The sequence below is a fragment of the Lepeophtheirus salmonis genome, chromosome 8 (assembly GCF_016086655.4).
Source record: "Lepeophtheirus salmonis chromosome 8, UVic_Lsal_1.4, whole genome shotgun sequence".
NCBI classification, from domain to species: domain Eukaryota; kingdom Metazoa; phylum Arthropoda; class Copepoda; order Siphonostomatoida; family Caligidae; genus Lepeophtheirus; species Lepeophtheirus salmonis.
In genome coordinates this window covers 34,838,376-34,910,464 of record NC_052138.2, presented here as the reverse complement: position 1 = coordinate 34,910,464, position 72,089 = coordinate 34,838,376, and the positions used below count along the sequence as shown (strand labels likewise).

The following is a 72,089-nucleotide window of genomic DNA, read 5'->3' as shown; positions in this document are numbered from 1 at the left end:
GAGGCTTTTTTTTGAACAGGGTTTTTGATTTATTTTCACAATCTGTTATCATTATTACTTAATTCTTTAAAAAAGTACATCTAAGTATAAATTAATAACTAGTACATGTCCTCTTGAAAAACGGAGAGAGTAACAAAGAGGGTTAGCTCAGGAGTTGTGAGTCTTTATTGGTTTCAGGAGTTGAATTATAATTTGAAGTTTAAGTAACTTTTCCTAAGTTTAAAGTAATAACCATTACGTGTTTATTTTATTCTTCTCAAGGGTGTTTGCAACTGAACTTATAAAACGTCATATCAGCCAAGCCACTGTCCTTCCAAACATTCTTCAAATTGTCAGCGTGACCACGTTCATTTTCCGTTTCTTTTATTTTTACATACCGGCAGGACATATTTTATGCATTACTAGGAATAGGACATAAATATAGTGAGACATGTTTGTAAAAAAAGAAAAACGGCCTTTTCAAAATTAAGAAAGAAAAATTATTGTTGCGTGTGCTCTTTCTTCTTTTTTGTTCATTATTTAATAGGTCGTCGTGGTGTTAACTTCTACCTCTGAATTAAGCATTCTCACCTCTCTCGGGGTTCAATTGTTTAAAAAATTAATAACACATGAATTGAATATTTTCCTTGTATTTTAAATGTAGAAGGTTCTTCTCTTTGTACCAGTATTTCATTTTCTTCCACCAAAAACATATATCAAGTAGCTAAAAGGGTCCTTAATTCAGTAGTATCATATGTCTTGCACCTTCTCCTAGTATTTTTTTCCCCCATTATAAACATGATAACTTTAGACATAGATCGTGCGTCAGTATAAAACAAACTTGGAAAAAAAATCAAGAAAATGAGGAAATCCCAATTTATTGTTTATTTCATAGACATATTTGAGTTAATTATAAGCTACATATTCAAATTTGTGGGATGATTTATGATCAATGATGTAAATCTGGTGGGTTTTTAGCTGGCCCATTAATTTGTAATTGGTAGTATAAAGAAGGAATTTTCCTTTTCTTAGCAGTTGTCATTATTATTTAATTCCTGAGTACTGAATATTCTTTCCTAAATAGATTCAATTATATTCAAAACCTGTTTGAACGTTCGTGTGTGCTCATAAAAGACGAAGCGTAACCCTGAGGATTTGTTGTGGATTTATAATTGTAGGTCCTTTTTGGACTCAGAGTAGAATCGGGGATCAACATCCGAGTAATTCTAGCAATTGTCCTTGTTTATATCCTTTTCTCCTTTCTCTCTTGTCACAGGTGATTATAGCTGATGTAATGAAACTTTATGCCCATTATTCTTTCTCTCATTCAAAACATTATTCAAATGGTTTGGAGTACCATGTTGATTTTTTGGTTCTTTCTTTTTTTAAACATGTCCATTCTATACTGGATTTTCATTATTGTTTATGATATTGTATAATTTTAGCTATAATTTATTACCTTCATTTGATTTGAGAGACTTGTAGTTATATTGACCCTGATGGAGTATTTTCAATAAAATATGCCAATTTATCATTCTTTTATTGTGGCGATCTATTTCAGTGACTTTAAGTGCAATCTCCGACACACCCAAATGATATATTTGTATAATTTGTTGACAATAATTCGTCCAAGAATAGAAAATGTGTTACACAAATTAATCTGGTTCTATTTCAACGTTTGTTGTCCTAGAAATGAAGGAAAATAATGTATAAATGAAACATTAAAATCATGATATATGTTTAAATATATATTTAAAGGTTGCAAAGATTTACAAAACATCAAATCATCATTACCTCACTTTTTTTCCTCTCCTTCCTACTACTCAAGGAAGATCTTTTCCTGTGTGTGTGTTTTTTTCTTCATATTCAGGTTTGTTTAAATTCATTTAGAATACTTTTTAACAATTAAAATATATTGTTGTCTCGTTTGTGTCTTACAGCTCAACAGCCTAATTATTAAACGGTATATGACCACTTTAAAAATAATATTAGAAACATAATATAATATTGTGTTTTGGTCTGAAAATCCGAAGTAATTCTGTTCTTTTAAGAAGTTCGGCTTGGACCCGTATGTCGTGTCGTACTTTTTTTTTTTTTTTTTTTGGAAAGTTAAAAATGAAAGGTGGTTTTTTTATATACTTTTGCTTGGAGAATCGAAAAATGAATTTTTTAGAAGGATTAGACAACTTCAACAACATTAATTTTAGTTTGATAGTATATTTTAAACCACAAAACTATCACATAATCCAGACTGAACGTGTTCTGAGTAAATGGGACATTGCTGCTATAGAATGGCTTTATAAAATTTGCATTCATTTTCATTTCGTTATTGATGTTATAGGAGTTGCCCATAATTTTCTACTTCATCATTATATTGAGTATCACAAAATATAGATTGAAGTACCTTCCTTCTAATATACCTATATACTCGTTTTTACAGATTGTAAGGTAAAATCGTGGACTTTTGGATAACGGACAAATGGGTAAAATTTTGCAAGAATAAAGAGGAGTACACCATTGAGGGATTTATTTCCTTTGGCTTCTACCATGGTCTCTAACCTAGCCTTAAAGAGGACGCAGCACTTCTTGATAAAGGCCTCAGATATGGTCGCCCACTGCTGCTCGACAAAAGACTTTAGATCATCTAAATTTTGGTGCAAAGGCCCTCCTCTGGATGGCAAAACTAATGGCATAGTCATGGGGTAATAGTCTAGGGAGGAGCGTGGCCAAACCGACCCATTATCCATTAACCAAGTCAATAATTCATGGCTTCTCTTGACCCAGTTATCATCGGTTACTGTTGAAGCAGTTGCCGATGTCATCAATTCAATCATCAATTTCGGTGTGAACGTCCTCCACGATCCCGATTTTTAGGCGTCTACCGCTATCAAGGTAACTTTCAAGGATCTAATCTGAAGATACCATGCTTTTAATCGTGTAAAAAAGACTACAGTAGCACCCTACGACCTTCATGATCTCTTCAGTTGGGCGTGGAGCAAATCAGACACCGTTTTTCTTTTTGCCTCCATGTTGACAACTGTTGATTTCTGGAGATTTTTTTTTATTGTTTATTAAACGAAACAGTACTTACTTTTAACAAAGCAACCTGGTATTTTAAAAGAATACCCCATAAAGTAATTCAAATTGATGTAAAGTCAAGTATATGATTTTACCTTGCACACCGTATAGCGTATATCTATTAGTGAAGTGGTTTGTTTTGAAAATCGTAAACCGGTCTTATACCATAATGATTTTTAGTGGAGCAAACTAATTTTCCTTTAAAAAAAAATTAGCACGGACAAATTTGGGAGGGGAGGGGGGGGCTAATGTTTTTTTCTAATAAAAAAAAAAAAAAAAAATTTTGGGAAAAATATTAAAAAAAAAATTTTTTTTTGGGAAAAATATTTAAAATAACATAAAAATTCAAAACTCAAGATAATTTTTTTTTGTAAATCTACAATTATTCATAAAAAGTAATTTTTTTTGCCAAAAATTTTCAAAACCCATGGCCATTATAAAGAAAAATAATTCTTTCAAAAAAAAAAAAAAAAAAAAAAAAAAACTCACAGCGTTGTAAAAATGAAATTTTTTGGAAATAATTCTCCAAAATCCCCAGTTGTTCACAAAAAGGATTTTTTTGTAGAAAAATTTCCAAATATATTGTTGTGCACAGATAATTACAATTTTTTGGAAAAAAAATTGAAACATTATATTAAATTTAATATGAAAATTTCTTGTAAAAATGAAATTTTTTTTGTGTTTTTTTTTGGGGGGGGGAGGGGACTTTCTTTTTCATAACTTAGAAAAGTATTAAATAGTTAAATACCAGTATTATTTAATAATGAATAAGAATTGGAATTGCAAATTAAACATTATTTTTCAGATCACGATCCCGTTTCCAGAAAGAACACCCGATTCTGATTAATCTTCCCTCCCTATATTAAAAATTATATGAAGAATGAAAATAGAACAACATAATTTATTAATTATCCCTTTGTTAAAGTTTTGTTATTGTTACTTTCCATTTAAGTCAATTTTCAGCATGCTCTAATTTTTTTCATAAAATCGGACTTTTCATATATATACAGGGTTCGGAAGCAAAACGTCAACTGATAATAAATGCTAATTATGTTATTAAAATAGACAGATTTTGTAATTTTTTCCTGCATATTTTGAATTTTCTATCCTTTCTGCATAAGTAAACAATAATAAATATTTCTCAAATCTTTCATCAAGAGTGAGCAAGAAGCAAAAAGCAGAAGATCCAAGACCTTCTAGATGCCAAAATTGAGGTGGCAGAGATTATGGACATTGTGAAGTGTTCCAGGAGCCTCATTTTCAAGGTGGACAATATGAAAAAGGTTGGAAAAGACCTATCAAGGAAAGAATGGAAACTTGAAAAGGGATTCTGAGTCTCTGGGGGACCTGAAGAAGAAGATCAAGGAGGACCCCACAAAATCCATGAATCGCCTCTCTAACGAGTTTGAAGTGGACGAGCGGTCAATAAGGAGGGCTGTAAAGGAGGACTTGGGGTTGTCTTCTTACACAAGGACACCATGCCACCTGTTGACGGACAATTTGAAGGAAAGGAGACTGTAGAGGTATAAGAAAGTTTTTGCATAGATCAAGGCAAATGGATTTTCAATGTGGACAAGGTCTACAACCGTCAGAACGACCGTTGGCTTGGGGGATCATCAGAGGAGGTCAAGGGGTGTTCCGTAACACAACGCCAGTCCTGGGGGTCGTGGCGTAAGACAGCAAGCAGATAAGCAGATGCTTCCCTTCTATTTTAAGGCTAGGGAGAAAATCGGCCAAGAGGCCTTCTATAAGGTGCTGAGGCTCACCATGCTGCCATGTCTCAAGGCCACCTACCCAGAGGACAACTATGTGTGGACCAAAGGGAAATAAATTGGAAAAACAAAAAATTTGCACCCTCACAAACATCGGCCAAAAGCCATAAGCTCTGCGCCGACAACATGGCTGATTTTTAGCCCAAGAACATGTGGTCATCATATTCGCCGGATTTGAACCCGTTGGACTTTGCTTTATGAGACATTTTGGAGAGGGAGACTAACCGGAAACGTGGACTCCCTAAAGGCTGCCATTGTGAAGGAGTGGAACAACTTGTCCAAAAAGTTCATCATCTACTCCTGCAAGGCTTTCCACCGCCGTGTGGAGGCTGTGATTGCTGCTAAGGGCGGTCATATTGAGTAAACATGTTCAAAAAGGACGTGTCTCAAAGTTTTGTTTAAAAAAAATCAAAATTATTTATCAGAAAATAAAATTATTGACATTTGTCTAAAATCAGTCATTCATTCCACGTTTTGCATCCAAACCCTGTATAAATATATAAAGCCTCCAGATAGGATATAAGAAAAGACAGTTGATCATCTTATTATACTCTATAGTAAAGAACAATTATTGAATATTAATTAACATTTAATTTTATCCGTTTGGTCTATCAACAAGCCCCATACCAATAATGATAATAAAAAAATATATCCCATATAGGTGGTGAATAACAATCTTTAACAAAAATTAAGAAATGGTTAAAATCCCAAATACATACATAGAAGTCAATGTTTCATAGGCATATTTGAGGCAATTATGGGCTTATTTTTCAAATATGTAGGATGATATAAGAAACACAAGATTTTCAACTATAGCTTAGAACCTTCATTTGATTTAAGAGACTTACATTGGCTTGTCAATTTCTCAGCTTTATATTGTGACGATCAATTTTGGAAAATTAAGTGCAATTTACAGCACACTCAAAGGGTTTATAAGGAGTATCCTTGTTGATAGAAAAAATCATTAATATTCGTTTTTATAAAATCCTCCAGATGCTCCTGATAATCTTTTTTTCATCTCTTATCACAATTCAAGTCTATGTATAAAAATATCACCCATGAAAATGAGAATTACATTTATGGGGATGAATTTGGATGGGAATGAATTTACTGAGAATGAAATTACTAGCCACCAATTTAGATTAATTTGTTGATCGAACTTGACGAAGAACACAAATGTAATTTACCTTCAATTTTGAGAAAAGTCATTATTGATTGCTTTTGTGTTGACGAGCCAATTACCTCAAAATACATAACTCTTTTATCAGCAAGTGACATTCTTAAAAGCCTTTTAGTGACTTATGCAAGTAAGCAATTCATGGAATATCTTTTTATAGATACATAATACATTATTATTTATTGAATATATGTATTTGTTTTTTCAAATGGTATTTATGTTAAAGAGGAATTACAATTCTTAAAGATAATTTATTTATCAACAAAAATGCACTCCAAAGTCATCTTTCAAAATGTTACTATGACTCTTGCTTTAAGGAAGTTTATGCTTCATGAATCTATCGACTAGTTCTTTTTAAACTATGATGATACCAAAACGGATCGATAAGGATGTTCTGATTACAATATAATTATTATCATTTAAGTTCTTTTATCTTATCTTCTTCCCCTAGCTCACCGAATAGTAGAGGAAATGTCAATATTGATTGCTTTGTCGCATATATAACTTATTTTATATGTTCCCATATGGATTTATTTGGCAAAATGAACAGAGGTGTAAATAATATGTCCTCGAAAGGGGAGAACGTCTTTTTCTAGTTAGCAATCAAAAACATTTTCTAATATAATGCTGTTATCCCTTCCAGCCTCCAGCCCCTCTCCCTGCAGATACCCCTGGGGTCTGCTTGGGAGTTATGAGCAGTGATGCTAATCAGTCACACTTTTTTACCTCCCCTGTAATTTTTAGGATTGCCAAAGTGAAGAGTAAATTTTCCTTCCCTGGGCTGCTATCATTTTTTTTATTCTTTAGGAGTGAACATCCTTTTCTACTGCAAATTGTGTTACAGGTACTTGTAGCTCATCTAATGAAATGCTACGACAATTAGCTGTTCTTATATAAAACATTATTGAAACTGTAAGACGTTCCATTTTTTGACATGCCTAAAATGCTATTGTCAGGCTTACCATGATGATGTTCGGTTTCTTTTATTTTTACATACCGGCAGATCCTATTTTACGCATCTCTGGAAATAAATATGGAACTTCTTTTTCTATGCTTGAAGAGAGAGCAAAATATATTTTTTTGCATATTAATTAAATAAGTTTTTTTTTGCATAAAAATTCTTCAACATGTTTGCTAAAGTTTATGTTTTTGAAGCGAAAATGCAACTCTAATAGTCTAATTGAATTGTGAATTATCTTCATTTTACTGTCAGAGTTACAGTGTATGTATATAAAAAATGCGTGTCATTATTGAATTAATTTTAACTAAAAGTATATCATGCCTATTCTATTTTTTTTAAATGAATATTGTTGAAAGGTTAAACATTATAGTAACGAAAATTAAATTATTACTAAAAATTTGGTAAGATATGAGCAATTAAAATAACAAATTAAAACATTTACTGTTTAGATCTATATTAAAAAAGCAAGGTATATGGATGTGCAATGTAAATCATGTTCGTGAGAGCGCAAGGAGAAGGCGGGAGCGAGACATGTGGTACACCTGAAATAAGAACATTATTAAAATCAGCTGAATGTCTTATGATTTTGGAGGGAGCAAATGATTTACTGTTATAAAGAAAATAAAATTCTATATTTAAAAGCATTAGCGCAGGGAAAATATTGTAATTATATTTAACTATCCATTTTTAAATCAATTTACACCAAAGAAAGGGGAGAATTCTTCTTTTATGGGAAGATGGTGTTAGCACCCCCACGATCTATTAAATAATGAACAAAAAGAAGAAAGAGCACACGCACCAACTGTACGTTCACTCTTGGGTATTTACTCTTACTTAATCTAAAGGGAGATTTGGTAAATTAGAGCATATCAAACCATGATATACAATCTGAGTATTCAGTGAGTTGATATAATTTAACTAAATTAAGTGAAACACCTGTTCTTTTGCCAAAAATCTTGCTGTAAAAAACTTTTTAAAAAGTACTGTTGATTCACTAATGTGCCATCCAGGGAGTAAAGAAAAATTGTATGAGTGTTTACAATAAGGAAAGGTGTTTTTTTTCTAAGAAATAACAATGTAGTTGTATTAATGAAATCTCACAGGCTTTTTGCATATAGCATCGGGTCTGTGCTTCCTATTAAAAATGGAAATAAGCACGTCAAAGAAAGTAGTGGACATTTAATTAATTTACTGTATTAATGTGAGATTTACCAATGAGCTTCTATAGCTAAAGCTCAGCCAGATATCGCTCTAAAGACTAAAGTATTCCCTGGCTCATTGTCACATATTTTTTTTTCTTTATCTACTATTATTATTTCTTCATTCTTGAGGAAAGAAAATCGAAGTATTGAGTAGCTACAAGTGAGTGTGCTCATGACAACCCAAGAGTAACCCGGAGGATTTCTTGGGGAATTATCTTCTTTACTATTAAAACAAAGTATGTCACTGGTGTTATATATATTTAACAACTTCTATAAGTTGGGTAGCCAATATTTTGACTTTCAAAAGAAGACACGTGCTACAATCAGCCACGATTTTAGGAGTTTAGAGGGGTTGATAAAATCCAGGAGTACCTAAAACGTTAATAAATTTTGACTCTTTTATACTTTGGATCTTTTTTTTTTTTTTTTTGACTTATAATTTAAATTGAATGAAAATTAACTCAACCCACAAAAAAACATACAGTTATATAAAAAATTATTCGGGTATGTCTGTGGAAGGGCGAAGGGTCGGTAACCCTATTATAAGCAAATTGTACAAGTTACAATTTGTACGTTTTCTAATACCTCATTTAACTACCAAATCCGTCATTGTAACTACCAACAGCTATTAATTGATGCTAACCTTTCATTTTGATCTATTAAAATTAAGCATTTATTAGGGGTATTTACGAATATTAATATATCTGTGAGCTTATAAACTTTCAAATTATGTCACATACTACCTATACTTAATTAGTAATTTCCTTGAAAAAGTTAAATATTATATATATGTATAGAACTATATATATTAATATTTCGAGCATCCATAAAATATTCAGTTAATTTATTATGTTCATCGCAAGTACTTAATTTAAATTATTCATTTAAAATGGTTAATCTCATTTTTAGAATAGGAGATGCACATTAAATCAATCAGTAGCCTAAAATATTTGTTCTATTATCTAAATTAAAGTAATCAGATTTCTTCATTTGTTGAAGGAAGCCGCTGTTTTTAAAGGTTTTATACTTGTGACCAAAAATCCATATACAATGTTAAACGTAGAAATAGATTGGCTTTGATTAAAAGACCATAAATTTTAAATGAGGAACAATATTAAAAATGTTAGAGCCTTACATACATTGTGCAATGGAATATCGTTGACTTGACTTTAAATAAATCTGGATTACTTTAGGGTGAATATTTTAAAATACTAGGTTGCTTTATTAAAAGTAGGTACTATTTGGTTTAATAATCAATAATATATATTTTTTTAATCAACAGTTGTATGCATGAGGGAAAAAGTCAAAGGGTGTCTGATTTGCTCCACGCACAAGTAGATGTCGAGGAGATAAGAAATGTTGTAGGGTGCTCCCGGAGTCTTATTTACAAAATTAAAGCCCTGAGAGGTTCCCTGGCACCGGTAGGTGCCGGAACATGGAGATCATGGAGGATGTGGACATCACAATCACCAGAAGTTCGCCCATGTCGATGAGGTAACATATCAATGTCTGTGATTTGACTGTGAGGAGGTATGTGAAGGATTTGGGAAGGGGTTTTATGTACGACGACATCGGTAACTCCTTTCAACAGTAACCAAGACCAACCGGATCAAGAGATGCTATCAATTGTTGACTTGATTCAATCTTAAACCACTCTCATCCCCATACTGTTGCCCTCACTTATTGGGGTGCATTCCAGAAGAGATCCTACCCGTCGTCAAATGACCTAAAAACCTCCGACGAGCAGTAGTGGACGGGCATGTCTGAGGCCTTCATCAAGAAGTGCTGGAGAGGCCATTGTAGCTGCCAAAGGACATCATTTTTTAAAATAGAAATATATATCAATATCTAAGTCTGGGATAAAGCCTCAATGTTGTAGTTCTTACATTCTTGCAAAAGCTTACTCTATGTATACGAAGCCCATACTTACAAATAATGGTTAGCTGATATAAGGGTGTATAGTGGACTGAATAAAATGATATGACCCTTTCTTGTGCTCTTAAATAGCGAAAAAAATCAGATGAAAAGATTTTTGTCTATTGTTTCCTTTTTATCCCTGCCTCCTTCAATGTTGATAATTCACATATTTATGTTGGAAGAGTCAACCAACATCAGTATTATTACATATACTTACAAATACCATCATATCATGAGAGGAAGAAGAAGTTGAAGTCTGTAAATTAAGGAAACGAAGCAAGTGGTTATAAATATATATGTACATAAACATATAGCCTACGTTTATAGCTTCAATTTGATATTATAACCGAAGTACTAAGAGAGAAGTATACGGCTACTTCCTAGTGTGTTGTCATTATTCCTTCTCTCTCTCTCTCTCTCATTCTTATATCAGTCGATCCGTCTCCCTCCACTTTCGTCAATGTAATATGTATATTAGGTACTTATGATTATGTAGATTAGGGGTGGGCAATACTTTTATGAAGCAATGCTATCAATAGGATTCAGATGACATTTATATGGTTTTAATATGAACGACAAAACAATTATTGTATCACTCAACCTTTCCTTCTTCTTCTAGACCCTAAATTAATTGGTCGTCTGCCAATTCATTCAAAATGTCCTATACACTATTCTTCATTTCATAAAAGGGAATTGTTGACATATTTAGAACTCAAGCTCAATCAATCAACGTTTAGAACACTGTCCTCTAACCAGAACTATATTTAAGGTTGAGCATTTTGTAGAGTGGGAAGAAAAGGGTAGGAATGATACTTATAGTATTATTGAATTATGACTCTTGTTAGTATCAGCTGTCTGATGTTTAGTTTAGGGGCAATGAAATATTTTTCTGCTGAAAATAAAGAGGATCACTTTCAAAATTTTAAATAGCATGAGTGCAGGGACAATATTTTGAAATTATATTCAAACCAATTTATATCATTATTTTATTATGTATTTTTCTTTTTTGCATTCAAAGCGAGATGTTACCAATCGGACGATCTATTCAAGAATGAACAAGGAAGAAAAGAAAATGATGGCACTGATCTTTTTTCTAATTTTAATGTCACAACTTTTATTTTTCTATGCGTTATGCCCATCTGTACTTACAGCGTTTTCCCAGCTAATTGTGAATGACATTTTTGGACAGATAGTTTATCGATTTTCCCCTTGGATTCAACTGGTAGAGTAATAAAAAAATTCTTCAATGGAACACAAGTCCCGTGTGTCACAGCTTCTTGACGCAGTAATGAGTTAGAATGAGCTCTCCAACATTGTCCCTTCCTCTAAATTTCTCAACCTGGTCAATGTGGCCTCCTTCCTACACTGCTCCCTTGACTATATTATCCGGGGTGTCATCCAGAGGAAAGATTGTATCACATTCCAAAAGAAATGTGGATGTCCTGAATCTGCCGTTGAGAAAGAGTGGGCTGACTTGTCGAATGAAACCTTAGTATCGAGGCCATGGGTGGCCAATTTGATATTCAATTGTTTATGTAAGGTAAAATAAATATATACAAATTTTTTTTAAATTTTTTGAAAAATTTGAAGTTTTTCCGTTGTCACATAATTTCATCGCATGACCTTTTTTTAGAAAATAAATCTATAACAAAAAATATCTTTTTTTTCTCATTATAAATTTTCCTTTCAAACTGGTAATTTTTCAGGAATTACTTCATTTAAGCAACTATTATTGTCTTACCATATGTACTTTTTGAGAATCTTGATCAACTTGAGCTTGGGTAAATTCGTTCACGAGTCACAGGGACACACTGAACTTCCAAGGAGGTGCACTTGAAGCTCTAGGGAGTGTGCAGAATCATGACCAGAATATACTTTGGGGAATTATAAATTTGCGACGACACTTTTTCTTTATTTTTTTCTGAAATTTTCAAATCATCTTTTATTATTAAGGCCAAAATTATAAAAATAGAAAATACAATTTATTCAACATTTATGTAATTATTAAACACTTCCGTATAATTCATAGACCTGTGGTATTAAAAAATATTAATCTCAAGAATCTAGAATGTAGTCATGATTCTACGGCCTTAGACTAATATAGTCAAATTGAAATTATGTTCATAGGTTGCTAGAAACACGAATAGTTTTGAGAGAGTAAAGCTCCCTAGAGCTCTTTTCGTAGTCAAAGCAATGATCACACTAACAATCACTGATGGTGGCATCTGTAGCATTTTTTAGATCTCCCGGTTTTTTTTTTGAGATGGCAACCTGAAGAGTTTAGTCCGGGCTGATTATAGGTGATATAATTAAACGTCATGACAGATAAGCTGATCTCCTCCAAAACAATCTTCAAATTATGAAAATTACCATGTCAATTTTTTAACGATTTTTGACATGCAAAAAATGCTGCGATTTTGAGCACAACTAATAAGAAATATGGAACATCGAGAGCTGACAAAAAAAACAAAAAAAACAAGTCGTTAATGTGCAAAATCAAATGTTTTTATAATGAATTTTATTTCCTTTTTTTAGATTATTATTTTTTTAATTAGGAATACAACTTTAAAAAATGTGTTTTTTATTATGTAGTCTATTAAAAATCCCAATTTCCTTTATTAAATATTATTATGTTATTTATTATAAATATGTATATAGGGAATTGACAAAGGGATATTGATTTTGAGAACTAATTAAATGCATTTAAAATTGTTGCTAAGATATTATTGTTAAGAATCTTAATATCCACTCATTAGAGCCCCATTTATATTTATAATATTCTGGTTAGTGAATCCTTTAATGGTCGGATAAACTTTAATTCCTTTTACTGAAAAAAATACTATCAAATTTATTGATCCGCACAATACTCTTATAACAACCAATCTTCATTCCTCCAATAATAATTCAATTAATGACATATATGTATATGTACATGTGGCCCGTCAGGACACAAGCAAGCTAAAAAAATTTTTTTCTCCAAATTAATTTGTATTTGTTCGACTTTTCATCCTCCCTCGTCGTCGGAAGCATTGAAAGAGAGTAGTTTAAAAAAAAAAAAGACTTTCCTTGGAATACATACGGTGTCTAAATTTATCACAATTTAAAGTTTAACGGTATATGTATCTTTAGAAATTTCATTGATATACAAGTCTTCTGTTACATTCCAGTGGCCGCCCAACAGGGGAAGTGGGCATGTACCCTATTTTTTTTTATTGAAAATTTTAGAAAAAAAAAAAAAAAATCCTATAAATTTCAGTTAGATATTCCTCATTTTTTAATAGCAGTTTCTCAAACTTAGTGTCGGACTTCAATCTGAAAATCAGACAACGGTCTGATACCCTTATAATTTTAACTACTTTGGTCTGGACCGGTCTCGTATGACATTTACACTCCAAAAAGGACTTTTTTAGGAAATATATTTGAGGAAAAAACAGCCCAGATCTGTTTAAAAAATCCCTTCACAACGAACAGACAAAAAATCAACCTCGCACCGAGTCTGAAGACAACTCAAAACATACAACGACACCTTCTTAAGTCCGAATTCGATAATTTAAGACTCATTTAGTAAAATCCACCATTTACATACAAAAAGTTTAAAATGTATTCGTGTTACACACCCCTGTTTTTTGAAATGGGTTGAAATAAAATGTTCATTTGAATTTCCGGATATTCATATTCTTTAAACAAAAACAGAAGATTTTCACATTTAAATGCGAAAATATAATTCCATGATGTTATTTAACTACGTTTCTTCTAGCAAAATAAATCAGTTAGGAAACGTACCGGAAGCACTCACTCTTTGCCAATATCAGTTGCGTACTAATTCTTCCGAAATGCAAATTTTATAAAAAGTATTGATAAACTTATTGACGTCATAATATATGAATCATTCACTAAGAGCTCTTCCGCTTTTTTCAAAAGTATGTACAGGGTGCGAAGTAAAATTGTGGACTATTTGATAACAGACAAATAGGCTAAGCATTTGCAAGAATGAAAAGGATTACAACATTGAGGCTTTATCAAAGAGTTCTTTAATGATATATCTTTCTATTTTTCAAATGATTTTCTTTGGCTGCTACAATGCCATCCAACATGGACCTAAAGACACCGTAGCAATTCATGATAAAAACCTCAGACATGGCTGCCTACTCCTGTTCGACAGAGGCCTTGAGGTTATACAAATTTCGGTACAAATGCTCTCTTCTCGACTGCAACCCAAATGGCATAGACATGGGGGAACAGTCTGGGGAGGTGCATGGCCAGACCAACCCATTATGCTTTTACCAAGTCCATAAATTATGGCTTCTCTTGACCCAGTTGTCCCTGGTTGCCAATGCCATCTTATATAAGAGACCTTCCCCAAATCCTTCACATACCTCCTCATTGAGAGCCTTGATATGCCGTCTCATCGAATTGGCCGGACTTCTGGTTATTGCAGTGTCCACGTCCACATGATCTCAATTTTCCGACGTTCACCGCTGTCAGGAGATATCTCAAAGCTCTGACCTGAACCTTCATTGCTATTAATCTTGTAAACAAGCCTTTAGAAGCACCCCAAGACCTTCATGATCTCCTCGGACCTCACAAATCATTCACCCATTTCCTTTTCGCCTTCATGCTGACAACTAGTGTTGTGTCAATCCTTATTTATTTGGCCCAGCCTAGTCTAGTCTTAGGACCAGTCCTTGAGACTGTCAGTGCTATAACTGATTTAAAAAAAAAGAAGATGAAATAAAGTTGAGTGACGTCACTACCCACAACTAGTGTTGGGTCGGTCTGTACTGAATGAACCCGATACATTGGTCTAAACTAAGTGAGTTGATGTACCGCGATCTGGACCGACAAAAATTAAAAAAGAAAACATGTGACGTCATATACCTATTTAAAATAATATATATGAATTATGATCATTCATTTATTTGCTATTTCCAAATAGAACATTCCTATGTCTTTGCAGGCCGATGGCATAATTTTAAAAGTTTTTTTTTTTTTTTTTTTTTGTCATCTACGTCTTCAGTTTGCAGACAAATGCAGGACCGAATCACTTTACTAGCCTTCTATTATTGGTCCATTTTTTTGTACCGACGGAGTGAATCGATCCCGTGATCAACTCAGACCGGTACTGGACCGATCCATCATTACCGACAACTGTTGATTTTTGAAAGTGTTATTTTTTTTATTGTTTATTTACCCCAATCCCCAATTATTTTAATATTTGGAGGAGGATCATGTGATCCCTTTTGTAAGAAATAGGATGAAAATCTGAGGGCAAGATAGATGTCAACAATAGTTACTTCTATTAATAATTATTTTATTGTTATTGATTATGTCTTTTGATGAGTGTCTCTTTTGTTAATTTATCAGAACGGGAACAAGAAGTGAAGGAAGGAAAAAATTAAAATATACACTTTACTTTGCAAGACGAGGAATGAATTGAACAACATTTCCTGTTAAGATTCTATTATGTTAGTTACTTATTACATTGTATAGTTCATATATATATATATATAGTATACACAAATGAAAACCGGAAAACGATAGAACAAGAAGCATGAACTGAGGTACGACTTCCATCATCAAGTACTAAGTGATGGTACTAGTAGCAACTAGCAAGCCTGAAAGAATAATATTCTATACCATCTCTTCTCTATTTCTTCCGACATTATTATTCCTTTCCGTCTTCTCTTTTTTCCATATTCCTATATTTAGTTCTTTTTTTATAAAAAAATCCCATTCAAATGATCAACAAAAGTCTTTTTACTTAAAAGATGTCATCTTATTAATTAAAAACTCCAACCGTTGTGATAACTAACCATAAATTAAACAAAAGATGGATGCAAATAGGAGAAGCCCTCATCAGTGGCGTCGGTGGCCATTTTTTAAGTGAGGAAGGGGAGGGGGGCTTGAAGTTCCCTAAAAGTTGTTGTAGCACCCCCAATTTTTTTATCAAATCTTATATATATTTATAAATCTATTTTTGGTGTTATTACACAAAGAATCCAAAATGGTGGAACATATCAGTCTAAAATGTTGCAAGTAAAAGTATTAAATAAGGAAGCACGTTTCTATGATATTTTTTTCGACCTCTGAGGTCGTTAAGAGCCTCTTTTGACCAAATTAAAACATCATTTTCCTTCTCTCTTTCTATATCTCTCTCCTTCTCTCTAGCTCTTTCTTCATACCTTCTCTCTCTGTATCTTTCTACATTCATCTTTCTGTCCCTACCTTCATTCTTTGCTTATACTCACCCCTTCAACACGGGCACACTCGTCTAGTATATACATAAAATAAACCTTTCTATGTAAGTAATTATTTAACGGCGTTGATAATTTTTGGGGCTAAGAACCTCCCCACCCCTCCCCAAATGATGAAAGCTAGCAACTCCCCCGGTCCTCACTATGTATGTATGTTACAAACATCGTATTAATATGACTTTTTAATTGTCGAATTTTATATGGGAAATCTTTTTTTCAATTTCTACTTTTTTTGCAACAGATGCAATATCTCGTGTTATGTTCTAGGACACTTTGCCAAAATATATATATATATATCTTTGATGATGATTCATGCTGCTATTTACTGTATTTATCTTCTTGACTACTCCAATACCAAAAACATCTTGATAATTAAAGAGTCAGACGCGGCTTTGGGATAGAGAAGTGTCGATCAGGATTTTACCAGAGTCATAGGAGCTTCAACACATTCTATCTAAGTGATTGATCCATTAATATTTTCTATTGAATCTTAATCATTCATTGATTGGTTCCTTCTATTCTTCGAAAATATTTTCTCTTACTAATTTATTTATTGTCCTGATTTATGTTAGAATGGTTCAATTATTAGCTGTTTGAGCCAACTTTTAAACCATTTTCATAGTCAAACGAATCAATCAACTCTTAATTATTGTAATTTCTGGCAAATAATTAAACATTTTATTTTTATATATTGGAGTAATATGATTGGGAATCATAATTACATAGTATTTCACCATGAATCATCATCATATGTATACTTTTTTTTTTTACAGCAAAGTGTCCGCACGCACACGTAAAAATCTTTATTTCCACAAATTTTGTCTCCTTCCAAAATTTTGAATTCTAAGACCGTCTAAAAAGATAAACGACGTAGCTCAATGGACAACGTGCTCGGGAAAAATTATTATCTTGAACTCAATGTATGTAAGACCGATACTCATGGGTTTTTTAAGAGTGCAAGGATAAGGTGGGAGCGTGACTTATGGTATAACTGAATAAGACGATTGTTAATATCAGGTGCAAGTAAATGAATTAATGCTGTAAACACCTTCTACATTTAAAATAGGATGATGCAGTAAAAATATTATAATTATATAAAGAAATATATGTATTTATTTCATAAATCACTTTTAAAACAATTTACACCAAAGATAGGCGAGAATGCTTTACTTCAGAGGGGGGAGATGTTAACACTACGACAACCATTAAATAATGAACAAAAAAGAAGAAGGAGCACACGGATAAACGTTTTTGTTTCTTAAACTTATTTTTTCTATACAAAGATACTTTCTTTAGTTATCGAAACAATGATTTGGCATATAATGAACAAAATAGAAAAAAGAGGACACGCAACAAACTTTTTTTCCTTTTATTTTATTAAATTCAAGTTGTAAGAATTCACTATTTTGGCATTCCGTTCATTTTTTTCTTCGTTCAGCCATTATTTCTGTTCTGTTCCGCGTTCCGTTCTGTGTTCCAATCATATAAATTGTACAACAGTAAATCACGTCTTCCAATTTGATAGTGTTAGGGAAACTTCATTTGAGAGCTAGGTTTCAATATTTTTTTATCATAATAACCCAGTGAATATTAGCGTTCAAATAAGCTACAATTGACTAAAATCGGTTCATTCATTGTCAAGATAGAGGCCTAAAGGCAAAGTATGGCTGATTTGATTCGCCGCCAGCAATAAATAAAAGCTGGACCGTGGACAAGTCGAGAATCTCTAAGAACGACTGCTACTTCGTTGATGGGATCAACATGATTCCGCCGGTCAACCATACAAAGTTTCCAGCCTCCACGATGCTGCGTTCAAGTTAAAATAATTTCCGTTACATTTAGTATTCTGTTCCATGAAACACTCTTCAATTTTGTGTTCTGTTCACAAGTCTGCATTTATGAGTCCTCAAGGCATTACATTATTCCATTCTTAATAACATATTTGGACTGCCTTCATTTATAAATCTACATAATATGTAAGATCAAAGCCATGGGCGTAATTTACGGGTGGAGTAGGAGGGATGATAGTTTGAATGAAATATATATACAACTTTTAATTAATTAGCTTATTGGTGGATCTTCTTTACATAAGAGGGTATTCAAAAGTATGAAGGAAGATGAAGGGGAAATGGTTTGAAATTGCAAACACCACCTATAAAGCATGGCTGCGGAGTCGGAGTCGGTACCTTTTTGGGTGGAATCCAAGTTGCAGTCAGGAGTCAAAAAATTTTACCAACTCCAGCTACAAAAATTATTATAAGTTAACTAATTTATAAGTCTACTTCACAAATTTAAAATGTGCTCTATAGTCTATATAATCCCAATTCCAGAACATCCCTAAAGTCTAAATTATTATGTTGGGTAGAGCATAGCCACTATTTGTGCAAGCTCATTAATTAACCTTGTGAATAGCCAATGTCATCAGTGTAAAGTGTAACGTTGCAGTAAAAGATTGTTTGTATTGTTTTTCCTCGGTTACGAGTTCATACATTAAGTTGAGACACTTATGAATGTATTACCAATAGATAGCTTTTAAATCCATTTCATTTGTTGTTCATCTTGTTAAATATCTTGTATACCAATTTCTTTTTATACCTTGCACAATTAATTACTACATATAACTAATAAAGACCTATAGCTGCTATAAATTATATCTATATTAAAAGTATATAGACTCAAATGACTTAAATTGTACTAGTATTGGTTATAAAACATATTATTAAAAAAATAATAATGTGTGTTGGGATCGGAGTCGGGCATTTTATGCACCCAGATCCTATTTGCCTAGATCAGGATGTCCAACCCGTGGCTGGCAGGTCGCATTGTAGCTCTTTTCATGTTTTAGAGCAGTCCACTACTCATTATCGCTTCAAGTAGTAAGTAAGTAGTATCATGATAGTAAGACAGTGATACTTAACACGTTGTGTGTGAGGTGATCCTCGTCTCAGGCCAAAAACGTTCCAAAAAAATTATTGGACGAGCCAACCGAGATGTCAATATCCTTAGCAGCTTCCTGATAGTAATTCAACGGTTTTTAAAAACAATTTTCTTCACTGCTTCAACGTTTTCATCTGTTGTTGGCGTGCTTGGGCGTCCAGTGTGTGGCTCGTTATTGGCATCTTCCTGGCTTACTTGGAAGAGCTTCTACCACTTGTAAACATTTTTTTTTACTCAGAACAGTTTCACCGTATTCCACTGTTAACATTTCAAGTGTTTTGGAGTACTTAATTTCATTTTTGACACAAAATTTGATGCCCAATTTTGATCCATGTTTTTCGATAGCAAAAAATCGCCAAACTCGCAAAATAATTATAACAGTTATACCTCGAACAACCAAACTGAACATATTATAATGCTGAAACAGTAAATTTGCCGACAACATTTTTGCCGCATAAGATATTCACCGCCTTCTTATGTTTTTATACAATCGGTTCAAACATTACTGTAGTATCTTGATCAGATGAACTATACATATAACTAGAAGAAGATTTAAAAAAACCAATATGATAGACTTATCATTTATCAACCATTGCTCAATGAAATTTATAGTGACCCTCCTTCTTCTTGGATTTTGAATTATATAAATTCAGTCGATCAATCATTTTTTGTGATTTCAAATGTTGTCCCAAAATGGAAGAGTTCCTTAAAATACAACGTGATGTTGATATAAAATTACAACTGTGACGAATATTAAGGCTTTATAATTGAACAAAGTTCATTTGAGTTGACGAAAATGAGTTCCTAATCAAAAAGATGTTTTTCACTACAACAGGTTGCGTGATTATTTCATCATTATTTTCATTCATTTTTTCTTCTTCCGATAATGCCGATATAATAGTGTTGGATCGGTCCAAGAACTGATTGCCTAATAAGTCTTCTCTCCCCCTCCTTTCAGTCTTTTTTTATCGGTCCAATCTTTTTTACCATTCAACAGGCTTAAGGAGAGATACCTCGGTCCTTCAGTCCAACGGTCTTAACTATATTTAAGGTTATTCTTCATTCATAGCTAGGATTGAAGAATATAAAAACGAAGAAAATAATAGATAATAGCTAGAACATAGTATTGTACGTTACCTCCATCTATTGTGTCTCTTGAACAGCTGAAAACATAGTTATTGAGTACGTCATTTCAGCTGTTGTTTTTACCATAAAGTACCTTTAAGAACCGGTCCAAGGACTGACAAATTATATTAGGATAACAGTCTTTTTTTTAGATAAATCCAATACTTGGATATATCGATAATATAAAAAGATGAAAAGGCAGCGAGTATGTCGTACGGCCAAATCTCCTCTTGAAAAATTAAAACCGGCAAAAATTACTGGTTACACAAAATCTTTTCTTTCTAACGTCATCTTGCGTAAAAGGAACCCACATTTAGAAGGCGAGATACACCTTACTAAAGCCAACTATTGAAAAAATAATGGATTTCTTTTTACAATCCCTCTGATTTTGTTCTGTATGTAAATTGGACAATAAATAACACATCATAAATTGTCATATAGTTTTTTTTTAATAAATAGATTATTTTTCTTTCCCACTCTGAGGGAGACGTTGTAAGTAATTAAAATACCAGTCAATAATCATTATTCACGCTGGACTCTTTGAATTGATAAGAAATTGTTTCCTAATGAAGATGCAAAAAGATGATCATACACATGTCATGAGATATGTGTGTACAATTTACATATACTCATAAAAAAATGTCCCGACCGTGTGAAAAAATATAAAATATTTGAGATTTTGTCGTTTCAACTTCCTACGTACTAATCGTAGTTGTTTACATAATTTTTTACGTTATAAAGGATTTGAGAAGATCATATTATAGAAATTTAGTTTAATAGTCTCAATAATGGATCTCAATTCCTGTGAAAAATAAGCTTTGGTACTATAAACAAAGATCCTTCCACGTTTTCCTCAGACATTTGTGTTCTAGCGTCGAAAATAGTGTCAATACTATCGTCACAACTGAGTATCGAACAATTGTTCTCCGCTATCCAATTCATACTAACTGACCATAGGCCATCAATAAAGGAGGATCTTCTGAAGGCAACCCTTTTCTTAAGAGCAAACTGGTATACAAAGTGGTCCAAATAAATTAGGAAGATCTTTAAAGGCTTATAACGAACGAACTAGATTTGGTAAAACAATAATTTACTTTTAGCTACATTTAATGGCAATCAATTATTCATAATTAGCTTTGACAGGCTCGGGTAACCTCGTACAGGTCCAGCATTGTCATTGTACAGGCAACGAAGTTCTTCATGGCATCTAAAGACGAAAGATACTTGGTACAAACCTTATGTTCAACCCTCTCCCAGAGGTAGAAATCGCATGGGTTTAGGTCTGGTCTGTGACTTGCCAAATTCGGGAATCGGACTTGAAGTTCCAGTTAGACTCAGGATACGGTCTTGTTCAAGTTCGATCTGAAATTTCCGATCAGTCTGGACCTCAAAATGTCCAAAAGTTCGATCGGTCTCATTTAAAATTCGGTCTGGACCGTTCTATAGATTAATTGTTGATGCCACCATGAGTATTTCAAAATTGTGAAAATCGACCTACAATAACCTCATACAAAGCTTTAATGTGTTAGAAAAATCATATTTGATAAATTAGGCGGATAAGAGAGGAAATTGATCCATAGTTTGAGACCAAAAAAATCGCTCCACGATTTGAAAATGATTAAATCTTGATCGAAATATTGGTTTTAAAAAAAACAACACTTAAGACCGAACTGAGAGAAAAAGTTATGGCTAGGAACGAGTTCCAACACTAGCAAATACTTAATTACCGTTTTGCTATCATAATATCGTGAACTAAAAGATAATGCTTCTAAAATGTTTCTAGATTGAGTCTAAACAGATCTATTGTCATAATAAGAATCTTTGATTATTGCTACAGACTCGAGTGTATCTCACTTTCTGATAGATTTCTTTATCCATTAACATTAAGCATTTGTATTTTTATCTAGGGGTATTATGATAGTCAACGGTAATTGAGTATTTATCCTACTAGGTATATAAGTTGTGATTTTGTAAAATTCCGCCCAAAAAAAAAAAAAAATGGATGAAAAATTTTGAATCAAGATTTTTTTAGTACTTATGACAAAGAGGAAATCCCTCATTATTAATTTATGTGCTTACAAAATAAATAAATTATCTATTGAACCGTTCCAAAATTATCCGCGTGTAAACACATGGTAGATATAAGATATGATAACCCATCTTAAGTCAAAGAAAGGAAGAAAACAATACAAAGAAGAAAAGGATAGCCAGATCAAAATGTCTCCTGAATGTCATGAAAGCAAGCTGACCACTCATTTTTTTTTCTTCTGAGGGATGAAAGTGTTTCTAACAAGTGGACAGACATGTATATAACTGCGAAGAAGCCTGATGAGTTATTTGAAAAAATTAAATTCACTTTTAAAACAAACATGCTGCTTAAGTCATGGTCATCGGGATCATTGCTTCAAATGACAAAATCTGTCAGCCCATCTTCATCAGGAAAAATAAAAAAACAAGCTGTGTTGTTTATAATTATATTTCATACGCTCATATGATGGATCCAGTGAGCCCAAGCTCACTGGTTTATAAAATATCTATTTTTTGTAGTAAATTGTGGTTTAAGATTACTTAACTGCTTGTTCTTGACGAAATTTGCAATTATGTATTTTATGAGTGTTACTTTAATAATGGAACATACTAGGTGGTCCATTGAAATTTGACCACTTACTAATTCAATAATTAATGAATATTGAGTGATTGAAACTAATTCATATTTCGATATATTAAAGCATAGTTAATTCGTTACGAAATAAAACAAAGCGCATGCCAATCCCCTCAAGTCAATGAGGGTCCATGTAAGAGATCTCGTAGTTTCACTTCAAACAGTTCAAAAAGCTATCCAAAAAGAGGATGGAAAGAGCCTTGGAAGGGTGGAAAGGCCACTTAAAAAAACAAAAACGATGAAATAAACACCTTCTTCGTTTCTAGCCACTTTTGGTCCCCCTTCAGCTCTGATTCCAATCCCCTCAGCTACCCATTTTGATTACATGTCGAAGGAGAGGCTGAAATATCCATCATCAAAAACATCAAGGCCTTCAAAGCCACTGTCAGACAGTACTGGGACGAGCTAGGCTTGGAATAGTTTCATAAGTGAGAATCTAAAGGTATACAGTCAGTTGCTATCATGCATTGAAGTAGTGTTGAACTTGCGTTTGTCGTCGAAAATAAATATTGCCAAAAATATTTCATAAAATTAAAGTAATAATAATTTAGTTTTTGAGGTTTTATTCGTACGATCTTTGAAAAACAGTGAATAGCATCAAATTATAATAAATGATTTTTAAAATTCATTTTCACAATGGGTGAAAGGGGCATAGCCCTTCTACCCCCTCCTCTTCCGGACACTGCTGGGCGTATCATATGTTTTTGTGGAGCACTACCTTCTGGTAATACCTTTTAAAATGATCCAGAAGAGTCTAATAAAAAATATGTACATTCATCATTATTTAAATTTTGATGGCACAATTTAAATTGTATTCTTTTTTAATGAAAATCATGTTGCAATCCCTATTTCGGGAACCACAGCTATAAGCTATGGGATAAAAATGGACTATATTCTCAGAGATTCTAAATCACACTCAACAACTTTGCCAGTCTACAAATGTACAATTCATTACAAATAACTATTCATAAGCCTATAAACCCCTAGCTATGATTAGGCCTATAAACATATTATTAAGTCATATCCCCCAGTAAAGTAAATGGAAAAAATGATTCCCAATTGCTCGAAAATTGAAGTAAATATCATATTGTCATTCTTCAAATAGGTACATAAATCATAAATGTGAAATTGTCTAAATCCTCATAAGATTAAATCAAAAAGAAAGTGTAAGTTTGATAGACGACCTATCTGTTAACAAAGATAATTATAGAAATTTTTATTTTTATTCTAAAGATCATAACAGAGCTACATATATTTTTCAAAAATACGCAACTATTCATCTCAAAATAACAGAAAAAAAAAACACAAGTGAAGTTGGTAGCACATAGCCAATTCTTCCAAAATATGAAACAATGATTGTTGGGAATTGTTCCCAGCTTAACATGAGCTCATTCTAATTCAACCAATCCACGTTCAGATACTGATTAGGGTTAACGACTCATAAAAATTAACAGCTGACATAAAATATACTATTTATTTTTGCATTTGCGAGGTAAATAGACTTTCTTATTATGGCAAAGGACTCTGATCCCTCAAGCAATGCAACGGATCATATTGACATTAGTCTATAATTGGAGCAAAATATGGAATATTTTGACTAGATATTTGGAAAAAGTATAGAGAAATAGATCAAGCTATAGAAGAGGTTGTCAATATTGTCTTATGAGTTAATACAATATTGGAAATAGATCTCCAAACAAGAATCACACTGATATGAAGGAACGGCAGAGAAAAAAATACATCCTTTTTATTTTAAATGTAAGTTGTAAATAATTATATAACTAGCGAGGAAAATCGTGTTTATAACGGGAAGGTTACAAAAAAAGACGAAAATTAACATGATAACCTTAACAATTTGAAGAATGTTTTGGAGAAGATCAGCTGCAATCACCTATGACAAGTGAGGAATGAAAGAAGGAAATAAACTAGGACATTGCCAAGATTGATCTTCAATTATGTTCTGAGTCCAACAGGGACTAATAATTACAACTCTGCAACAAATCTTCATGTTACTCTCCATCTGTTATGAGCACACGCGAATGTTCAATCAGATTTCGAACATTATTGAATCTATATATATAATGATAACTGATAAGGAAAAGAAAATATATTCTTCAGATGACCTATTTAAAAAAACATCAATAAACAGACTAGTTCAAAAGTTAACACGATTTACATCTCTATAACTTTATCTTGAATCCCGACAGGTGATTTGATATAGAAGAGGAAAATGCGCTGTAAGCTATGTTGTCACTTGACTTTTCTACTTTTCCTTATAAGCTTTTTTTTTGATGCAATGTGTTAATCGTACTTTTTACTTATCCTAACATTTTATTATTAGTAAATAAATAGATTATTTAATTAATGGTGAATAATATTTAATTAAAATTCTTATATCATATAATCATCTTGAAATATATTCGTTAGTCAAGAGGACTTTTATTCAAGGATGTGATTAATTTGAGGGCAGTTGCTTGAGATTTCTTAATTTCCTTTCCCCGCATCTAAGAGGAACTAACGCATACTCACATTTCTAAAGCGTTGTTGTAAATGTATAACCCTCGCAACCTCTCTCAAATGTGAATATATAAGTAATAAATTATAACTTTAGTTATAATGATATTCCATTCACTCAATGGGTTCTTATCATTTTAAAGAAAATGTCGTATTCATCTTTCCTTGAGATCCTTCATTATTTTTTTTTCTTTCTCTTAAAAAAGAATAAAAAAAGAAAAATACCCCCTGGCTCGAGGAAATGGAATTTCTGATCCTAGTAGACAGCGAGGGCCATATGATAATATATAATTTAAAAAGTTAAAAAGAGTAAAAGATAGATAACTACAAATGATTTTTGATTTATGATGATTTTTCATGGGATAGTAGTTCACATCAAATTTTGTGATTCCAATTCAATGCACATGTACATAATTGAGTGACCTTGAATAAGAACCGTTACTTGTGTCATAACATTAGGCATGTAATATTGAGTGAGGATATTTCTTACTTACAAATAAGAGGACATTTGGCCTAAGGGAGAGGTACTAAATATTTTCCATATAGAAATGTAAAAATCTGTTCATATTTTTTCGTGAATAAATACAAAAAATGTCTAGAACAAAAATCAAAAGTGTCATGTACAATATCTCTTTTTTACTACTTCAATACATGACAATTTTATCTGAGGCAGGGGGTCTGTCCTCCCAATAATTTCTTTTGTGATTGTATGCGTCAGTTGTGAAGAAAATGCTGTGTATTTTGGGCAAACCGAAAATCAACAGGGTAACTCTGACAATTTGAAGAATGTTTTGGAGGAGAGAAGCGTAGCTATCATGACGTTTCATTAGATCAGCTACAATCAGCTGTGACAAGTGAGGACATTGCAAGAAATACTCCGATATCGATCCCCAATTCTACTCTGAGTCCAACAGGGAATTACAATTATAACTCCACAACACATCTTCAAGATTACACTCCGTCATTTATGAGGATACACGAATGTTCAATCAGGGGTTGAATATAATTGAATCTATTTAGGAAATGATGTTCACACCTCAGGAGTTCAATAATAATAATAAAAACAGCAGAGAAAATTAACACTCCTTCTTGACAGCTAAAAAGTACATACGATTGACATCACTATGTATCAGACTTTTATTCGCGACTCATACATAGTCAATTCAAACAAATCCAATTTATAATAAACAAAAAACAGTGAATACATACAGTAAGGTATATTTCAGTCAAATATAAGCCTTGTATTTAAATTTCTTGGATGAGTTAAGAGACTCAAAAATGTAGAATTTAGTTTATAATTTTCTTTTGAATTATGAAACTTAATTGGATCCTCCATGACCTTTCAAATAAAATCTATAAATTTATAATTCTTTGATTGTGGCAATATATTTTTGCCACTTTCAGTGTAACTTGCGGTGTCTCGGAAAGATTAATTGTCAATAATTTATTGATATAAATTTTTGACAATTTGACAAAGAATATAAATATACTCCATACTTAATTATGAAAAAAATTATTCTAGCTAGCTTTTGTGCTGATGTGTCACATTTATTGATTGTGGTGCTTTCTTTAGTATAAAATAAATTATATTTTATTGTATAATATCAATAGTATCAGACATTGGCCAGAGTTATTAGGCGTCGACCAAACTACAAATTTTGTTTTAATTATATAAGAGATAACTACCAAACCAATCTTCCGCTGCACTCTCCATTTTTCATAAGCACACTCTTACGTAGCTACTCACTCAATACTTCGTCGTTCTTTCCTCAAGAATAAAAAAATAATAATATGATTTGATCAATCAGATTTAATTCATTACTAAACGTCATCCAAAATTTATATTCATTTTTTAAAATTTTATATAAAGAAACTCCCGTTTTTTAATATTTGTTGAAGTAAACGCCTCCAAGATTTTATTTATTTTATACTATGCTTACTGTCTTTATTTTTTTATACTATATTGGTATATGATATATATCAGGGAGCACTACAGAGAGCGGGGATCAAATTGTCGCCAAAATATTTTCCTACAAAAAACAACACAAAATATACATTTTTTTACCTTTTTATTGAAAATCAAAACTATGACGAGCATATAGGTATAGAGTAGCCATTCATTCGATATAATCACCGTTGGCATCAATAACGGCCTCAATACGACCTCTGAACCGGCCGCAGGCTCTTCTGACCATCTCATTGTCTATGTTGCCGAATACCTCCTTGATGGAGTCCATCAGGCTGGCCTTGGTGCTATGGGGATGTCTGTTGGTATGTCTTTCGACATAGCCCCAGACAGAATAGTCCAAAGGATTAAGGTCGGGAGAGTTAGGAGGCCACAAATCCTTGGTTACGACTTCATAATAGTTCTCGGTTAACCACTGCATGGAGATTTTGGACACATGGCAGGGTGGGTGTTGAGTCCTGTTGCAGGGCCACACATCCAGGTAGACCTCTGTATTGACCTTTTGAACATGGGGAGGATTTCACCTCCATTATTAACCATGGCTGGTGCAGGTGGCTATCCATGACTATCTTGACAGAAATTATTTTCATCGGCATTCCGGGCTGCTTTGGGTCGAAAGATCTGGCCCACCTGCATCTTGTAGTTCCTGTTCCATTCCCTTATTTTTTTTATAGCTGGACCTTTATCTCTTCACCTTGTATGATGACGGCATGATGCTATACGCTGAAAGTCCTACGTTGAAGCAATCGATTTCACGTCCATTATTAACCAATGCCATGACTGACGAAAATAGTTTTCCTATTTGGTAACCGGTTTTTTATTTGATAATGTCGTCTTCAAGTCATCAAGGTTTAAAGTAGGCGACAATCTGATCCCCGCTCCCTGTATATACAAACTGTTTCTACAGTACCCTTTGACTGTTTTTCATTGATAAACTTTCCTGTATTAATATAGATGCAAGTCAATTTGAAACATTTGCAACTTTAGTTCTAAATAAAATTAGACATTTTTATCCACTTATAAGTAAACAGATACGTGGAGAGGCCTATGGTATGGATTTTTGGGATTTGATAAATTTCTTAAATATATTTTGCTGTTTGGAATATAAGTAATTAATATTTAAACGAATGAAGTTATTTTGCAACATACAAACCCCATTTGTTTGGTTCCAGAATGTTGGAAATTAATTGTATAAAGAAACATATATTGAGTATACCAATTCGAGAGTGTTGATCCACGTTGCATTTGCTTCGTCTTTCTGTTATTGAATAAACTCAAAAGCGGATTTAAAAAAGAAGAAGTAAACGCCCATAATCGTATGATCATCTCACTGAATTGCTATAGTGGATATAAAAAAAAAGTTGTAGGCAGAATTCATTCTTTTTTTTATGACTTGGAAAATTACATAACACTTTTTTTTTCTTTTGAAATTACATCTACACAGTTAGTGGAGAAGAATAAGAACTCCACGCCTTATTTCATATTCTACGACGAACGCATCTTTGTACAAAATGTATGTATGAACCGTCATATGATAGGAATTTGATTGCTAGGAAATACGAAAAGGCAACCTGAGGAGTACAAATCGTGGGTGTCAAACCTGAGTACCTCAATACTCTAACCTCAATTACATGATATTAATAATATTCAGCATTATCACAAGATTTGTCTTACTCGTGTCAAATTGTCTTATTATAACGCAAGGAAAACCGTCATATCAGGAACAACGGTTATAAAGCAATTCAAAAAGGAATCATTCTTAGAGGCTACAAAAAAGAAGGATTACAAATGCAAGTTGTTAGTTCTACATAGTTTTAAAGGTCTCTATTAGATGCTATTATCTTAATATTTATATATATGTATATGTACATATATTCGACCTTTTCGTTATTTGACATTCTTTTTAAAGAGTTAATTAATCAAGAAGAAGAGCTCAAATGTCAAATATTATCACTCACTCACACATACACGTAAGGAGTTAGTAAATACAGGATTAAAGAACCGTTACTCTTTGATTACAACGGTACACATTAGGGATATTAAACGTGTAAGTAATGCCTCTTAAGGATATGTAGAATGCGTTAAAAAAACGAGGGAAAAAAACAGGTCAATAAGATTAATTCAAATATCTTGAGCTTTATTTAAACTATCAATTCAAAAGTTTGGATGGGGATTGTGTTAGATATGTGCATTTAATTCTCAAAATGTTCGCCCTTAGCAGCCGTCATGCGTTCCAGATGGCGTGGATGTGGCACAAATCCTGATGAAGAACGTCCTAGGTTGTCTTCTAGGATGGCGGATCTTTGACTCCCTCCTCTCTAGATTGCCCTAAATTTCATAGTCTAAGAGGCTACATCTTCCAAGGCCAAAATGTTTTCAAATTATTAAACATGCCACTTTTTGGGTTACTTTGGACTTGTGACTGAGTGCACTGTCCTACTGTCAAACATAATTACCCTCAGGATAGGTCGAGCTTAACCAGTGATTAAAGACTTTACACATGACGTACATTATTGCTCTTCCCCCATTTTGAGGCCATAGGTAAGCAATGGAGGAGTATGGCATTTCTATCACTGATCACGACGCCCTGTGACATGATACCGGCTGTCTGTTTAGTCTGGAGGTGTAGAAACCTCTTTTGCTGGGTAGGCCACAAATATTTCATTTTGCGGTTTTTTTTTTTTTAATAATATAATTTATCTAATTCACGTAATTATCTACATTCTATAAACTATATGATCCCTTCTCAAGAATGAAATAATCCTGATAACAGCATTATAAAATAGGACATCTTGTTCAAGTTGCAATTGCAAAAAGTATTGCAACCTTTCTAGGTAAAATATTTTATGTAACATGTACATAATGAAGTGTGGAGGGGGGGGGGCAACAAATGGCTCAAATTTATGCGATATCAGCAGCCTCAAGTAATTCATATTTAATAGTAGTAATGGGATTTTTGTACAGGAAAGTATATTTTATAGGTAAAAGAGAAAAAACACATTGTGCGTGTTCTCCTTTTTTGTTCCTTCTTTAATAGATCGTCAGGGTATCTTTGAAGGAAGAATTATCGCTTATCTTTGGTGTATTTTTCAAAAAAATATATATTATTTTAACATCTAATAACGGTCTATATCAATAATACCTCAAATCTTGCTCCACTTTATCTTCACCGTCTCTAAAAAATTCAATGCTTAGTTATTATTTATCTATGGCTGTAACACGTTCACGTTTTATTTCCATTTTTTGCTCGACACTTAGCTAAGAAAACACTCATTTGAACGTGAGACACCTCGTTTGAAAGCCTAGTTATTCTTCCTTTAGAATACAATTTTGAACTAGGACTCACTTAGTTATATTCAACATAAACTTTTATCAATTTCGTTTTAAACGCATATAGCTTTGAATAGTGAAAGGGTTGTATTTTTTTTATTACTATTTTGCAACGAAAGGGTTTAGGAACTTCAATCCTAAAACGGAGAGGGGCATGAGCTTGAAAAATAGACACTTTAGGGTTAGAGATTACACTTTGAGCTCAGAAAAGCATAAACGTGTCTCAAAAATGGATGAACATGGATTGCAATTTTTATATTATACCATTTCTTCATAAAAGGCCAAGAATGATACAAATAGAATCATCTAACAGCTTTCCCTCCCGAATAAATTTCAGTCGGATAAATCATAGTAAATGGTCACATCACAAGGACTGACTGTCCAAACGATAAGACAGTTCTAAAACTGAACTGGGCCGAATAAATAAGAACCCACAAAAAACTAGTTGCGATGTAAATCTTGTTTATTTTTTAGCTGGCCCGTTTTTTTTGGAATTGGTAATCGGAAGAATGAATTTTATCTTCCTTGGCTTTTTTCATTATTATTTAACTCCTTTCATACTACATTCAATTATATTCAAAACCTGATTGAACATTCGTGTGTTCTCATAAAAGACGGAGAGAAATCTTAAAGATTTGTGGATAAGTTATAATTGTATAGCTTAGAGAGAAGAATTGAGGATCGGCATCGGAGTATTTCTTGCCTATGTCCTTGTTTATTTAATTCTCTCCCTACTCCCTTGCCACTACTGATTGTAGCTGGTCAAATGAAATGTAATGAAAGCTAAGCTGCTCTCCTTCAAAATATTTTTCAAATTGTCAGGGTTACCATGTTGATTTTCGTTTTTTTTTTTTAAAAAAAAACAACATATGTTTAAAAATTGAATGCAAAATTATTAAATCAAAACACATGAATTTTTTCGTATTATATTTGTATATTATATAATCTTTTTTAATTTCTTTAAATTTCTATCTTCTTAACATAAAGTAAATTTGATTTTAACAAATTTTTTTTTCATTTAAAAAAATGTCACAGAAGCCCGCTAAGAAATATATATAAGTATATATATATATATATATTTATATTATAATGGAAACAAATACATATATTATTTACAACACCTCAGATTCACTACGCTAAATATGTAAGTAAATACGAAGCTCAGGATAATCATTTTTTTTTCTTGGTATACATATCAAATAACACAAACACATAAAGAGTATAGAAATTCGAACAGCACCACAGACATTGAGAATTAACAGTTTGGCAACGATACATTTATTGGATATATATTTCTAATGTTGTGTACATTTGTAGATGATGGGTGGGTGAGTGTGAATAGGACAATTATCAGTCTAGATTTTTTCATATTTTATAGAAAAATATAATTAAACTTTTATATTACATAAAATTAACTAATTAAAATGGTTTCAAATGAGCATTGAACATTGTTAATTTGAATTATATATTTTTTATTAATAATATTACTATTACTCTGTATATTAATCAACTTCATTTTGCCATTTAATTCGAACTGCCGCCTGCTTATCCAACATATAAGTTTGTACTTACCAAAAGCAAAAAAAAAAAAAAAAAATCTAAAAAAATGTCTGTAATTTTTTCTTATATATATATAGTATGATTAACACAGTTTTATATAAACCAAGTGAGTACACTAATGAACTGACGAATGTAGTCTTTCTTTTTCATCATGGAATGATTCAAATTAAATATTTGTTTGTTCTTATTCACATCAAGCAGCATGTATAAACGTGGGATTAAAAAAAATCAAATCAAGGGACGGCTCTAAGGAAGTTGTGTTTGATGAAGATGATGATGATTAGATGATGTATTGGAGGGTGAAGAGGAGGATAAGGAATTATTAGTAGCTAGAAGATGTCGAAAATCAAAAGCTGGTTTCACATCTTCCCCCCTATTATCTGAGGAGGATGACGACTCATGGGAGTTATTAGAGAAAGAATTAAAATGTTTCTCTAGAAGAAGTCTCTCTTTCTCTTTTCTCTGACGAAATGCCTTCTCATCAGCATCCATACTCAGGTCCGTGGGTTGATTATTGTCTTCATCCTTGATGGGAAGAAGAGGAGGTGAAGAGTTGGTATCATCCATCATGGGAGTATCACTACCACTTGGTGGTGAGTCTGAGGCTAATGAAGATTGTCTTGCAGCCTGTTGGGCTGCTGCTAATTTATGAGCAGCGGCTTGAGCATCCATCTGCTGACGGAGAAGGGATATGTTTTTTATACTTTTCAATTCGGATGGATTACGAAGAAATCTAAAATAAATCAAAGTAAAAAAAAAACACATTATAATCAAATCGCTGGAAGGGTTTTTATCATTTCTAGATAGTTTCCATTTGATCTTTAAAAATTAAAAGCAATAAAATAAAGGTATTAAGATGTTTTCTTCAAGATATACATACATTGTATGAAGTCTAGACCAAAAAAAAATCAAAAATCAAAAGTAATAAATAGTTTTCATTTTATAGGGTACTACTTTTGAAGAAATAATCAGAACACTAAAGGAATAATTTTGAATATCTTACTGGTAGCAATGCCGTTCTCCCTGAACCTTTCTCAAAATATTGACTCGATAATAGTATCGCAGAGCTCGAGACATTTTATCATAGTTCATAGAGAGATGGTTTTTTTGAATTCCCCAGAGTTTCGCAAGTCCGGCTGGATCCACAATTTTAAAAATTCCAGTTTCCTTGTTTTTCCATGCAATATAGGATGTATATCTCTGAGAGGGATCGTTGAGAAGCTGTTGAAGAAAGTCCCACAAGAGTCTTCCATTCGTGTTTAATTCTGGAGTTTCCTCATTTTTAGAATTGTTATTGTTGGATGTAACGTTAGTGGATGAGGATGGAGTATTAGAAGTGGATGATTCTTTGGGGGATCTTGGGGGTCTGGAGGGAGATCTTAGTGGATCAGAGTCTTCGCTATCCGAATGTGAAGATGAAGCGGAGCGATTGTTGCTATTGTTAATGTTATTATTATTATTAAAACAACCACCCACACTATTGGTGATGATAGCTGAAGGAATAGAATTTGAGTTTTGAGTTGACCTTGGAGGATACAACTGATGTATTGAGGTTATTCCTCCCGATGATACAGATGATGAAGACTCATTCCCCCCAGAAAGGCTTGGAGGCATAGGAGGAAATAATTTAGGTGAACTATTTTGTGAGTCTATAGAGGGTGATGGACTTAATGTCACAGAATTGGCTTGCGAAATAAGATGACTAAGATTATGAAACCCATCTGATCCAGCTCCAGGAGCAAACAGAGGCCATGCGTGAGGGGAAAGTGGTAGCGCAGGACTGGAAGGATTAATAAGTGAGTTTGGAGGTCGCGGAGTTAACGGACTACTCGGAACAGCGCATTCTCGTATTAGCATTTGCAAAATGTTGTGAATGACATCTCCGGCTCCAGCGCAGCGTTCTGCTAAATCTATTTTGTTCAGTAGACAGAGAGCTTTACCTAATAAATAAAAGAAAATTATTTTCAAATTACTTTTGCATAATGTAAGTACGAAGCAACTTACCATTCATTTGAAATTTATCCATATCAATTTTTTCTAGGTCAAACTCTCTTTCGCAATACCGGAGAAATAGATTAACATCCTCCCGAGACCATGACCTCGGGTCGCAAGTTAGACCTCCAGGTAACTGTGTGCGGAGTTGCATTTCTAGAGGAGATGGCGGGGGTTGGGGTAGAAAGGGATTGGGATATCTCCATAGCAATTCTGGAGAAAAAGGTAATGCGAGAGGACCGGACGTAAGAGAGATAGGAGGAACTTTCATCGTTGAACGTAGAGCAGCTGCAAAGCATTGAGCTGCTGCAGTGGCAGCAGTATGTTGCTCTTGTAGAGTAAGTGAATTCTCAGGAGAGGAGGATGACTGAACCACTTCGTCCTCGTTAGATGCAGTTTTGTTCAGGAGTTGAGCTAATGCTTGGGAAGGACTCACCTATAAGAAAAAAAATAATAATAATATAAAATTGTATGAAAATGAATACGTTGAGTTAGTTCGACACGTGTTAATTAAACTATACATAATTATTGAATACCCAATCAAGAGGTGGACTAATAATGGAAGGAGGCGTCGTTGTCGTCGGAAGCAGGGATTGTTTATCATGGGATGAAGAATATAATAACATCTTTGTTATTTTTTTGATTTTGGAAGCCCTTATTTTACGACGTTTATGACCGTTTTCAAACATTTTTTTTTTTTTAATAATTAGGATGTGTATATATTTTTTTCTTAAAAAAAGCTTGAAACGCACAATAGAGGAAGAAGGTAAAAAAGATATAGTTGAAAGAAGAAAAAAAATCATAAAATCATTTTTTTTAATAACAATAATGTACTGATAATCAAAAATTAATAATCGATAACATCCGTAATCAAATATGATAAGAAGTCTCAGTACAAATATAACTTCCTCAGGCTAAACAGAATGAAAATATGTAGGTACATTCTATATACGCTTTACACATACTATATACTGTATTATAAATAAATATATAAATATAATCAGCTCCAATTTTATTTTTTCATGTACCTTCAAAAAATAAATCACCCATTTTTGAAGAGATAATAATTATTTAAACCTTCCCGCTATGAAGGGTTGAGAGTTTTCAATTTTTTGTTTTTCCCTTTCCCCCTTCAACAACTCTAGGTATAAGGGGGGACAACAACATCACTTTAACCTGTTGGATGATGTTAAAGGAATAATGACTCTACTACAACGACAACAACAGCAGCAGTGAAGATGAAGAGGACGAATACCGTTAGTTCAAATCAAATAATTCCTGTTTTTTTTTAATGATTATATGATAATGCGTATACTCGTAGATATTAATATATACGCTCCTATTCTTTCTTTTTGAAAGGACTCACTTGTACAGTTAGTTAGAGGATGGAAGAAGCAACACCAATAAGAATTTAAAAAAAAAATATATAATCCTTTGAACTCCCAAAAAAAGAGGGGAAAAAATCAAGACACAAAAGTTGATTATTCACAGGGTTAAGAGGAGGTAGTGTTGTTGGTTGTAAAGGTAAAAAAATATCTTACCCCTTCAAAAAAAAAAATAATAATAAAAACAACTGACCCATCATTATGGCTGGTTGTCTAGAAAAAAAATATATATATAAAAAAAAAAATTGACTTCCGGCCCAAATGAGGGGAGATTTATATTATAAATACAATACATATTAGTGATGGGCTTCGTTCTGAAAATCCTAGACCGATGTGATTTTAAGAGGAGCAAAATCATCCGGTCCTTTAAAGGAGTACGGAGAGGTCTCATAAAATTTGTTCTAGATTTGACTACAGATTTATGGCAAAACTCAATAGTATTATAAAACGATAATGATGGCTTAAGACATAGTTAAATGTGAAGAATCCATGCTCAAAACAAGGTTAATATGACAAGAGATTGAGAGTAATTTGATTTTTTGTACAAAAGTTAGAATTCCTCTGTTTAAAATTTGAAATCATGTCAGGTTTCAACTGGATAGAGGGGGCCCTAGTGGCTATTCATGTGCATCAAACAGTCTCTATAAATGAACATTTGGTGACGTCGGCTGTGTTTCAAAATTGTGAAAATTGATCTACAATAACGTCATAAGTTAACGTAAAGTTAATTGTGTTGGATAAATCAGATTTATATAACTCATAAATCAGGATAGGGAAAAAATTGGTTTACAAATTGAGACCGAAAAAATAGGTGAGCGATTAGTAAATTACATAACGGTCTTGAAAAAATCACTTAAGACCAAACAGAAAAGAATATCGGTCTTGGCCCATGTCACCTCTACACTAATATATATACCGGGTGTAAAAAAAGTAAAAAGTAATACAGTTTTGAAAAGGTGTCTATGATTAAATCTTAAAAGTTCCGATTATTTTTGAATAGCTTAGATTCTAAGCCTATGATTGATGTAGATGTTGTAAACAAAAATCCTGTATGTGACGCGATAGAGGCAAGAAGAGCCATCATAGGCAATTTAATCCCCGCCAGAAGGACCACCTCGGACATTATGAAGGACTTGAAAGTCAGCAAGGCCACATTCTATTGAATCAGAAATCGTTTGGATGATAGGGAAAACCTTAAGAACAAAGCCGAGAGTGGAAGACCCACCAAAATGAAAGCTGAAGACATCATGGAGGCCTTTAAGATCAACTCAACGATAAAGATGTCAGAGTACCCCAAAAAGAAGAAGGTGGATCCGTCAACTGTAGCCAAGGTCATCATAGTGTCACTTAAATTAATTGAGAGACCACTCTTGTCCCAATGTAAAAAAAAAACTACGTCTTCAGGAATGTCAACAACTCTTGAATGATCTGAACCACAATAGCAACCAGGTAATTTTTTTCTCTGGTGAAAATACCTTTATCGCTGACAGACACATCAGGACAGTCATCAAGACCATCCTGCTAATATTGTAGAAGAGTGAATGGGTAGCAACGTGAACTTCTGATCCAAGAATCCTTGGCACCCTCAGAGCCCAGTTCTGAATCCACTGAATTATTCATTTGGTGGCAAATTGAGAAGAAGGCCTGAAAAGTCCACCACCCGAACATTGATGCCCTGAAGACCTCGGTTAAACAGCAGTGGAGGATCATGAAAAAGGAATACGTTGCCAATGTGTTCGTTCCTGAGACTGTCATAGAGGCTGATGGGGGCCAGATTCATAATTAATGTGCATTGTTATAGAAAAAAATAGAATACATTTTTTCCTTGTACAACATCATCCTGATCAATTATGAGTATTTAATGACTACTTAGAGGCAGGTCTCTGTACTTTTTCTATACCCAGTATATATATGTAGTAAGTTAGGAAAAAATCAATCTTAAACCAGAATCAAGGAAAATAAAAATGTTCAATTTTGTACGACCCAATATTTAATAGACATATTTCAGCCAATTATATGCTAAAAAAATATGAGATTTTAGCCGATATATTGGGGCCAATGTAAGTCTCTTACATCAAATAAAGATTCTAAACGATAGTTAAAACTCTTTTGCATCTTAACTCATTCCACAAATTTGTATGATAAGCCTATAAGTATAAAAAAAAATATTGGGATTGTTGTCTTTTCATGAATGGGTTCAATATAGTTTTTATGCTGACGCAACATAAACATTAACCTTCAGCAGAATCCATTATTTCAATTCAAATAGAGAAGAAAAAAAAATGAATCACAGGCAGAACAAGGAGTTAGTTATTGCTCTTATATACAGAGAAGAACAAGATTGAAATAACGGGTACATTATATTTATTATTATTATTCAACAAATACCGCTACACAAGTGGGAAGAAGAAATGGGATATACGCCAATGGCCCATGATCATGTCCTATCCCACTGCTATGTTACTTAGCTAAGTGCATAATGTAGAAGGGACAACACCTGTTACTCTTGTTCCTTTTTTATAAATGGATACGTTACAGTAAAGGAATCAAATTCCACAACCAGATCTGATCATCATTGTACATAGTTAATTTATTTTTATTTTGTTAATAATCGAATCAAAAGGAGGGGGAAGGGGGAGTTATTTTAAGGGCCTGAATAAAGTAAAGTGTCACTTTTATTTAAGATTAAGAGGGAAAGAGAAGGGAAAAAAAAAAAAAGACTTAAATATTTTGTTAAACGATTTCGAGGGAGCTACAAACTAGGTCATATACACAGCAAATCCTATTTACATAATACGAATATGTGTTTAAAAAAAGGGGTAAAAAAATCACTTTGTCTATTTTAAGAACAGCAACATTAATTCTTCTTTGCTTTAGTAAATGTATAAATAAGGAATCTTCCTTCTTATTATTTTTTGTGGTACTAAAAAAGAGCGAATGTAAAACTTGTGTTAGCCGAAAAGATCCGTGCCTTCGGGGAATCGAACTTTTAATAATCATAAAAGAGATCCAAGTTATTTTCCGGATCTTAGAAAGCTAATAATTTAACTCAATACTTAATCCTAGTTCTAAAAAAAGAGATGATTTATATGGAATGTAGCATCTCTATTATTTACTTTAATTAGTGCATAAACAGTTGCATCATGTGGTTATTCCACACAGTATAATTGGTTGTCAGCCGTAGATATTTTACCAGTTGTTTTTACCATTGATTGATTGGATACGAATGAGTTCTTACTCAGCTGTGAACAATTATCAACTATTATTGGTGTTGGATAAAAAAAGTAAAAAGACTGCCATGTGTCAGTTCTTGGACCGACCTTATCAGTCTTTTATGGCAACTACAACAGGTGAAATGACGTAGTTACCAACTATGTCCTTTTAGCTGCTCAACATAACCAGACAAGACAAGATACCTGAAGTCAAAAGAATAAAGTGTGAGGCTAGAGTTCATTATTGCCTTCTTTTTTATATTATTTAACTCTACTTAGGAATGAAGAAAATAAAAAAGATCAGTCCTTAGGATCGTTGAATCGTAAAAAAGATCGGACATGGGGGGAAGGCTGATTAGGAAATCAGTCCTAGTACCGATCCAACAACACTTATAATTATTGAATAATAATTTTATAATAGGAAGAATTGGCCAACTACCAAGTAATTTTGGGCCTTTTTTATGGTGCTTTTCGAATAAGAGGTAACGAAATACTGATTAGGTAACGCCGTGCACAATGTTATGATAATTAATATTCTAATAGTTACAACATTGTGGTATTCATTGTTTGGAGATCAGTAAGCAATACAACTTATATGCTCATAAATTCGAGATAAGTAGATCGGGATCCGAAAGTTCGGGTCTCTAAGGATCCGAACCGGCCCGAATCCCAGAAAATGTGGATCCATGCTATCTTTAATAGATACACAATGTATACATATATCTGAAAAACGGATGTTTCCTATCATTCCTACTTCCTATTCCGTTAGTTGTAGTTGTTATTGTATTCTTCCTAAAGTCAGTTGTATGTAGATATTTAAGGGATATAAAAGCATTTATATATATTATGTATAATAATATTAATAGAAGGGGGGAGGAGGGAGGGTAGGAGGTCAATTCTATATACAACGATAATAATAATTGAGGAGGATTCGTGGGAGTAATCTGGAAATTCTCCAAGAGCAATCTCATAACACGAATGCACGAAAAAGTAGTGGAAAGTCTACTACAACACTTGGCAAACCCAGTTGGTGCCGGGGGGATTGAAATAAGTAAGAATGTAAAGAGAGACGCATTAAAGATGATACATGTTATAATAGCAGACTACCTCATTCTATAATACCTAATAACTAACTAACCCATTCCCTGTTTGTATTAATTATTACTAATTGTGCATTCATATGTCGTGTATAAGTTAAATACAACTTGAGCCGTTATTTGAAGTACAAACTATAGATTGAGGCTACTATTTTTGGATCTATTCAAATTAATTATTTATTATCAGAGGAAAAAATAATGATTTTTTTTTTTTTTTCATTTTTTAAAGTCAGGATGAATAAATAATATATTTTTATTTGTTCGAAAAAATTAAATTTTTTGGCAATGGTAATTGTTTTTTGAAATTTTTTCCATGAATAGTAGAGCAGAGGATTTTTAATTTCTTTTCGGAAAAATTTAATTTATTTTGGAAATCTGTGGATTTTTAAAATTTTTGATCGAAAAAATTTAATCATTGAAATTTTATGGAATTTTTTTCCCAAAAAATTTAACTTTCTGTGAATAGCAATGGATTTTTGACCTTTTTTCCCAAAAAAATTAATTCCAAAGACAAAGCCCCCGAAAATATAATCCTGCGGACGCCCCTGGTTATGTACTTCTGATAGTAATAATTGGTGGTATTTGAGCTATATATCTGTTGTGTATAAGTTGCGATTTTGTACAATTTGCAACTTGTATAAGGAAATTGTACAATTTCTTTGTCTTTATATGCACTATATAATTACAACATTGGGCACTTTAATACTCAACTGTACATTGATACTATCATTTCCTTCTATGATCTATTCGAATAACATAGTTATTATGTAATTATGAATTATATAATCCCACGCATTTTTATATTATAATGTGCCGCATAATAATAGTAATTTGTAGTATTGTACCAGCCTGTATTTAGGACTGCAGACTGCAGTTCCTTCTAGTTCAGTCTTGATACGGTTCAGCTAATTCCGGTATATTAGTCCTAAAAATTTTTGAAAAAAAAAAATTGAAAAAATAATTTTTGGTCAAAAATTTTCAAAAATCCATAGCTACTAGCAAAAAATCGAAAAATTTAATTTTTTGCTCTGTAGCATAATTTACCCGAAAGACGAAAAAAATTATAATTTGGAGGGACTACAGTCATTCCAGCCAAGCCCCTGAAAACTTATAAAGTTCAGTCTTTGATAACGCTAATCAACATTATGTCTCCTTTCTTAATCAGTTATAGAACGTACTTCCGAAGGACCGACGGTTTTAAAGATCCTTTCCAAGGACTGATGGGACTAAAACTCTACTGGACTGAATAAATAAGGACAGAAATTGTATTAAAATAGCCAAAAAATACACTCAAAATATCAATCATCCATCTTCTCTCTAACTGTAGATTCCCATCTCTGACTTGATAAGTCATGGCTATTTCATTATTTATTCTTTTTGATAAATAAACAAATTAATAAGTTATGCAACACTTTTTGTTCCATTTCCAAAAGAGAAGGAATACATTATCTTGTTGATCCCTCGTCCTATATATTGGGCATCTTATTATTTCTATTAATAAATTTTGTCTATCATATAGAAATACAAATCTACGCTTTCATTAATATTAATTAATAGGACTAATAATAGTCTGGAAGTGCTAAAGAAATAAATAACAGTTGGTGTGATTGACTTATTTTACTAACTACAAGATGATTTCGGGCTTTCCCCCGGTTTCTTTTTGAAAGAAAGGTTGCGATATCCAATAAAGGTAACGACCTGCCATGGAACATTCAATTATTATATATTCCTCATCCCAAGAACTGAAAAATCCTTCATTTAAAATTATTGATGTAATTTTTTGGTTGCAACTTGTATAATTTGCTTATACAAGTTGCAACTTAAACATAACTTATGCATGTCTTGTGTCACATAATTAATCATTAATAATATATCGATTATAATCTATGGAATATTCAATTATTGTATTATCTTATTACAATAAATAAATTCTTCATTTAAAATGGTTCATCTCAATGCGTAATTTTCAATAGCAAAAAATATCAAAGTTACAACGATCATTTAATAAGATATTTAATTATTCTAATATCCGTATATTCTTCATCGCATTTCTGAGTGTCAACTTGTACAATTCCCTTAACCATACAAATTACAGCTTCACACAACATAACACACATTTTCCCTTCCTTCATTTCTCCTAAAATAACAAAAGCTGTCTAAATTTAGAAAGAGTCAAATTCCACCTTATCCCTCTTTAGATACGTCGAATAATAATTCTGCGTTTTTTTAGTCCTCAATATGTTGTACAAAATATTTGGAATGCTTTCTATAAAAATAAAAAACTCATAAAGAAAGAGAGTAGAATGAAAACATGGATGCAGAAAAAAAAGAAGTAGTTAAGGATATATGTGGCCCATCAACACAAAAGCAAGCTTGAATTATTTTTATACAAAATTGAGTGTGGATTACATTTGTATTCTTCCACAAATTATGATACATCTCTATCAAGAAATTATTCTTATTAACTCATTGAATGTGCCCCAAATTGCACTTATTTTACCCCAAAAAATTGGTCACACCATAAGAATGCGAAATCATCATTTGAATAATAAGCGTATAATTGACTCGAATATGTCTAAAGAAATATTGGGCAGTATGGTTAAATGAAGAACAAAGAAAAATATGGATTTTTTATCTTATCTTTCTTTATTTTTGTTCAAAGATTGTTTTATGCTGACCCACCACATAAGTTATTAGATTTGGCCGGAAATTACTCAGAATTTGAATATGCTTTTTATTTTTTTATTGCTTTTCACACTTGTTTATATTTTTTTGCAAAAGTATGAGAGGAAAGAAAGGGGGGGAAAAATGATTAAGAGATGAATTTTGTTATTTTTTAAATGTCCAAGGCTGGGGATTACCCCCCTCCCATATATACACTTATTTATATATATATTTATAGAAGGTAATCGTGAGAATTTTCCGCTTTTTCCAACTATCTTATTTGTAGTTGGAAAAAGAAAGAAAGAAAAAGATGTGGTAAGTAATATATTAGTGTTGGCTTCCAATTTAATAAATTTGAATTTACTCTAACTCAAATTATCATTACAACTCGAATCAGTCGATTAATGATGAGTCAAATTTTAGGTTTTTTTCCATAGGACAGTAAAAAAACAACTCTTATTAAAAATGAGTTAATGTATTCAATAGGAGAAATCACATCCGAATTTAAATTATTATATATACTCACAGGGGCGTTCGAAGGGAATGGGCAGGGACCCACCCAATTTTTTTTTTTTTTTTTAAATGATCACACTGAAAGAAATTATTTTAAGGATTTCCTTTAGAAAAGGTCTTTCGATCCATCCAATTATGCAGGGGAGCAAAAATTTAATTTAATTTTTTTTTACAAAAAAAAAAAAAACAAAGCTCCCTCCCAAATAAAAAATATATAATCCTGCGGACGCACCTGACTGATGTAGGTAGGATATTTTTAAATAATTTAACTTCTTTAACTCAACTGATAAGATATAGTCCCGTATTCATCTACCGGGACAACTGTTGTTATCTATTCATCTCTATTATGCAAATTTTCAGAGGTTAAGTCATTTTTTTAATACAATTTTCCTATAAGCAATGTTATAGAACAAATAATTAGGTGTTGATTGCAAAAAAAAAGTGGTCATAGTCCCAACCATGAGCACAGAGAACGAGAAGAGAATTTAGATAGCAGCGCTCCTCCACGCAAAATTGTCTCAGAAGGCAATGCCTTCCATGCATGGAAACATTGTAAATCGTCTTACTCGAGGCCCCAGTCTGCTCCCCAATGGCCTCTTGCGACAATTTCGCCCGGAGGAGGGTTGCTATCTCAATCCTCTTCTCGTACTGCTTGTTCATGCTAGCAAATAGGACTATGTTTTTCTTATAAATCAACAGCTAATTATGTGGGAACTAGAACATTGCTTATAGGAAAATAGTACAAAAATGACTATTCACCTCTCAAAATTTGCATAATAAAGAGTATTAAATAATAAAGGTTGGCTCGGTTGCTATTTAACGAGTTAATGGTCCATATATATAAAATGTTTTGATTCTAAAAATATTTGGTGATCGTATACGGAATCACCAGGAGAGTATTGGGTTTAATTATTATGTAGAAATCCCATACATAACATAACATAGAGTTGAATCCAAAACTACAAATACTTATACAATAACAATAGTTGTAACTCCCCACTTTTTTCTTAAAAGCTAAACCAATACACTTTACTTTTTATATTATATACAGTTACATTTAGTGTTGGGATTCGGTCTGAAAAACCTAGACCGGTTAAAGACGGACCAAACATTTTCGCACCTTCAAAACATTTAGTCTGCACCGGTCTCAAAGATGATCGGGGATAAATCGGTCATACAGCAAGAGTGTCCACAGGGGGTGGGCTGGAGGGGCTTGTGCTCCTTCCCAAATTAGTGATTTTTGTCGTTATTACCCAAATGTTTGTTGGAAGAAAAATTTCAAATAGGAAAACCGGTAATTTTTTTTTTTCGAGTTTTCTTTTCTGGCAAAATGCCCATTTAATTGGTCAGATGGATTTGCATTGTTTAAGTATAATTAAACATTTTAGTATTACATCTATTCCATCTGACTCAGGAATGGTCTTTGAAGTCCATATTCATATAGGTTACTTCCTTCCCTAGGAACGAACGAAACGCAAACCTACGCAAATTGAGTTCAAGAAAATAATTTATCCCGAGCGTGTTGTTCATGGTCTTTCCAAAAAATCAGGCTCGGGCTAAAACTTTATTACTTTTGCGAAAAAATTAAGTATGTTGTTAACGTCCATGTACAAAAAAATTGGTTTTTTTAAAATTTTTGTCTAGAACAATTTTATGAATTCTTAATGACGTAAAATTTGTGAACATTGACCTACAATCACGTCATATGAAGTTAAAATTGTAGTATAAATCATATTTGTACAACAACTCATTAAACAGGGAAAAACAGGTTGAAAATCGGTTCATAGATTGATACCAAAAGAATCGTTCAACAATTTTAAAAGGACTTAATTTTTTGTCTACGGTATGGTCGGAAATAACGGTCTGGAAAATATCAGTCAAGACCAAACCGGATTAAAATTTCGTTCATGGACAGAGTCTCAACACTCGTGCCTACGTATTACTAAGAGAAAGGTAGTATTTGGCATAAAGGATACACAAGGAACAAAACGTTGGAACAATAATACTATCCTCCTTCTTCCTTATTTCATTTGACATTTAAATCCCTCTCATCTCAAAGAGTAGGAAGGAGGTATGCCACGGAAGTGCACCTTTCTTCTTCCTGACTATGAGGCTTTCTAGAAGGAGGCCTACTAATGGGCGGGGATATGGGTGCATGTACACTTTTAGGAAATAAATACCTTAGATATGAAACTATAATGATCGAGGATCACACTTATGGAGTACAAAAATAGTGTTCATTATCATACTAATGGAACAAAGTAGGAAGCAGAATTCGGTTGAGGAAGTCTAAGCAATAGTGCGGCGGCGAGCGTTTGTTGTTGTTGAATAAGTCTATAAAATTATTATATGTACATTTGGAGTTTTCAACTACGGAAGAGGAACATAGTTTTTTTTTTTAATATGTTCCTTTAATAAGGCATCTTGCAGAGTCATATTTAACAACAACAAAAACAACGATTCTCAACTCCTAAAAAATATTATATTCCATGTACACACGAAGGAAATAATAAGGAACCACTTGGTACAATGGATAAAATCACTCAGATGGATAAAAAAATGTATTATATAAATAGACAGTACATACCATATATATGTATAATAATACTTTACACTTTGGATTGAATTCCTAATTCAATCACTCATTATTCAAAAAGAATGTATCAAAATTCTAGTACATATTAGTGTTGGATTCGGTTTTAAGACAGACTATTCCAATTATAGAGTTCGTTCGAGTTTTAAAGTATTTACATAATATATAATAATGTAGATTCTCCTTTTTAATACATCAACTCATCTTTTAATTAGATAATTGTAGTTTTTTTTTTTACCAGACATCCCTTTGAATCATAATAGAAAATTTTACAAATAGTTATTACTCGAATGTTTCGATTCGCTTTAATTATAATTTGAATTGAAGTTAAGTGCGATTTTATATATAAAAAAAAGTTTGAGCAATATGTGTGAAAATTGTCGACTTAGGTAAAGTCGCGTTTTTTTCAGAATTGAGGTGATACAGGGAATCAAAGACTAGTATATCATTTGAAAGTACATATGTGGCCTGTCAACACAAAAGCAAGGTACAATGTTTTTTACCAAAGTGAGTGTGAATTACATTTGTGTTCTTCGACAAATTAACTCCATTTCTATCTGCAAAATATTCTAAATAACCCACTGCAAATTGCACTAAAAGTAGTCAAAATTTATCAATTAAATAGTTGACAGGGATCAGGGCCAATATAAGCCCTCTAACATTAATTAGTTTTTAAACTATAAGTAAAATTCTTGGGTAGCTTTACTCATACCACAAATTTGAATACAAATACTATAATGGACTTTTATCTGTCAATGATGTATTGGGGGTTGTATGAAGAAAAAGTAAATGAAGATTTTGTCCTTTTCTTTATTTTTGTTCCAGATTATGTTTATATTGACGCACCACATATGCACAATGTGTACACGCATATTGTACATATATATATATATATGTACAATAGTCGGCAACATTCCAGCATCTTACATCCCCTCTACGATATATTACGTGTAAGTCATCATCTACTACTTAGCTACTAGTACAAGAACTCATTGTTGCCCTCATATATATACCTATACCTGAAAAAATCCTTGCCAAGAATCCCTAATGACACACAAAGCAAAATAATAATAAATGATTCGGGAAAAAACAAGATTTGGGCTCTCTGCTGTTATGTAACAAAATGTTCAACATACTCTATGGAAGAGGTACACAGGTTGGTTCATTACGGATATGCAAAATTCATCATGGGTCATCTCCTCATAAGTCTCTTAAAAGAGTACAAACTATTAATAGAATGCAATCAGCTTTGAATCATCAAGGGATAAAGAGAGAGATATATTTTTTTTTTGAAGTATATATAAAAATCTGCATATTTCATGAATGGTGCCGTTTTTGTAGTTGTTGTTCTTGGTGGATTTGCTATTGCCAGCCGTTACAACTCACGCATAAATGTAAAAAAATATATATATTTAAACATTCATAAGACATATATTATGTTAACACAAAGAGGCTTCTCTCAATTTCAAATTCCGGTTTTATTTCTTTCTTCTTTTTCTTCCAACAACATCATTTTTTGGGGTGTTGCGTGAGCAGCAACTCAACAAAATAAAAAAATAGATCTAACGAGTGTTTAAAGCTATATATCTTTTGGTTGAATATATATATATATAGACATAACAGCAACAGAGAAGAAGAATGAGTAAAAACAGGGGGGGGAGGGACGTCGTGATTTCATATTTGAGGGCATATAAAGGAAGGAAGTAACGACAACGGTTATTTTAAACCATTCTACATAGATAATAATGGTAGTAGCAGCAAAAGAGGGGGGTTAGGAAAAGAGTAGAAATGATGAAAAATCATCACACACTCAAAAAAAAAAATTTTTTGACCTCAACAGCCATGTCTGCCCCGTCTTTCAGGTAAAAATATATGAGATGATGTTGATGATAAGAGGAAGAAACCAACAACAATAACTAGAAATGAAGAGACTATGGGTCAAAGAAGAAGAAGAAATTATTATATTAGTCTATGTACAATAAATTTATAAGTAACATAGTACAAATATTCAGTTCCTTATTATAAGTTATTATTACTTTATAAATATATATATATATATATGACAAAAACCGGAAATAAATCTTTAAAAGAAATACAACAAATCAGATGCCGTTATACACTCTGTAGTTGCAATGAGTTGTAGGAACTACAAAAGTATTTCCGACCTATATGAACAATTCTTCTTCTACCTCTTGGAAAGTCATCAATTCATGTATATACTTTGTTCGCCCCTTTTGGGCTCTCAGCAGATGGTTTTCATTATAAGTACTATTAAGAGGGGACCCTCTTCTCCTCTTTACACAATTATAAAATATGTGGTATTATTGCATACATACCTGAGATATAAATGCAATCAGGAGTCTTTTGACAAAACCTTCAGATGTGTTCATTCAAATGACCTTTTTTAATATTATTATGCATGTGTTATAACCTAATTGTTTAGGGGGGGGGGGAGATCATGACTCATTTGCTATAATATCTTTAAATAAATTGTACGTTTGTCGAATGGAACAGAGAGACGAACTAACTAGCATAGTAATGAGTAATATAATCATTGCAGTATACATATTATGATATGATATAGCGTAGGACGATGATGAACTTTTTTTCTGGTTTTTTAAGAGAGGGTTTTAAGAACAACAACGCGTATCTAGTGTTTGTATGTCTTTTTTTTTTGTAAAGACATCACATCAAAAGAATATTATACTGTTGCTTCGTTCTTTTTTATTTTTGAGGGGAGAGGGGGGTTAAAGGGTTGATCCTTCAGGAGTGATCGAATACATACATACATACATAACATTGACAAATGATGTGTCTCAGAATAACGGCATAGAAGAATGATCTATCAATAATAAAATATATTTACTATTTATATCTCACTCAAATTTCATGATATTTTAACTTTTAAGATAAGGAGAAGAGTGAAGGGAAATATTTATATTATATATATACTATAAACTAGGGGGGGTAAGGAGATCTTCTTATTTTACATCTTAAGACGACGCAACACATCCGGTCTCGCATGATCATCATCACATGTGTAATAACTAATAAGTGGTGGCAAGGACCTCCACTACTCAAGAAACATTATTTTTTTTTATAATAACAGTATTATAGAGATGAACATGACTCTTATGGGGATGAGGGAGGCGAAAAGAACGAAACGAGGCACCTGTATGTGAACAACTAAAGGCTAGAAGGAAGTTTTATATGGATAGAAAGAAAACAACTTGGGTTTTCAACAACAGGTGGTTGATGTCATGCATATATTTTTCTCACGAGAAGTCCACTATTGAGTGACCCAAGATGATGATCATATACTATTAAGAGAGGCCGGATATGGGTTTACCAGAAATGAGAATAACATAAGACAATGATTGATTGAGTAGTACCTTGGAATTGGCTAGAGAAAGAGGAGGCGGTGGGTATTTGGATGACTTGATGGGGGTTCCTTTCCGTCTCTTGTGTCCGAGCTCCTCGATGGTCACCATCTTGAGAGGAGGAGGCTTTTGTATTTGGAAGGAATTCCTATTATTTGATGATAGTAGAGTTGTGTAGAGAAATAGAAACCACGAGAGGAACAGATCTCATTTCCTACGATTTTTTTTTTTTTGCGAATTTCAATTGAATATATATTATTTCCAAGTTTCAAATATATTATTAGAAACACAACTTGGGAGAAGGAGTTGGTAGTGAACAAAATAAGAAGTGTAATTTTATTTAAAACTCTTCAAAAAACGTATTTTAAGTAAACAAATAATTCACTCTAAGCACCACAGAAAATAAAAAAGGAAGGATGAGGAGGATACAGCAGGTCTCCGCGATCCGAGGAACGACTAAATAAGAAGAAGAAGGAAAAAAGAAGAAGAGGATGATGAATACGACAACTACAACAACAAGAACAACGACAGCAGCAAAAGTTACCACGACCGCAATCACAACCTGCGCCTTCCTTCGTCTTCTTCTTCCTCCTTATTTTTAGGTATTTCTACATAGTAGTAGTGTCTCGGAAAGGAGCGCGCTCCTTTTCTTCTTTTGTTTCCTTCCTTTTTACCCCCCCTCCTCTCTTGCAAGACAGCGGATCCAAACGGTGTTGTCGCCCGTTTGTTGCCATTCACTGGGTGTTGCAGTAGGCATGGAGTCCGAAGATTATAGAAATTATTATACGGAAGAAGAAGGAAAAGCCAGGATCTAACGTCAAATGTGTGATTTTTTTTCTCATGTCTGTACGTGATTTATTGCTCAGAGTGAAATAGTTAAAAAAGAAGGGACATTTAAAATATATAAGGGAGGGAAAATAATCTTTCTTTCTCATTTCCCGTATTTTCTTTTCTATTAATATCTGTATTCTATTATACTCTCGGGGTGATCTATCTACAAGCAATTCGCCATTTTCTTTTGAAAAGAAGGAAAAAAAAAGGAGAAATTGACTGACTACAAAGCAGGGACCTAAAAAAGGATCTTTAATGATGATAAAAATATAGAAAAGAAGACGTAAAGAAGAAAAAAAAAAAAGGAAATTCCGTTACATATTTTCTTTTTCTTTTAATAGCTAGCAGAAAAGAATGGAAAAATAGAAATGAATTTCCGGCAAGGAAGGAACGAAGAAATAATAAATATAATGATAAAAAAACGGTCAGATTTAAAGAAAGAACGAAATAATATACTTATAGTACATAAAGATTCTATGTATGTGCTATTAAGTAAGAAAAAGAAAAACGGAAGTCGGATCTTGGGGGCTCCTAAGCTTCTTTTTCTTCTTGTTATCGTAACGAACATGAGAGGAAATGAGTTTTCTCTTTCACGTCTTGTCCATTTTATTTTTAAAAGGCTCTTCTCTTTCAATTGAATCTCCTTTTAAACACATAATAGTTGATGTGACGCCGCCCCCTTAAAAAAAACCCATCTCCAGACACACAGGAGAAGTTAATTCTCATACAACCGTTACCCCCCTAAAAACCTCATTTGTATCATTCTAGATTCAAATATCCACATGCTTCATACTCTTAAACTGTCTTGAAACACCCAAGAACTTGGTTTTTAAAAATCCCTTGTTACGTAATACTAAAAGATTGTGGTTGACGACTTCTTTTTAGGATGAAGCATTCCTTCCCTCAGGACCAAAAACAACAACAAAATCTTTCCTGAGTGAGTGGATCATGATTACATATATATAAATGTATGCATACAAAATGGCTCCACCGCTAAGAGATAATGGGTTGTTTGTCGATTACGTAATACATATGTATACTCAACCTTACAGAGTTTGATCTACACCTAAAAAAAAAAAAAAGGATAAAATCCATCTATGGCATTTAAAATAACAACAGCAGCAATTACTTTCCGCCATCTTAGCTTCATCCTTAAATCGTTTTTTTAGAGGTGGAGTATCTAGAGATGAGCTTTGTATTCTTTGTATGGGATGGTACTTAAGAGTGAATCCCTTTTAATTCCCTATCACTTTTCTGCTAATGAAGACTTGAGGAATTTGTATTTTATTTTGCAAAAGTGGTGCTCCACCTGCTTCTGACTCTTGGTAAGTTAATACTCAAGAGTCATGATAATAAACCCTTTATGTCAGAGTGGTCATTAAAGAAATAACGACGAATATAAATATTTTAAGTTTGGAAAAATGGATTAATATAAAAGGACTACGCGCCCTCTATCGTTAAAATAACTTTCCATAATAATAGACGATTAATTTTTGCAAATAGGCAGCAAGGAAAGTCCATCATCCTAAAGAGTTCAAAATGAGTCATGACAATTCGTTGGTTCTATTCATTTCTTCAGAGAAATACAAATAGACAACACGAACGGCTTCTATAAATTGATGAGTAATCGTCTCAGGTGAAAATGAAGAAGGGGTTTGCAGTTATAATATATTATAATGATGTATACTGTATAGATTACACAACTTCAAGAAGTATATACACAGTACAATTATCAGGTCAACACCTACCAATCGATTCATTTTTCTGAATTTCCGACCCAAAAGTACATAGTTAGAGATGGTTTTAGGATTTTTCGTATTGAGAAGTTTCGCCTTCATATATATATATATATATATTATGGGGGAAAAAATGTTTTCTCATATAATTTATCAAGCTTCAACTTAAAGAGCTCAGAACTATGAAGACAAACTTAAAGAATTTTTTTTGGAAATAAGGGCTGATCCTAATAAGTGACTTAATCTTAATGAGTAGGGGGGGGGGCTCAGGATGAAATCTTCTATGATTAAGATGGAAGTAAAACAAAAAGACGAGATATACATGTTTTTCTATAACGGCACATACTGTAAAGAGCTGATAATATATGCTCATGTAGTATTTTAAAGTTCCGACGTAAGCATAATGCAAGAATCCCACGTTCTGCTCCAAAAATTAATATACGATCTTCATCGAATTGCCCACAGTCGAAAAGCAAGCTTTAAGGTGTTATGGGTGGTTTTGCGTTTGCCAAGCTTCTGAAATATAATGGGAGTTGAAAAATGAATTACTATGGACTTCAAGTGAAGGAAGACCCATTTTTAAGCTCAAAAAATAAAAAAGTGCGAAAATACATTTATGCTATAGTATTTATATTTGAGGGTAAAACTTCCCAGGGCGAATCTTCCAGTCACCGTTAAATATATGTAAATTGACCAACCGTGTCCACTTTTCTCCAGTCATATTTTCTTCTTTTTCTCCAATGACTTATTTTTTATAAATTCATGGAATGTTCAGATTTTTCAAACCCAAATCCGTGATTCTTTTTGAATCAAAATGTATTAATATGTTTTACATATTCTTAAATGTATTAATTTCAAAATATCAACACTGATCGAGCAACGTGTCATCTATGTATTTTGGAAATCAAAAAGTAGTCATTCGTCACCCTAGATATGTATATTATATTATATAAAAAATGGATGTACGCGTATTATATATTTTATTACGAATTATTTTATTATGCAGATAGTAAGAAAACTAAGATACACTTGCTAATCTGCGTAAGGATGGACGGACATTGAGTATTTTATTATAGTAGATATAGTCATGGAAATTCCGTTATCTTTTTAACATAGCATTCCACTCCTCCACAATTTGTTACTCTATAATGAGTGACACATCGGATATTTAAAGAGGGGTGTAGGGATATTCATACATGAAATAAACTCCTTTATACTCGTCTATAGAGTTGTAAATCGTAAGCATTTAGGGTAAAAATAAAGAAACCGAAAATGGAGTCGGTATTTGACGAATGTTTTATTAGATTATCAGCAATCCTTGAGAGTAAGGAAATAAACACAAATCCCACTCCGTATCAAGCAAAAACATTAGTAGTAATTACTCCATTTTCGATTGCCAATACTACCCCAACCAATCCTTAGGGCTACTCTCTGTCATTCATGAGCACATAGCCTCATGATTACACTTTATACTTAGATGTTATCTCCTCAATAATGAATGAATAAAGATAACAGCTTTGGAAAATAAATTAAAAAACACTGCTCAGTTTTCCAATAATAACAAAACTCGTACGCTAAAAAATGCTTACGATTAACAACAATGACAACATTATGCACGTACAAAAATATAAATAATAAGAATTGATTATTGACTATGTTGTTGATTGATAGGTGACAAAATAAAGCGTTTTCCCTTGACGTTACCATTCCGGAAGCCAGTTGTCTGACAAAAGGCATAAACACTCAAATAAAAGACTGTGTAGAATGTACACAGTCTTTTTAAAGTATCAATAAAGGCCGTAGAATCTGTCCAACAAATGAAAACATATGTAAGTCTGTAAAAAAATGTCGTAAAATTGCGACCATAATAATTTGAACAAGGCTACAAAGAATAAAATCAGGGAAATCGTCTTTAATTACTTAAAATGATGAATTTTTGATTTGTATCTGGAGAGTATTTGTTGGGTATATGATTTTAGTTTTTACCGTCTACCGAAAATATATTCATCTCTTTAAGAAATAAATTCGTAAAACATTTACTTATCTATTATAAAAACAAACGTGTTTTTCTCTCGATTATCTTACTTTCCTAGTTCATGATCCATCCAGATCAATTCCAAATTGATTGTAGAAATTATATTCGTAGAGAAAACAATACAGATTCAATTTTATTCTAATTTTTCGACGCATTATTTTTATTCAATACATATATTACTATTTCTCTAAGGCCCATTCATAAAATGTTTTCCAATATTGAATAACTTTTGATTATTATACAATTTGTGAAGCCAGTAAAACATTATATACCTAGAATTTGAAGGACTTGTGTATAGCTACATCCAGAACCCATGCTAGCTTAACTCCAAAAATGTGTAACAACGTACTATAATTACTATGTAAATAGATTTATTTTTGAAGTATATAAGTTGTGTACAATTTGAAATTTCTTCGTCTTAAAATGCATTATTTATTGGCAACACTGGTCATTTTAATTGTCTACTATACAATGATACTTTCATTTAATTTTGATCCATTCAAATCACACGATTATTATCAATTTATAATGAAAGGTAAACATATTTTTGGGTTACTCATAGTTCGAATGATTATATGAGGTATTATGCATTCGTATACTTAGAAGAATGAGTGAATTCCCCAAATAATTCAAGTTCATGATGTGTACTTGAATTTTATGACAAAAAAGTTGATCTCCTCAAAATATCTTTATTTGGTTGATCATTGCTTAATATTAATTTCACATGACATATTTTATAATATCACATTTGAGTCGACAATAATAGACAGAATAGTTTGGGTAATTGATTACGTAAACAAGTTAGACTTTTGAATAATGACAAATCTACGAACTGAAACCTTATTATTTTTGAATATCTTGAAATGAAAGCCCGTTTTTGGGTAAAACCCAAAAGGATCGACTCTGGACTAAACAAAAGATTACTGCATTTTGCAATGGGTTGAAATCCATTCCGTCTAGAAATAAATCATCTCACAAACAGAAAAATTTACACCGTATTCTCTTGTCAGATGTCAAATTTAGTTTTTTAAGCGTGCATTTGGGGAGTATGTATTAGCTCTTATTAAGTTGTCTAATTGGATAACTACGAATGAACGGAATTTGGGGCTTCCCCCCTTTTTTAGGGAAAGGTTGCGAGATACAATTAAGGTAAATATCTGTTAAATATATTTTTAAAGCAATTGCGAATATTTCAAAATACTTTTTATTTTTTTGGAAAGACAAATTTTCTTACTATAAGACTCACTCTTTCACAGAATGATTTAGATATTTCCATATGACTGGAAAATTATAAATGGATTCTAGGACTGAAGGCTTTACAACCTATTACAAAATAGACTCAATGTCAACTTCTGAAATTTGACTACTAATCGGATGTGTCTATCTTCATTTTGAAAGATTTGACCATGAAAATATAGGTAGTAAATTGATACCGTCTTTTACAACTATCAACATATAACGTTACACAATATCTTAGAAGTGATAACTTATAGGTAGTACCAGAACGAACGACTCTCAATATTTGTATGAACTTTTTGAATAGAAATTAAGGTCAATTTAGCAGACCATTCACATGGTTTAAATTGTGGATATAAAGAATATATAAAAATATCATGTCCTACAAAAAAATAAAAAAATACCCATTAAAAAAGAATTGTTTAGACCATTTTGAATGTCCAGATTGTCTATTTGAGTCAAAGAATATTCATATCACTATCTGCTTTAAAAATCCTTTATCAGTCAAACAATAACGAGAGCAAGGGCGTTATCTCCCTAACATTATCTTTTGATCTGTATTTCTACTTTTTTCATCAAACATTATGCATTGGCTAAACTGACATCTCATGAAAATACATGTATATTCATATGAAACAAAAAAATTATTTATATGTAGCCCGTCAACAAAAAAGCAAGTTTAAATGATTTTTTTTTTTCAAAATGGAGTGTGGATAACATTTGTATTCTTTGACTAATTATTATTATTATCCCTTTGGGTGTGCCGTAAATTGCACTTAAAGTAGCGAAAATTGATCATAACAATAGAATAATGATCAACTGTATTTGAAAGGGCCGATATCGGGGCCAATATACAGCAATTGGTGTATGTATTTGTTTCAAGTAAAAAACAAAATTGCGATTTTCTCAACGTTTTGTTCCAGAAGGTTTACATGTTGACGCACCACATATGTGACCTGTTGTGTGTAGGGGAGTGCTAGGAAATTGAATGAAATCTGTGCTTCTACAAAATAATCAAAATATATATTTGACCATAAAATTTCATTTCATTAATTTTCTAAAAGATTGTTTAATTTATTTTTACGAATTTTCACTTCAAAATCATAAATCTGTTTTTTTAATATATTTATGTGCCCTGAATTTAACATCCTTAACACTCGGTATATTCTTACTTTGATGCAAAACGGAAAGACAAATTTGCCACAGATCTGGAACAAAATTCACGTGACATTGGTTAGAAAAATATATATTAAGTTCGTGCGTTGGTTATTGTTTAGTGAGCTTTAAACCATTGTAGGACTGTGTGCCCCCTAAATTTTTGTTATTCCTTTGTGGTTTCATGTACTATTTACCTATAAGGCTAGTGTAAAACCTTTTGGTTGAGAACACATTAATCTGTTATTCAATTCGGGAACAATTGATTAGAAGTTTTTATTTTTTCGAAAAAGCTATGGATCTTTGAAATTTTTTTCCGGAAAATTTAATACTTGAAATTTTTTGAGAATAGCTATGAATTTTTTAATTTTTTTTTGAAATTTAATATTTTGGGAATAGCTGTGGATTTTTGAAAATTTTTTCAAATAAAAAAAATAATTTTTGAAATTTTTTTACAAACAATTTTAATTTTTCGATTTTTTTCTTCAAAAAAATCCAAATACACTGCCCACTCCCCTGAAAAAATATGATCTTCCGGATGCCCTTGAAAAATGATTTATAATACAACTCATTTAACTTGACAATATTCAAACACAACTGATATCCTTTACAATTCCTCAATATAATTTTTCTGGACCGAATTTTTCTTTGAGACCGGTCCAGACCAAACATCTTCAAAAAGGAGCAAATTAGTTAGTTCTCCTTAAAATCATAATGGTCTTGCACGGGTCTAAGAATTTCAGACCGAAAGCAAGCCAACACTACTTTATACCACCTATTTGTACAAAACACAGCTCACAGTTTTGAGGGAGAAGAAAACAACTCCCCAACTACAATAACAACAATACCCTAATCCAACTGATTCTACCTGTTCTTCTACCCTTTCCATGATAACATCATATTCATAATAGAGATGTTTACGCACCCATTGGAAAAACAGAATGCTCCAACAAAACCTTTAGCCATCAAATACATAAATTAGGTAGTCTATGTCCCTCTTTAAAAAACAAGGAATAAATCATCGTAAACAAAGACTGATTGTTAGATTATTTTATAATTGCAATTTCTCGTAGAATTACACGTACGCTGTATATGTATTGTACAAGTAAAAAGCTGCATTTTCTATTAACATTTCATTTAATCGTAGTATCATCCATTTTGATTACATATTCGCTATGCTATTAATTAAGGCTAATATTCAATTTTCATCCATTAATATTTCTTATGGAAATGAGAGATTTTGAATAGTAGGGGTATAATCAGTGTTGTGCCGGTCCTGATTTAGAACTGAGGACCACGGTCCAGTCCGGTCCTACTTGTCGCTTCTTAAAGAAGGTAAAATCAATTCCTCGTGACGTGTTTTTCCTTTTTTAATTATATAATAGAATAAATTATAATATCTTCGTATTGTGTTGCATAAAAATAATCTTTTTTTGCAATATGTGCAATTATCTCAATAGATATTTATATATCTAATTTGGCTTAATAAACCATCGATATTTCTATGAAAAATTCCAAGGGCCGACCGTTATAAACTGGTACCAAAGACCGACAGTCTTAAGGACCGATAGGACCGGTCTTAAGACTGAACCGGACCGAATAAATAAGGACCGACATAACCCTAGGTATAATGTACCTCAGAAAAATGAAATAAAGCCTGGCAATCAGTCTGTAGAAGTAGTAGCTTCATTTTGGCGGGGAGATTCTAAAGTTTTCTTGGAAATACAGTCAGTTGCAATCTTGCCTTGAGTGTTAAAGAAACATGGGTTTACCGTTCAAAATAAATATTGCTAAAAAAATGGTTAAACATAATATTTTATTCAATCCAAGGAATTGCAATTTATCACTTGAGTTTTTATTGGAGCAATTTGTGAAAATCAGTTAATTGCTTTAACTTCTAATTTACCATGAAACGAGTTTTTCAATTCCTTTTTCATTATTAAAAATTTGCAAATTTCTTCGAACGCAAATAATACTCCACAAATAACTAGGTATGCTAGATGGTTAGAACTAATTTCCTCAGATTTGGTGTCATGCAAATTTTTTAAATTGGAGAGGGTTGTTCAAATCGCCTAATATTTTTATGACCTTTGCAAATTCGACCATAACCAATTACCCAGCAAACTATACACTAAGATAATTAAATTATTCATATTTTTGTATAAAATAACTATTCCTCTAAAATCGCTAAGCTAGGGATATTCAACTTGTGACCCGCTTAATGTTTTAGTGCGTCCCAATACTCATTCACACTTCAAGTAGTATTTTTTAACAAAATTGTCACAATATTATGTACAATATTTTTTTAACAGATTTTTGCTCTTGGCGAAAAAAAAAATAATGAGAAAACATGAATACATTTTCATAACGATTTATTTCCTAAAAAAGGTCATTCAATGAAAATATCCTTCCTCTTTACTAACTAATTATTTAACCAATTATACAATAAAATATGAAATTTACATCTTTTGTATAAGATAGCTAAAATCCCTTAACGAAAAATTATTTTAAGACGAACAGAATAATGATAAAATCACCAACTTTTAAAAAACTATAGTTCAGTATATGGACAATGGGAGGACGTGAACCATTTTTCCACATTTTTGAAATAGGCATGACGGCATCAGCAATCAGAATTGTTTGCATGGGCGTCACTTCTCTCACACAAAAATATACAGTGTAGTTTGAAGTCAGTTGTCAATGTTTCAGCTCTTCTTTTTAATAATCAGTAATCTGAACGTTGATTGACTAATTATAATTCATTCTCGTTAACCTGAGAAACTGTTCAAAGAATGATTGAGTAATAGTTTCATAGTTGGGAGGAATTGGTTAACAATGTGACTTTTTTTCTCTGCTTCTTTTCGGAGTAAAGGTTGCGTGATATAATAAAGGTAGCGATGAGTTCTAGACCAAATTTTAAATGAGATGGGGATAGTCCCGTTATTTTGCAAGATACATACAGACATAACTTTTCTGGGGACCACCCTTGACCGAATTTAAAATTAGAGGAATCCGGACCGATTATTTTGTAGGATTCATAGACCCAGATATATTTGATCAAATTTTAAATGAGATGGAATCGGACTGTTTATTTTTTGAAGGTATACATGATTAGTTAAGTAAGGGGTCAGTCTTGACTAAATTATTCTTTGAGTTCGGCCCACTAAAAATCATAAATGTATAGAATGTTCAGACTAAAACCAAAAACTATTAATAACTAGGTTGCTCAAGGATTGTATTTATGTTGACGCACTGCACATTTAAATAAAATATGGACAACCCACATCCCCCCTCCACAATTTTCTTTATGTTTTAAGAAGTGTGTGAGAGAGAAAACTAACGAAAAAGAGAGAGAGAAGAAGACTCAAAGTGGTGTGTAACATAAAACTAAAAGATGTTCAAATTAGTAAATGGATCGTTTTACATACATAAACTTTATCGTATTCCCCTTCACATGTATTTAATAAGTAAAAATCCTTAAAAATACCCCGAAAATAAGAAGGATTTTTTCATAATTCAGGAAGTGCAAAAAATTACGGAAATGATTGGTTGGGCGTCTTCTTCCTTGTTGTTGGACAACTCATCATCAGGCTTCATACAGTATATATATTATGTATCAAGATGCATAAGTTATGTGCAAATTGAAACTTGTATCAGCTAAAAGTACAACTTTATATTTAATTTGAACATCAATCCTTTTAATTGAGGATTCCCATTTATTTTTGATCCATTAAAATTACTTGATTCATATGAGTATGAATTTACAAGTAATAATGTAACAATGTGCATTGAACTGTACATTGTGCCGCAGAATAGGTACAGCATTATCAAATATTCATTTGTATTAATAGAAATTAGTCAAAAGTTTCATGTTGAAACTATATTTTTACAATTTGTATAAGGAATTTGTACAAGTTGCAATCAAAAAATGAAATAGTTTTAAATTAAGGCAGCATTTGGGATGAGGGTAATTCAATAACTGAATATTCTATGTAACATGGATATTTAAAAGGGATTTTTTGTCTATATTAATAGTAATTACTAAAGTAAATGTACTATGTGGCACATTATACAGTTCCAGGATTATATTACTCATAAATACTTAATAAGTCCCATTAATTGAATAAATCAATAATATATGATAGTATTAATGTACATATATTTGGGTATTAGAACGGCTAATGTTGCAGTAATTAAATATTTGCATTATGAGCAAAAAATGGCCACTTGTACAATTTACTAGTTGTAGCTTGTACAGACATTAAAACTTGTACACAAAAAGATTGAATGAATGGAACCTTAATATCAGCTCGAAAAACAGATCTTGTAAATAAAAAATAGACGATAAATTCTTACCTTAATATTAGATTATGTAAAAGACACTAATTCATTCAAAGAGAGTTGAACGAATGTGTTCTACAGGTGTTTACACTAGTAAGCTCTGACGTTATTGGAGAAATGAATATAATATAGTTTGTATGAATGGCATGCACTGAGGTTTAGAGTGAAATGAATTAAAAAACGTCTCTAGGGTAAATTTTCTGAGGGATGAATTTTTCGTCACCCGTCAAAAATATCAATGTGTTCTCTTTTTCTTTTTTTGCTTTTCCGTGGTGCTCACATGTACTGGTTTTTTTCTTTTTGGGTGCAATTTGAGCGCGCTCTCTTCCGTTGGAAAAACAATGTGAGTGTTGAAGGAGTGGAGGTTCTTAGAATTCAGGATACTTGTACTAGGTACTACGTTGGACTCGAGCTTCTCTTTCTTCATTAAATATGATCCATCACTAATTACTCCATGTATTATTATTATTTTTTCGTTTGTTGAAACCCATTTCCTTTCTGATCCGGTCTCACGACCCTTGAGGGCAATAATATTAATAGCACCACTGCCACTAGTACAAATACCACCTACAGGATGTTCTAAAAACAGATTTTTTTGTTGTCTTCTTCATCTCTCTCTCTCTCTAGTCTCTGTCACTTTGAAATTGGATATTTCCATCAGAGTCGTTTCTTCTTGTTCCTCCTTCACATCATGAGGGTATTTGACCACATTTCTATAAATCAAATCCCCCTATTAATGGCCCAAGACTTTAATAACTTTATCATGGCCACCCAAAGGGATGGAGGTAGGCTATAAAAAAACACAACATCTTAATTGTGGTTTTGAGATTGAATATGCAGAAGCATCTGGGCAAAGATACATGTATCTGGCTCAAGCTATCTTTAGCGTAAATAAGAAATATAATGATTAATGTACAATTTTGACGATCGAATATTTCATGGGCATATTTCAGACAATTATGGGTTGTGAATATTCAAATTTCTGCTATGAGCTGACATACCAAAGAAGTTTACCTGTAGTTTAGAACAGTTTTTCTCAAAGTGGAATCAGCTGGTACATTGGATTGCCCCTGACCATGTTAGGAGTGCTCCCAAAAAATACATATTTTGTCATCTAATTGTAAAAAATCGGACATTATATTTATATATATATTTGAAAACATAAATACAATCTTTTTAAATATGAAAGGATAAAATTTTAAATTCATTTTAGATAGAAATATATATATATATATATTCGAGGGTGGGCATCACTTGTAAATAAAAGCAAGTCACTCTAGCATCTGTTGACAGTTGCTCACCAAAGTTTTAGCCAGGGCCTAAGTCAATCTAAAAAGCCTTGTATCTTTAATAGGTGGGAAGTTTTTTAAATTGTTTTACAATTTAAAATGTGTAAGCCCCTATTTTTTTACAATCAAGCACGGAGCCAGGGCATGTGCTCCTTCAAACTGCCACATTTCAGACTATGGGTTGCCTTGGTATAGACTCAAGAGTCTTCATTTGATTAATGAAATTATATTTGGCAGAGACCTCCGCAGGATTATATATATAAATATATTTTTTTTTGGGGGTGGGGGGAGGGGAGGATTTTTTTTTGGAATTTTTTTGGGGAACACATTTGAAAAATTAAAATTTTAAGAAAAAAAAATTGAAAAATTTATACTTAAATTTTTGTTACAAAATTACTGTTTTTGGGAAAAAATATTAAATTTTTTGAAAAAAAAATTCCAAACACTAAATTTTTTGGAAACAAATTCCAAAAAACAACAGCCATATACAAAAAATTTAATTTATTGAAAAAAAAATTCAAAAATTAATTTTTTTGGAAAAAAATTTGAAAAATCTTTCAGCTATTCACTCAAAATCAAATTTTTTGAAAAAGAATTAAGATATTAAATGAAACAAATACTAAATTTTTGGAAAAAAATTAAAATATTAAATTTTCTAGTAAAAAGCAAAATTCCTTAAATTGGGGGGGGTATGCCCCCTACAGACACCCTTGTTTGGTAACCTATCATTCTATTTTCTTTAAGTATAACCGGTAATTTATGTAAATGAAAAGATAATTATGAACGTATTTGAATAATACAAATAGTAACTTATCCATATTCATTTTGAAGAACTAAATATCCTTTTAATGTTTGCTTTTCTGCTGACATAAGTATTTTTGAAGATTGCCATAATATTGAATAATAAAAGGTAACACTACAATCAATTCCTTTGCGTATTCGCCCTTCAATCTTCTATAATCCGTATGGAAATATGAGAAATTCACAAATTTGGATCGATATTGCATAATGGACTGGAAAGGTCATCATCATACATAGTATGGCCTTAATGATTTATTTATTTTTACATAATTTCTAGAGATATTTTAAAAGATATTAAGAGCATGAAGGCTTTTAGAATGGGTTTATTTCTATTAAATTTGAATAGCCCAAGGATTTTTCCATATAAGTAATTATTATATTTGTGCTTTTTTGACCGGAAATGTCGTTTTTTTATCTTGCTTTTTTAAGGATCAACGAACCTATTTTATCTCATTAATATGATATGAAGCGAACAATTACTGATAATAAATATTTGCCATCATAAACCCTAGGTAGGAGATGTGATCTTTGAAAGCATTTTGTCATATGAGGGTATGCAGAAGTATCTCTTACAAAATATATTTGATTTTTCGGGCAAATATCAATCAAATATATATGTTCTAAGCCATGCACAAGTTCTAATTTGAATATCTTATAATATTAGGTTAAGTAAAAACATTAAAAACTAAATTTCACTCCCTTTTGTGTATATATATGGTGACTTAACACAATAAACAATTTTGAAAAAAAAAAAAAAATCCAAAAAAATGAGAAAATATGTCTTATATGTTTTTTTTTACAGGCCATATTATTATAGGTCAATTTATGTCAATTAATAGTAATTATAATTTAGGTCAATTAAACAGCGCTTGGCAGAAAAACATGGACAGTTAATTGATATTAATTTTAACATAAAAAGATTTAGTGATTATTTTTGACATTATGGTTCAGCCATCATTTGTACATAAACAAATTATAATAAACATTTCCTCATCATAAATGAACAAAACACCAAAAGGCCGCGCATCTTATATCTTCTAGATGCTGAAGTTGAGGTGAAGAGGATTAAGGCCATTGTCAAGTCCTTTAGGTGCCTGGTTTTCAAGGTGACCAAGATGAAGAATGATGGAGAATACCTCTCCAGGAAAGCAGGAAGTGGAGGGTACAATTTAAATAGGGATCCGTAGGTCCTGCCCAACTTGGAGAAGAAGATCAAAGAGGACCCCACCAAATTGATAAATCTCTTCGCCTACGACTACGATGGGGCTTCCAGGACTGTCAGGAGAGCTGTGAAGGGAGACTTGGGATTCTCCTCATACACCATGAACCCAGGCCACCTTCTCACAGAGGTCATGAAGGCTAGGAGGCTCAAGAATCCAGGCTTTCCAACCCAAAACTGTAGGCATTGCATTCAAAATTCTGGGATGAGTAGAGATACCTCAGAATGATAACTATATTGTAGAGTTTTCCTTTGGTGTATGAAAATAAATTTGATCCCGATATGGCCTTTCACATAAAATCTATCATTTTTTATTTATTTTAAAGATGGATTTTTTCTTCTTTATGTGTGATTTGCAGCACCTTCATAGAATTAATCAGAATAATTTGTCAAAAGAAAGAGACGATAGTTAGTGAAAAAGTACTAATTTAATCCTTACTCCATTTTGAGAAAAATCATTCTAGCTTGTTTTTGTGTTGACGGGTAACATTTGAAAACTTTCTAACGTAATTTTTTTTTTAAATTTCTCAGTAATTTACTACTATAAATAATATGTTGGAGAAAAAGTAATTTTGAATTTTTTGCTATATTTCAATGCTTTATAAAAAGTGTTACAGTCAAATGATTGAAGCCAAATATGCCCCGTTCTGTTTGATAACTTGTTGCCAACTAGAATCCAACTTCATAATGCCCTTCTCGTAGAAGCCCTTGCCCCCATTGATAAAAAACTCGGACAACCAATTTTCACAGCCCTCTATTGAGGCCAAATTTGTGTAGGTAGTGGTCACATGGTGTCAGGTAGGACCTCAGGTTGGATGCATAAGAACTTCCCCTCCGAGCTCTCGGAGCTTCTTGCGCATTATCATAGATGGTTGGGGCCTGCCGATGTATTGATGATATCTTTTGCCTCCTATTCACCAATGTTGGCCGCTTCTGTTTGATCACCAGCTTCAAACGGTCGAGTTGTTCACAGTAGAGTACAGAATTGAGGGGGTAAAAAATCGCTCGAACTACTGTAGTGCAACACGAACCGAAAGACGTATACAACGCAAATTTCCTTGGTCGCTTTGGACGTGCTTTTCCCTTTCAGTGATTAAATCTTTCAGATCTCCATTCTCGACATACGATAATTCACAACTTAAGCGGCCAAGCACACTACTGTCCTATATGTGTTTGTAGTATTCACCCACACCTTAACAATACCTTATCGTATGATCCGATGTGACCAATAATCAACAAGGTATACTTGGTTAAAAGAAGGGGCGGGAATTACGATATTACTTATCCCCCAACCCCATAAATATCGGATGGGGAGGGGGTTAGTTTTTACCCACCAAAGTTACAGGTGAAGTTGTAGAGTCTAACCGCAACAACTATATTTTATTCACATTTGGCGGGTGGTAATTTTACATCCCTGATTCTTATACATATATATCCGATTATTCCCTCCGAAATATAAAAGTAAATGCTCTGCATTCTATGACACATATTTATTATGAGGTCATGACCCATGGTTTTGGAGGGAAAAAACAAACGTCTATAGTAAATCAATTTTAAGTCATAGGAAATGATTTTGTATATTTCTTTAGGTAGTAGTCAACGGAACTTAAATACTTTAACATACTCCGGAAATAGCATTTTTTGTCAAGTCAAATAAATACTTGTAAACCCCAATATGAAGTAGATGAAATGATTTTTTTTAAATCTTCTCCAGGAATAGAGTTTCCAATGATTTATATTCCCAAATAACGTCTAAATTAAAGTTAAAGCTTTTGTTCTTTTACGTAGTACAACCACTTATCTACGTACTTCTCATTTGAACTAGGCAGGGTCTGATTTCAAAATATATTCCTATTTGATATTTTACAAATTATTAGATATACCTGTATTCCTGAAAGTATTTTGTCTTGTCACAATTGGTTTGTTTCGTTAGCCATCAGACTCATATCCTAAGGATACTCCATTTTAAAAATCATTTAAGAAAATGTTGTTCATTCATTTTGTTTTAAACTTTGTTGGTTAATGCGTTACCTGATTGAAAAGCCTGACTCGTGCGAGACAAACTTACTTAAATGAATAAACATTTGAGGTATAAAGTAGGGGCTCATAAATTTGATCCTGGTTAAGTAATGTCAACAAGATGGCCGGTTAAAAAATACTTTATTCCAAATTATTTTTAAGAAGAACCAAAGTAATAAGAAATGCTTCATTTATTCATTTAACACGGCGGTATTTCGTTAACACAAAATTATCCTATGTATTTTGTTGTAATCTGTCCATTCTTTCGTCTCACTTGATACGTTATGGCTATTTCATAATTTATTCTTTTAATATATAAACAAAGTAATGACTATTGATAATTAATGATATACTTATGCTCCGTTTCGATTAGGACAGGATTACAATTTTTTATTGATCCCTCATCGTCTATATCTGTATAAATATAATTGAGTTTGTCTTTGTCCTTTATAAGTATCCATACGGTTGGACCTAGAAGGCTGAAATTTTACATTGATACCTCTTTTGAACCTGTTCAGGCTAAGATGGAGGTCCTGATTCTCGAGGGGGGGAAGGGGGTCATACTTTTTCTATTAAAAAAAAAAGTTTTTTTTTAAGCTCAAGGAGACTAGATAAGGGGCTCAAATCAAAAAGTGACTGGCGTCTCAAAAAACAACTATACGAATAACGACTTTTCTAAATTTTTTCAAAATAAAAAAAAGTTATGGGCAAAAATAAAAAATCGGTCAAAATATCTGTTTTTCTTTGTTTTGTTTTTTTTCTTGTGAAAAAAAAAAAAATCCGATGTAATGTTGAAGTTGTAGATAAAATAAAGTTTGTAGAAATCCGTTTTCATTTAAATTTGACAAATAAAAATTAATATTAATATATTATTATGTATAATACGACATTATTCTTTATAAATTTTTGGATTTTGCCATTACAAAAAAATATCGATAGGTTTTTGTTCTTTTTAAAAATGAAAATAAATCCTTTTTATACTTATTTTTTGCAAAAATTTGTACAAAACAGTGTTTTTTGCAATTTTCTTTGCGAATTTCGAATTGAAATTTTTTTTGGACAAAAATAAAAGATAGCCTTCTCATCTATTAGAAATATGTGGGAATATAGACCAGGAAAGGTCAGAAGCTGAGTTTGATGTGTATTCTGTCAACAATTTGTATCCGGAGATTCTATCTGCGGACTTAAAACCAACTTTTCTGAACCTTCCAGTATTGCCATGTGGATAAATGAAGATGATTGTACATTTCTTAAGTACCCACTTTGTCAATCGGCTCAGAACTGACAGGAGAAACAGAGAAGAGCTAATCACAAGTAAGAAGAACAAGCCAACTGGATGATGAAACTCTCCTCACGGTAGTTTATGGAAGATGAGGTAAAACAGTGACTTATGGTTGGAACACATTGTAAACCGTCCTCCTCGAGGGTCTAGTCTTCTCCCCAATGGCCTACGGGGGAAATTTTGCGTGACAAAGCATTGCTATCTCAATCCTCTTCACGTACTATGTGATCACGGAGGCGACTAAGACAACGTTTTTAGTAGCAATCGACCACTGTGCTATATAACATTGCTCATAGGAAAATTGTAAAAAAAAATGACTATTAACATCTCAAAATTTGCGTAATATAGATAAGTAAATAATAACAGTTTTAAATTTTAAAAATTGGGGAGGAATAATAAAACAATGATTGTGTGGGAATAATCAAGATATAAATAGCAGTTGGTATGATTGACTTATTTGGATGATTACCAAAGGAGTTTGTACCTTTTTTCTGTTTATTTTTTGTATGAAAGGTTGCGTGGTACAACAAAATTAACGACGTGATAAGTGTAAATGCCCTGTGTATTAAACTCTGGCTAAAAAATTGAACAATTCTTTTTTTTTTCATTACCTTTTTTTTCTGATTGCATCATATCAAATATCGGAGAAGCAAATATCAAAAAATATTTACAGAATTTTCTCCGATTTCACTCCTATTTATCAACCCACATCGAATTTGTACCTGACACTTTGGTATTATGACATTGTTTTGTTTTGTTCTTTAAACTTCTCATATTCTTTTTTTTCTTCTTTTCTTTAAGTCGGTGTAAGCTGAGTGTCCCTAGTTTAAAAAAAAGTTTGCCCATTAAAAAAAAAAAAAAAAAAAAGGAAACGAAAGGAAATATTTTTTTTTTTTTTTTTCAAGAAAACAAAAACAATTCTGGATTAAAACGAAGGGATGGGTAAAAATGTTCACCACATGACACGTTAAAATATAGGTTAAAAACACAAGAGACGAAATATTAGTCGTACTAAAGATTTTTAATCATTAGGCCAATGGTTTTGGCACACAATGAAATACTGAGAAATATAAGAAATAAAGTCAGATTGTATCAAATAATTTTGGACAGAAGTTTTTTTCTAAATGAATAATGATTTAAGACGAATGATGGGCCCCAATTAGGCCTTAATTTCAAAGGATCATCCTTTTTGCTTTGGAGCCAATTGAAAGTAAATATATATATATACTAAAGAAATATATGCGGATCTTGAAATTGTATAAATTTCCTTCAAATCCATGGCATTGGGTGTTAGCTGTGAGCCCAAAGTATATTAGGTATATTTTGAGTTTCTTTATCTATTTGGAAAAAATGGGATGTCAGCCGGAATATATAAATAGAAAAATCATGTTTTCTGTGAAGAGTAAATATATAAAATAATAAGAAAGACTAAACAATGCGAGGTAAACCGCAACACTTGTTCTAGCTCTCTCCTTTTTTGAGTGAGTCTTACAATATCTCAGATTTGTCCTCACTGATTGAGTTTTGATAAAAATAAAACAACTGATAGGCTAAAGAATGAATAACTACAACGATATATGGATAATTGAGAACTAACTCCACTATTAAAAGAAATATTGATGCGTGAATAAAATTACTTTTTATTTTATTTTTTATTTTCTCCCACAAAAATCTGCATTATATTATACATGGTACTAAAACATAATTTAGTTTTCATAATGTATTGCAATCAGGCTGTAGTATTGGTAGTGGGATGGGCGGGGGGTTACACTCCAGAGGAGATATTCTAAAGTTTTCTTGGAAATACAGTCAGTCGTTATCATCCGTTGGAGTAATGAGGAACTTGCATTTGCCGTCGAAATTAAATATTGCCGAAAAATGATTTGACATAATATCTTTTAAAATTTAAAAAATACCTCTTGAGCTTTTATCGATGCAGCTTATGGAAATCAGTTTATTGCTAATATACAAAAAACAAATTTTTCAATTCGTTCATAAATACATATTCTTAGAAAACAAACGGATCCACTGATAATGAATTATCGAAAGATAAACCCGGTACCATCAGATCTGGTGTCTTGTAATAACTGCAAATTAGTGTGTTTTTTCTAATTTGGGAACCGGATTAATTCCGGATTTTTTAAAAAGACCTTTGTTAAATTGCCAATAACTTAATATTTAATCAACTAATCGTCTATATGTATAAAAAAAGATTTCTTGTTATTGAAATTTTTGCATATTTTACATGAGATAATTGTCTCACTAAAACCTCAGAATTAACAGTTATTTAAACATAAAAAAAATCACTGGGTATTAAAATAACGGAACAACAACGGATATATGCAATGCTCTTAATACATATATCTTATTTAGCTTAATACACCATTGACATTTTTAGCAAAAATTCCAAGGACATATCCCAAGGGCTCATGATCTATTTTTAAACAAAAAAAAAATACTTAAATAAAAAAAGCGTACTGGATTTTATTTTCTAATAAAGTAAAAAAATTCGAAAAATCATAATTTAAACAAAAAAAAAGTTTTCTTTCCTGGAACAATCTGAACAATCTGAATACTGGACTGTGACAAATAAATAATGACTGACACTACACTCAACGTCTCCTATCGGTTATGATTTTCAAAGGTATGTAAAACAAACCTTTAAATGTGTTTTATCATAGTGATATAAAAATAAAACTTTTTGATTATTAAAAGTTGTTTTTTGCTTTATGGAAAAAATGAAGTTATGTTGCCGTGTCCAATCGAATACAATTGTAATGTAGCTTTGACTGTAGCTTTTTTGATGGTCAAAGAAAGGGGCATGTTACAACAAGGGTTGCCAACCGTCCCTTGAAAAACGGAATCGTCCTGTATTGAGAAAAAAGGCACCCCCCCCTGTATTGAGCCGAAACGGGATGCACTTTGTCCTGTAGTACTGTTAGTTTTAAAAATGGTCAGTAAAATGCCACTGAAAAAAAAAAATTGGAGGCACATGTTTATAGTTTTTCTAGCGATGTTCTATAAATGTACTATTTCAGGATCAATGTTCTACTTTCAATCTATTGTGTTATATTATTGCATTCAGTTTTATGTAAGACAGATAGTTTTCTGTTTAAGAAAGATTCTTATTTTATTCAGTTGATTTTGTTTATTGTTAAAGTGAATCCCTGGATAGTAATTTGTTTTCTAGTTCTTCATGTCACTCAAAAAGATGCATCTAATTCAATTGAGGTTCAAATAGTTAAAAAAGTGTATAAATTGGTTGCCAACCATCCCTTGAAAAATATAATCGTACCGTATGTAGAAGAAGAAAAAAAAAACACTCGTCCCGAACCTGCCAATGAAGTGTCCCTTATTTATTTCTCAAGGAGATGGCAAAACCTAGTTGTAACTCCAACTATTAATAACCGAATATTTTTAATTTTTGTCTGATGTAGTACTTCAAACCAAATTGATGTACATCCCTAATGTACTGTAGGAATAACCCTTATTTTTTCCGTAGTCATCTTCCTCATCAGAATTTACAGTTGTTGTTGTTTGTGCAGGATTTTTATTATTATTATTATTTGGTAACGGAAACACCCCGTGAGTATCGCCTTACTCACCACTCAAAAAGATGAGTTGAAAAAAAAAAAAAAAAAAAAGGATATTCTCAGGTTAAAAAGATGAAGGAAAGATTTATTAACAAAGAATAAACAACAAACTCAGGAAAAAATAAAAAAGAAACCCCGAGAAAAATATATATATGTGAATCTATACGTTTGGGGTCAAATTCTAAATATATTCAGGAATAGAATATACATATATATAAATGTATAATATGTCAAAATGCATCAAAGGGAAAATAATAGAAATAAAGAAAGAGATCGAGCTGATTTATGGTTACTTTCTTGTTTATCGTTTTCTATTGATACATATATATATATATATATGTCTTTCAATGCCTGTTGATTTGATTTATATATATGTTTGTTAATAGATTTAGACAAAATCACTGAATGTCTTCAGGAAGAAAAATGTTTCAGGGGTTATCGTATCTTAGTTAGGTATCTTTTTATCAATGATATCATTGATGAAAACAAGTGTTAAAGGGGATTTTAGGGGAATCATGTGACTTCAACAGCTGAATTGTATTTCTATGACATGGAACTTATTATTTGGATTGCATATTTATTTATTACTCTTGGTTGAATTATCGTCCACAGCGTGAACCATATTCGACATTCATTTTGTTTATCAAGCCATGTTTGGGCTTCAAGAGTATTTATTTTCACCCAAAACGCAATGCTTTATTAACTCAGGAAATTATTCTATATTATTTTTTTAACAATAGCAAATCAACTGTCTGACAGTTGACAAATTTGTAAATGTATTGTTTGACTCATCGTGACCTTTATTGTATCACGCAAATTTTCCTCTTAAAATAAAGATAAATAAAAGTGCAAAATAAGTTGATAGTTGCATAATCTTTCCTATTAAATTATTGTTTAATGATTGTTGAAAATTCTTCGGAGCTTCACAATAACTAATCATAATTTGACCAATAAACGTTCAGGCCCCTAATTAGGAGAAAAAAACAAACAGAGAAACTGATAGTCCACGACAAAATATAGTGTATATTTTGTGTTAGTACCGTTACGCCATGTTGAAGGTTGATACTAACGTGTGGTCCATTGAAATATGAACAATCACTAATTCAATAATTTATTAAATCTGAGTGATAGAAAGAAATTCATATTTTGAAATGTTAAAGTATAGCAATTAGTTACAAAACAAAACAAATCTAGGCTCTCTACTTTACGTATAAGTCGAGAAAATGACACTTGAATGTGATCGAAAAATTTCAATTCACGAACTCCAAGAAGATGGGCGTCT

General features: G+C 32.2%; 1 protein-coding gene and 1 long non-coding RNA gene across 4 annotated transcripts; both read right to left on the bottom strand.

The window, feature by feature from the left end:
• Positions 1–27,101: 27,101 nt before the first annotated feature.
• LOC139906207 (uncharacterized) lies at positions 27,102–29,743 on the bottom strand. The gene is made up of 3 exons (XR_011781570.1): positions 28,694–29,743; positions 28,175–28,637; positions 27,102–28,086 (listed from the first exon to the last, which is right to left on the bottom strand). It is a non-coding gene; the product is annotated as an uncharacterized lncRNA (long non-coding RNA).
• Positions 29,744–31,924: 2,181 nt separating this feature from the next.
• On the bottom strand, positions 31,925–60,749 carry LOC121122542 (ets DNA-binding protein pokkuri). 3 transcript variants are annotated; one of them, XM_040717562.2, is made up of 4 exons: positions 60,620–60,749; positions 34,439–34,862; positions 33,438–34,374; positions 31,925–33,167 (listed from the first exon to the last, which is right to left on the bottom strand). In XM_040717562.2, exons 2-4 carry the CDS (start codon positions 34,695–34,697, stop codon positions 32,681–32,683), a joined length of 1,683 nt encoding a protein of 560 aa, XP_040573496.1. In that variant the 5' UTR covers positions 34,698–34,862; positions 60,620–60,749; the 3' UTR covers positions 31,925–32,680. The 3 variants fall into 3 exon arrangements, with proteins under 3 accessions (XP_040573496.1, XP_040573495.1, XP_040573494.2); XM_040717561.2 differs by lacking the exon at positions 60,620–60,749 and adding an exon at positions 49,283–49,794; XM_040717560.2 differs by lacking the exon at positions 60,620–60,749 and adding an exon at positions 34,963–39,706.
• Between the last annotated feature and the right edge of the window lie 11,340 nt (positions 60,750–72,089).

What these genes read in the sequence shown, in the direction of transcription:
- LOC121122542 (XM_040717560.2), bottom strand. Translation starts at nt 35,229, where the DNA reads ATGATTTTTTTTCTTCTTTCAACTATATCTTTTTTACCTTCTTCCTCT. An exon ending in TTAGTCCACCTCTTGATTGG is followed by an intron (nt 34,863 to 34,962) that starts GTATTCAATAAT and finishes TTTTTCTTATAG; the next exon opens with GTGAGTCCTTCCCAAGCATT. An exon ending in GGAGAACGGCATTGCTACCA is followed by an intron (nt 33,168 to 33,437) that starts GTAAGATATTCA and finishes GATTTATTTTAG; the next exon opens with ATTTCTTCGTAATCCATCCG.